The sequence below is a fragment of the Aegilops tauschii genome, chromosome 3 (assembly GCF_002575655.3).
Source record: "Aegilops tauschii subsp. strangulata cultivar AL8/78 chromosome 3, Aet v6.0, whole genome shotgun sequence".
NCBI lineage: Eukaryota > Viridiplantae > Streptophyta > Magnoliopsida > Poales > Poaceae > Aegilops > Aegilops tauschii.
Genome location: NC_053037.3, coordinates 108,455,192 through 108,527,280, shown reverse-complemented (window position 1 = coordinate 108,527,280; position 72,089 = coordinate 108,455,192). Strand labels below are relative to the sequence as shown.

The 72,089-nt window shown below is 46.1% G+C and overlaps 1 protein-coding gene across 1 annotated transcript; it reads right to left on the bottom strand.

Moving 5' to 3' along the window:
- Positions 1 to 57,266: 57,266 nt before the first annotated feature.
- On the bottom strand, positions 57,267 to 58,390 carry LOC109739236 (chitinase 10). Its single transcript, XM_020298324.3, has 2 exons — positions 57,899 to 58,390; positions 57,267 to 57,783 (listed from the first exon to the last, which is right to left on the bottom strand). The coding sequence occupies exons 1-2, from the start codon at positions 58,366 to 58,368 to the stop codon at positions 57,417 to 57,419; spliced, it is 837 nt and encodes a 278-aa protein (XP_020153913.2). The 5' UTR covers positions 58,369 to 58,390; the 3' UTR covers positions 57,267 to 57,416.
- Positions 58,391 to 72,089: the final 13,699 nt, after the last annotated feature.

The window sequence follows — 72,089 nt, the reverse complement described above, 5'->3', positions numbered from 1 at the left end:
AGATCCGAGGCGGCAAAGGACGGCGTAGCAGGAACAACTCCGGTGCGGTGGAGGGTGGCGAAGTTGGAGCGGCAGCGGTGAGGCGCAGGACGGCGTGGTTGAACTGGCTCGGGTACGGACGGCTCGGCCTCGGCTTCAACTACTAGCCGTGGAGGGCATTGCGGTTGAGGTTGCGGTGGACGACGACGTCGGGGTATCGGCTCCGGCGTGATGGAGGAGGGCGGCGGTTGATGGGTGGAATGGGGTGGCGGACGGAGGATGCCGGGGTGTCGCGGCTGGTGGAGAGGTAGTTTTTGCGCCCATGGAGTACGAATGGGGAATCAGACGGGTGGGCGGCGGGGGGGGGAGGGTGGAGAACCATGTTTCGGTCTGGGATGCGCTTGTTTTTGGCTTTTTTAAACAGAAGATGGGACGCGCTTGTTTAAAATTTGGGGAAAGTACAAACTTTGCCCCCCTCTTAAATTTCAGACCTACTGCGGGTCGGGGGTAGGATGGTAATCCCAGGTGTCCCAAATAGTGGGCGGGAGCGATTTCGGCCGCGCGCATGTGTGCTTAGGCGGCCATTGTGTATGAATGTTTTTCGGAGGCGGTTGCGTGGCGTCTAGATGAAGCTACAAACCTACCCCGGTTTAGACCTTTGGACGTCGGGCCGGTAGGTTTCACAGGTCGGAGTTATTAGAAAAGTAATTTCCTTGTACTACCAAACATTGGTCTCACGCGGTTTCGGGCGAGTAGAGACTCTTTTGGCGCATCGTTCGAAATTTTGAAACACAAGCATTCACGTTTAGAGTACTCTTGAACTTTGAGGATTGACCTAAATAGACAATGTTAAATTTGACCTTGTATGTTTGAAAACCTCATTAAATTATCCGCTTCTTTTTGAATTTTTTACACTTGAAAATCCTATAACTACGATTATTTTGGAATGGAGGAGCTAAATTAGAATGCTATTATGTACAAAAACAGAGCAAAGATTGGTGCCCCCATAATTTAGGTATGATTTACAAACGCCATGATATCAAATTCAAATAATTGAATGGACTTCATGTTGAATTCGATTATTGAAACCACCTTAAGTTGAATTCAAATGTATGCTAGTTCATAGGTAGCTATTTATAATGTTCATTGTGTAACTTTCGTATGTATAATGTGCTTTACACACACAACATGAACTATACTCATGTTTATATTCGATTGCTAAAGCGATGCATTGTCTGGAGTTCAAAATACTAACTATGTGGATCAATTGTGTCGAATAATAACATAGATATGCTCAAATTCGATAGAATCTACATGTCTGATGGATCAATGACCGTTCCTTACGTGAATTGCAAATATCATGATCCCATCCTAATATTTGGATACAATTTATATCTTTAATCAATGTGTACAATAGTCTTGTACGTGTAGTTTCACTCTCCATCGGTGGTCTCTCACACATGCTCACACACTCTCTCCCGAGGTGTCTTTCTCGCACACATGCTCTCGATATAACCCTCCCTGCCTCTCGTAACCATTTACAACTGTTTTCACTAACCTTTATCACAAGCACTCTTCCTCTCGCAAGCATACACACGCACAATCCCCATCGACCCTTTCTATATACATAGACCTTCCTACGTGTCTCCTGTATGCACATTATCTTTAGGCATGTCTCTCACGCATTGTCTCACACATCTCTTCCTAATCGACGGGTACGATTCTAGCATAGCATTCTGTAGGATGCCCCTTAAAGTTAGGTTGGATGAATAGTAATATCAGAGATAAAGGGGTTACCTTAGCCGAGAACCCAGGGTTACAAATCCTAGCCAGCTTTGTCACTGGACATAGAGTCCTTCACAATTATGCTATCTTTGTCTTGTACAACTAGTCATCCATGGGTCTCCCTAAATGCGTCATGGGCCGACCAATGTGGCGTGGGACGGAACCGAACGAAGGGCCTCACCTCGACCCACCAGACCTCACGCGGTGACACACCCTCTGCCCCCATGTCTCGTTATCTTCTCACACCCACACATACCAACACAGACACCACACACAAAAAATATATTCTCCTGGTGCCTCTATCCACTCCCCCTTGCATATACACACTCAAGGGAATCTCTCGCCGTGACGTCATATTCGTCTCTCTCTCTCTAGCCACTCTCATTTCTCGTGCTATCTCTCCCACGCCGCCCTGTCGGCCCCTCTATCCATGCCTTTCTCGAATACGTAATACACACACATACCTCTCTAGGCCCTGCCAAATGCATCAACTACACATTCACACATGTTACATCATGTACCCCATTGATCTAAAAAGCCCTCTCTTCACGTTTATTTCGCATACAACATTCCTTTTGAATAAAGTGTGGCCAAAAAAATATTTTAGAATTTCTACATATATACAACATTACAAAGTTATATGGAGGAGTATGAACGCTTGCATTGCATGGTGCCCACAATGATATTTATTCCGCACTGTGAATTTGTATATTTTTATACTATACATAAAGGTAGTCATAATAAAGAGAAACAAAGAGCATCTCTCTCTCCACTCGCATACCCCCCTCTACGCCCCTTTCAGGTACGCACACAAACTATCTCCAGGTCCTCCAAAAGTACGCCCCCAGCACATTCACGCATGTTTCATCTTTCTCTCACGATATATACAGTGACGATCATTGTATTTGAAGGGAAAGCACGATACGTAAATTGACTTCACAATCCAATCATTACGGTCACCATTTACATTTTGTGGTTATTATATAGTCATGGGCTCACCGTACAACTCTGTATTTGCTCAAGACACGACTAGTTGACCAGTTAAAAGCTCCACGTGGCACCTCTAGTGTTGCATCACATTATCTCACTACCATCGGGCCCATCTATCGGCTTGTATCTACTCTACATCTACACTCTTATAAAATACTAGCAAGATGCCCATGCGTTGCACGGAACATCAAGATGCATTTGTATGAGTAGTTTATCTTGTGGGAGAAAAGGATGAACAAGGGAAGGCCTTATTTGCGAGTGTGGAGAGGGGTGTGGGTATCTTTTTGCAAAATTGCCATAGTTTCCTTCCTATCCGTCAGATATAGATCGGACGACCTATATTGCAGGATGGCAGGCACACGATCATCACCGGATATGCTTCTTATAAGAGTAGGGATAAAATACACTCTTATAAAAAAACAGAGTTGGTGATGATGGTGTGCCTGCCATCCTGCAATATAGGCCGTCCGGTTTATATCTGACGGATAGGAAATAAACTATGAAAATTTTGCCTAAGATGTACCCACACACCTCTCCACATTTGCAAATAAGGCCTTCCCTCATTCATCCTTTTCTCTCACAAGATAAACTACTCATACAAATGCATCTTGATGTTACGTGCAACGCACGGGCATCTTGCTAGTAAGAATGAAAACAAACGACAAAAAAATATTGGACGGTGGTTCGAAGTCATGACCGCGGGCACAGCGGACAAGGTGGCCTTGTATTGGTATGCTGAGCCGTCTGTTTTAACACACATGAGCTGGTGTGGTGATTATACACACACGCACGCATGCACACGAACTGCATGCACGCAACACTCACACGAACACATGCACCCACGCAGGCACGCAACACTCACACGTACACACGCAGCCATGCATGCATGCAACACTCACACGCACACACGCACGCATGCATGCACACACCAGTACACCACACGACCACCACACACCCTCACGCTCAGTGCTCAACCTACACGTGCATGTGCACACATCAGGCCCTGACAGACACATACACAACCAGGTGATTCCCGCGCACAGGGTGGAGTCTTGTTGCGCCTGCGTAAATTTGTGTTTATCTGACCTTTTCCCTATGCGAACTGACTGGTGGGACCCACAAGGAATGTGGTCAATTTAACTAGTCAACATGGTGCCACGCAGACTATTTGGCCGGTCAATAGAGTGCAATCCGTTGCTGAACCGTGAGCAAGTGACCGTATAATCACCGTAAAACGTATATAGTGACCGTAATCAGCTTATTCTGAAGTTCGGTGAATGTATTATGCTTTTCTCTCTGTAGGCCCTCCAAAACTACATCTCTACACGTTCTCGCATGTTAGATCTAACAACTATGCAATACAACACTACTACTACACTCTAACACAATAAATCATATGTGTTTTTAGTTTTACTAGATATCATATTGTTACTTAATTATTCAGTTTGCATACATTAAAATTGCCTTTGAAATGGATGGCCAGTATCATATACCGCGCGGGAAAAATCCCGCCCTTGCCTGTTTAATCGGGTTTGTATCGATGGATCGTGCGGAACAGCAAAACTATAGTAGTATATACAGTACAAGTGACAGTTCACTGGGCCGTCGTGTCGTGTACTCCTCTGTCATAAGAGTGGAGCGCTCGCTTTGATAAATCTTCTAGTCCCTTTCGCCAACATGTGGGGCATCAAGCTACCGGGTCCACGTGCCATACCGGAATACAGTGCAGAGCAGCCGGGGTGAAGCACCCAGTCATGGCGCCGGCGTTGTAATGAGCAATGAGGCGTCAAATCACAAAGCTGCACCTTTCCCGCAGTTAAGTTGGAGGGACGAAGTAATAATGCTAAAAAAGAAGTTGGAGGGACGAAGCAACCATCATTTCACTCGTTGCTGAATCCGCTTCTCCCTCATCTTCTTCAAGTTAACCACGTGTTGCTTCTGCCGTTGTTCTGCCTCATGTGGGAAGCCGATCGGCTTGGTAAAGCACTGACACGTGGGACCACATGTTAGCAAACCGCCAGGACAACGTCCTCTAAAAATAAGAAACCTCCCCCGCCATCCGCGCGGCAAAATCACCTCCTTTTTACTAATCTTGATTCTATAATTTTTTAGATCAATATAATTGTGATTTGTATAGATAGCACACAGGAGCAAAACCAAGTGGTACGGTTAAGGGCATCACAATGTGTAGCCAAATGTGAAAATAGCTTTTGGCATCATGGGAACCATTGTGGGCGGTGTTGCCAAAGCCAAAAGGATGGAACCAAAGCTCCCTGATTGATTGATTGAAGGAATAGAAAAATGCAACGTCTCTCCTCTTTCTCCTGTGCTTGGACACATGTACAGTATAGAGGATAGAGTCTACTCCCCTGTCCCTTCTATCACAAATCACAAAGCAGTGAGGCGTCAAATCACAAAGCACGGACAAAGCAACCATCATTTCACTCTTCGCTGACTCCGCTTATCCATCGTCTTCTTCGAGAAACCATCTCACCGCACTAAGCTGGACGGACGACGCTATTGTGTACGATTAGTACTAGTACATTTACGCGTCCTTTGGTTCAACGGACTTCCTAGATGCAAATAAGGCGGTTGTCTCGGCTTGTAGGCGGCACTTGCGAACGACTTACCGTGGTCTCCCTCAATGGTGTTCTCCGTCGAACGCACTTCGCCAAACCACAATGTTCGAGATATCGTCGACGTCACCGCAATGGGGAAGGAAGTCAAATATAGTTACTACCTCCATATTTTTTGTACACAAGGCCAGTATATCAAAATTACAATTTGCAAAAGGCCACTAACACTAATCGAGGCAAAATTGATGGGGTTTGCCTCGTACTAGCAACCAAGGACATTAATATCCCCTGCATGCATGCAGAAGTGAGAAGGTTGGTTTGCATGGCGCTGCATTAATCAAGCGATGAGGAGTGAGATGGTTAGCTCTTTGGGCTTTGGAGAAAAAAATACGCATTAATTGACACGTGAAACGAGGATTTGTATCGATTAATCCCGTGAAGGAAAATATCGATTAATCCCGTGAAGGAAAACCCCGCCTTTCTTTTTTAGCACTAGTACTCCAAGTACGTAGTACTACATACTTATCCTGTTTGGGTCTAGGCCTTGCATTGCCATACTTCGCCACACATTTTTTCCAAGTTTGCCTAAAGTTTTCAAAATGAAAAGGAGGTACACTTGCGCACGGCTGTCGCGGTCGCACCGCACCCTCACACGGTCGCTCCTGCACGCCGCGGTCGCACCGCACCCTCACATGCACAGTCGCTCCTGCACGCCGCAAACCCAACCAAGGGAACGCACCCTCACTGACACGTGCCGTCGCATGTGAACAAACCAAACTCAGCCATCCTACCGCTGACACATAATTTTGGTTCATAGAGTATGTTTATCCAACCGCATGTTGGGGAGTATCCGTACGGCCTGCGCGGTGGTCTGTTGGGGAAGAAGAAGAGGTGAGGAAGAAGGGTTAGGAGATGTAGGATATTCATCCAACCGCCTAAAATGGTAGACTGACCCAAGTCAGGCGACTTGCATAACAATATATGTTTTTACACAGCAAAAGATCCATAAAAACAACAACATAAAGAAAAACTATCACTGCTCGTGGAACGAGATGGCCTCGTCGTCTTTGGCTACCGGCGCGAACCAGCCGTAGCTGCCGACGTGTGTCTCCGCACCGTGGTTGTCCTCGGCCTCCAGCTACTCGTTCACGCGGAGCGTGCGGGCGCTCTGCACGGACGAGAGCACCGCCCGGTTCAAGTCGAGGACGTCCAGTTCCGCCTGCAGGAGGGCCTCGATGGCAGCGGCCTACGCGTGCTCCGCATCGAGTCGAGCCTCCGCCGCCCGGTTCAAGTCCAGGACGTCCGGTTCCGCCTGCAGGAGGGCATCGATGAGAGCGGCATCCGCGCGCTCCGCGTCGAGTTGAGCCTCTGCCGTCCGTTTCAAGTCCAGGACGTCCGGTTCCGCCTGCAGGAGGGCCTCGATGGCAGCGGCATCCGCGCGCTCCGCCTCAAGTTGAGCCTCCGCCGCCCGGTTCACATCCACGACATTCGGTTCCGCCTGCAGGAGAGCCTCTATGGCAGCGGCATGCGTGCGCTCCGCGTCGAGTTGAGCCTCTGCCTCCCGGTCCTCCTTTCGTATCGCCAGGTTGAACCGCTGGTCCGCCTGCACCATGGGGGACTCGGAAGCCGGCAAGAAGTCGACGTCCACCGTCTCATACCCATCGGGGGCCTTCTGCGCCGCGACCTCCGCCATGAACATTGGATCGGCTTCCTCCTCCTCGTAGCATGGCTCCAGAGAACTCGGGGATTGGCCCGCCGCAAAGCGAGCTTGGGAATGGAGGTCTCTAGCACCGACCGTCGCCGTGATGTCTGCGCGGCGCTCTGGCGTCAGCATCTTGTAGTACGTGATCTTGCGGCGCACCATGGCTTTCCGACGAACTAGGGGACGCTTGATGCGGGCTAGGGGATCGAAAGGTGGGGGAAGGGGCTGGAGATTAGGTGTGGTATTAGGGCAGTGGCCGGCGTAGGCCGAGCAGCGAAGGTTCTGGTGTGAATAGTGCTTCCGGTGACGACCGGTCAATCGGTTTTGACTATACATCGCTCTTGTCGCCTTCGCGTTGCAGCTCGGCACGCTGGACCCTCGACGTTGCTCACCGAATGGAACGCGCTTCGTCTTGCATTTTCGCTCGCTTGTGGGACCGCAGTTGAGAGCAAACCGACGTCCTTCCCCCTCCCCCGCCCGCGTCATTTTATGCGGAGTAAATAAAAACAGAGGGAGTATACTACAGATGAGGATCCCCTGACGTGGCCGAACCCATTGAGTAACTGACATGCGGGGCCTAGCAAGCATGGGGTCCGCCAGTAAGTGACCGAAAGGGAGGGTAAGGTAGGGATACGTATGTGAAAGGAGCTTCCAATGATATAATTTTCACATTATACATCTCATGTACTATTAATCTTATCAATAGTCAAATGCGGTTTTGAAAAACGCATTAGAGCATGGTTAATAATATAGCCAGTCGATGGCTATAAGGAACTGCCATGTCATCTATAGCCATCATCTATTATATGCACACATACAGTAGTGTGGGCTATAAGGTTGGCTATTTCCCGCAAAAAAATTATAAGGTTGGCTACTGTATCAGTACTTTTTTCCATCTCCTCTCCATCTCTTTCTTCATATTTATTGTACGTATTTAACTAGGAATGCGTATATAGCTAGGCTCTTGCATGAGAGCTCACTCCCTTACTTTTTCACATCTCTCTCCTCCACATAGGCCCTATATAAATGGAAGGAGGGAGTACAACTATGAGCACTGCATACTCTAGTACAGATGTTGTCAGTACTCCACTAGTACTATTGGACAGGGAGCTTAAAAAAAGTTACTATTGGACTGGCTATATGTGGCGAAATCCTAGTAGGAAGAGCATGCGCAAGAACAAGCACATTCACGTGGTTGAAAACAAATTGGAAACCATCTCGAGTACAAATCTAGGAGTACATACGAATCTAACAATATTGATTGGGCGTTGTTGAATGTTGATACTTTTTTTTTATCAAAGTAGAGATACTTTGAATACACATAAAACTTATATGTAAACTAGAAAGGATAGGAGGGAGTATATTGTACGTTCAAAAATGAAACGAACATTGAATACCCTTTATATATGATTTGCAGATGCTATGATCACCGGTTCAAAATTTTGAATCCGCCTTAGGTATCACACATGCCCCCACTCGTTCTCTCTCGATTACATCTCAGGGTCCGGAGATCAATTGAAAGAGGACTAGGGTGGGTACAATACGTTCGTTTCGCTTATGAACGTACAATATACTCCCTCTGATCCACACAGACCCCCCCTCCGCGGGTCATTTCTATCATAGAAACAGACCAAACCTTTATCTCCTTGCACGACACGCAATTGATCTCTGAACATCAATCGATCTTGTCAACATGTGTCGGGGCATGCATGAACCAAATGGGATGCCAAAACTAAGACGCGAAGCGACACGTAGTGGAGGCAAAGTGAAACTTCAAACGAACCGTTTGTTTGTATGCATGTCGGACAAATTACAAATAAACATTGGAAATACAAGCATGGTCTAGGCCCACATGCGAATGATACTCGGCAGAATGTTCAAATTAGGCATGCGGGAGGATGGACTTGATCGGAGGGCGACATGATCGATGGAGAAGAGGGTTGGAGATGAACGAGAAGTAAGAAAACGCCACATGATTATACTTGACCGGCTCAAATAAACAATAAGTTGTCTCGCTTGGCCTACATAGTGAAAGGCCTAATGAGCAACGCGGAGCACTGACGCTCGAATATGGCCGGTAAAACAGGGAAACCGACATGTGGGGCACACCTGTCGGGACGATGTAGCGCAAACTAGTCCAATGGAGGAGCTGGCCCACGACCTCCTCGCCACCGGCAACCATTCATGTGGGTCGTGGGGGCCAACAACGTGGAGCAGCTCCAGCACCGCCTCTGGACACGGCGACCACGGTGAGCGACACGCTTATCGTCGCTAGACATGGTCGGTTTCAGTGTGCCGAGGGTGGCGTTAGTGCTGTGGCACGACCAACAGCTAGTATGTTTGGTTTGTGCCCAAGGTTGCCCCATCAAAGCATTGGGTAGCCAAAAATTTTGTTGAGGTTTTGGTTGCCCATGATTTGGCCGACATCGGCAAGAAAAATGAACTAGAGTTGGCTAGAGTTCATTGGCATGCCAAAAAAATGGCAGCTACATTTTTGGGTCATGACCAAAACCTGAAAAAATGGCAACCATCCAAACAAAGACCAACCTTTGGGTCGTGACCAAAATTTTGGTAAGGTGCACTTTGGCCACAATCCAAACACACCCCAACACCCGGCTCGTCGAGGATGCACGGGGCGCCGGGACGCGTCCGCGGAGTGGTGTAGCGCGGCCAACTACATCCTCGGGACCTAAGACCATGCCGGGTCGTCTTGCTTTTTCAATGACATGTGTCGATCGCATGTGAGCAAAGGGCATCTCCAACGTTGCCACGACCGCAACTGACTACCCTGGCACACCAAAACCCTCGTCCCTCGCGCCGTCGCGCGGTGCATTCCCAGCCGGCGCCAGCTGCCCGCATTCATGCCGTCCGTCCGTATGCCGTCGTTAAGAGGCTCGGTGCCCGAGGAACCAACTCCGGCGACTTAATGACGCACCAGGATGCTTGGCCTCACCGGAATGCGCTACTTAAAGCGGCAATGCCCAGCTAACCTCCACACCATAGCGCATCGTCCTACTACCTGGCACCACATCCGCCATGACCGCAAGCGCGAACGCTCTGCGGGAGAGCTTGTCTTCGGGGATGGAGCTCGAGGTCGCCGCCCTCGCTCAGGTCGCTGCACAAGCGGTGGCCATGCTGGCGGCCGATGACGGGAGCACCGTCAGCCACGCGTCCTACTTGCCGTCGTCCAACGTCCGGCACCGCCGAGGTCGGGGACTCCTCCGAGGATGAGTAGGGCATGCGAGGCGGCAAGGCATGGTGTGCCAACTGGCCGGTCCGTCTCCCGTGTTCTACTTTTCCTCGTCGGAGACCGCACCTTCACTTCACGGGTCTTGAACCCCGCCCCCGTACATGGAGATCGCAGATGGAGGACGTCGGTCGCCATCGTAGAATAGGTTTAGGGTCGGGTTTCTTTTATTTTTCTGTCCTATAAAAGTTCGAAATGTAATGAAAATCTGCCGTGTTTGTAGTAATCTCGGCCGGTGTATATGAACTTTCACAATAATATAGTATATTGTAGGAGTACTTGCAAGATGCCCGTGCATTGCACGGAAGATCAAGATCTTGTGGGAGACAAGGATGAACGAGGGAAGGCCTTATCTGCAAATGCACATTCACGCATTTCACATTTTTCTACATCTACGGGAACCTACGAAAGGGTTAACATAAATTGCCTCTCTCTCTCCTCCCCTGATTTTCATGGTGGTGGGCCCCTCCCTCCCCCCAATCTACAATCAACAGCTCACATGTTTCACATTATGTTAATTACGTAACTGGGACTACATAGGTGTAGCATTACTCGTCCTAAAAAACCCAACTAAGCCAACCTCCCAGCATATCGCGCGGGAAAAGACCCGACCGCGCCGTTTTAGTCGCGATTACCAGATTACTAGTAGTAGTATCGATGGATCACGCGAAGCAACAAGTTTTTTTAGGGGCGAAGCACCTAGTTTAAAAGGAAAAAGGCGGTACACTCACAGCACCCCTGTCGCGGTCGCATTGCACCCCACACACGTTCGGTCCTGCACACGGCTCACGCAAACGGAACGCGCTTCGGCTTGCCTCTTCACTGACACGTGGGACTGCACTTGGAGAAACCGACCATCTGCCAAACTCCCCCCGCCCACCGCGCGAAAATCCTCCCCCCCCCCCACCCAAAAATTCCCCCCAAATCCAAGATTCAACCGCCCTTCGGCCAACTAGCCAATAATATTCCCCAAACCCCCTCCCCCATCCTTCTCCACTCCATTCGCTCCGCCAAAGCCGCCCTCCCCGCCACGCCGATACGTCGGCGCCGCGGTTCATCGAGGGGACGCATGGCGATCCTCTTGCTCCCACGGTACACTCTCGTAGACTGTCGTCCTCTAGCCGCGCCGCCACCGCGGGTGACGTTCTTGTGGAGGCGCACGGCGGTCAGCGCCGCCACCACTGGCGACGTTTGTGTGGAGACGCACGGCGGTCAGCTTCTGCCACGGTACGCGCATTCCAGACTGAGGCCCCGTGCATGTCGGTGTAGTGCTGAATGTTAGCTGATAGACGCTGTTAATCTCACTGTTTGCCGAAGTAGTTTACAGTCAATATGCTCTGCTTAAGAAGCTTCCTTGCCCTGTTCTGCACTTAATCTGCTTAGCTGAGATGGCATGCCAAGGCCAATTAGTTGCTAAAATATCCTGCCATATATTTATTGTGACGTAGATTGCCATGGTCTAGTAGCCAATCTGTTAGGTGAAATAGCTCTACACCGTTTTATACTCGATCTTTGTTGCTGCGATGGCCTTCGATAGTTCGATAGCTGTGTGCTTGGCCTCTTTGACTGCTGAAACAGCTTGCCATAATTTAGCACTCAAATCTGTTTGCTGAATTAGCTTTACATATATTTCGTTACTTAGATATGCTCGTCCAAATATCTTGCCATAGCTTTAGACATCGACCTAGGTATTTTCTTCTGGACTTCATAAAAAAGCATATATGTTTTTCCTGTAATATTTAGTAGAAGAACTAATTTGTATGTCTAACAGATGGACAGGACTTGGATAACTTCTGCTCGAAGATTCTCCGCTGCATATGTCGAGGGGGTTGAAAACTTCATGAACTTTATCAGAGCTGAGGACGGTGGTCCGAAATCAGATGTGCTCTGCCCGTGTAGCAGTTGTATTAATTAAGTTACAAGACCCCAATCAACTGTGCAAAATCATCTACACTTGTATGGGATGTCGGTCACATATACTAGGTGGATTCATCATGGTGAAGCTGTGAACGTCAATGTTATTGACTACGTGGAAGCAGCAGATCACCATCTTGATCTGCCTGATGCTCAGGTGGAAGAGGAGGAGGAGGAGGAGGAGGTGGTGGCGGAGCCAGTGAGTTTGACCAACATTGAAACAATGCTACGAAATGCTCGTGCATTCCGTGAACTTTCACCTGCAGAAGAAAAACGGCGAGCCCGCATGTTGGAACAATGCAACGTGGCTGTCACCCCAGGAAATAAGCTGTCAGTATTCTCAGCTATGGTCACCTTTCTTCAGGTTAAGACATCTGAGCGGATGACCAACAAATCATTCGATGCGATATTGGCTGCTTTCTGGAAAGCTTTCCCAGATGCGTCTGAGCTGCCACACACCTACAATAGAATGAAGAATTTCCTTCGTGCAGTTGGAATTGGATATGGTATGATCCATGTTTGTAAGAATAATTGTGTTCTGTTCTGGAAGGATTATGCCAACTTAAGTGAATGCCCGAAATGCAAATCATCAAGATGGAAAGATGGCGATGCTATGAAGAGGATTCCTCATAATGTTCTGCATTTTCCAATTACACCAAGATTGCAGAGGTTGTTTCATGATGCTGAAACAAGAGAGGCTGTACTGTGGCATTCTAGGAACCAGGATTTCAGAGATCATAATGTAATGAGCCATCCATCTTATGGTAGTGAGTGGAAAAGCTTCAATCAGAAGCACGAAACGTTTGCTGCTAACCCAAGAAACATTAGACTTGGCTTAGCTTTAGATGGATTTAACCCATTTGGCCACCAGAGCGCCACATATAGCATGTGGCCAGTGCTTGTTATCCCTTACAACATGCCTCCAAATGTCTGCACCAAAGAATCAAACTACATGATGGCCTTGCTCATCCCAGGTCCAAGAAGTTCTGGAAAGGATTTTGATTTGTTCATGGAGCCTCTTGTGGAGGAACTTCAACAACTATGGAGGGGTGTTCTCACTTGAGACCTATATAGCAGCCCACCAGCTGATTTCTTTCTGCGTGCTGTTATAATTTGGTGCATCCATGATTATCCGGCTTTGGGCACTATGTTAGGGCGAATGACACATGGTTACAATGCATGTGTTCGCTGTGACAGGAATCCGCTGTCATACGCAATACTTAGCAAGATCTGTTACATTGGACACCGCCGTTTCCTTGCCAAGGACAAGCTGCATCCTAGAAAATACCGAAGACATGTGTTCAATGCAAAGCATGAAAACCGTGATGCGCCAAAGAGGCTCACCGCCGATGAGTTGCAAGTGGAATTAGAGAAGGTCAGGCATATTACACCAGGAAACCATCATGATAATGGTAGCGGGAAAAGGAAGCGTGGCAGGGCAGAAGAGAGATTATTGTTTACCCGCAGGTCCACTTTGTGGGACTTGGAGTATTGGAAAGATCTGGATCTACGACATAATCTTGATGTGATGCACATCGAGAAAAATATATGTGACAGCATTATCGGCACACTTCTTAATATTGAAGGCAAGACGAAAGATACCTTAAAATCTAGGATTGATTTGACACACCTGGGTATCAGAAAGGATTTGCAGGTGCAAGATGAAGGTAAACCACGGGATATGGCACCAGCTGTGTACGTCTTGGACAAGGTAAAAAGAAAAGAATTCTGCAAGGTCCTGTCACGTGTGAGATTCCCACATGGATTTGCTTCCAACCATGAAAGGAGAGTCAGTGCAGATGGAGACAAGGTACAAGGGTTGAAAACTCATGACTGCCACGTCCTACTTCAAAGGGTTTTACCTGTTATCCTTAGAGGATTGGGCCGCCCTGACTTATACAGAGCAGTTGCAGAGTTGGGACAATTCCTCAGGGAACTCTGCAGTAGAAATATTAGGATAGATGCTTTGGAGCGTCTTAGAGAGAAGATACCAACTATCCTATGCGACCTTGAGAAGATATATCCTCCAGCCTTCTTTGATGTGATGGTGCATTTGGCTGTTCATCTACCTGATGAGGCACTACTTAGAGGTCCAGTACAGTATGGCTGGATGTACCCTATTGAAAGGCGGCTAGGCACTTTCAAGGGCTATGTTAGGAACAAAGCTCGACCCGAGGGTTCCATTGCAGAGGCCTACATTGCTACAGAAGCGTTGACATTCTGCTCAAAATACATTGAAACAGCTGATCAGCTTAGCAAAGACGTGGATGAAGACAATCCCGGGCTCAATGTATTCGATTATTCTGTTCGAGTTACAGGGAAGAGTCGACAAGAGGACAAACCTAAAGATTTGGACAAAATGGTTTGGTATGTGTTGAATAACTGTCCTGAGATACTACCTTATATCAAGTAAGTGCTAAGTACTGCAGCTTATACATCGTAATCTACTAAACTTGCAGCACATTCTTATATATTTAGATGTTTGACGCGATCACTATGTTGTGCAGCATCTACAAAAAGGAGTTACTGCCGCAAAATCCAAGAAACATTGACAAACTGGTTATGGCAGGATTTGCGAAATGGTTCAAGAGCCATGTAAGCTTTTGAATTGCACTGTTAGTTTTTTTAATATTGAGTACATAAGATGATCAGCTTGTCTATTTTCTAACCATAGGTTAAGAAGATGCGGGAGGATGGGCAGGCAGTTGATGATGCCCTTTACTCACTAGCAATGGGTCCTGATACTTGGGTAAGACATTATGAATCTTGCGTTGTTGGAGATGTGCGCTACAACACCCTTGCACGAGACGAAGGCAGGAAGACACAAAACAGTGCCATCATGAGCACGGATACGTATGACAAAGAGACAACTGAAATGTATGCTAACATAACAGACATTTTCAGTTGCGGTATATCTCCAGTTTCGAGGATCATCGGTGTGTGGTTCTGTTGTGCTGTCATTGGTATAACCTGTTTTCCAGGATCGCAAAACCCAGAGCTGATGATTATTTGAAATCCATCAATGTCAAGGCGGCGTACCAGACCAACGAGCCTTTTATTTTGGCAAATCAAGCAACACAAATATTTTTCTTGGAAAACACATTTGCATGTAGCGATGACTGGAGAATAGTGCAAAGGTTTGAGCAGAGGAATTCGTTTAATGAAGTTGCACAACAAGATGATGCTTACACTGCTCCTGATGTACAAGATAACACAGATGTTCCTAACATCTTTGAGAACCATCACGTCAATGACGCCGGCGAAAAGATTGCCTGTCCTGCTGTGGACTAGGGATGGCAATGGGGCCCCATACCCGCCAAACCCATGGGGATTTCATTTATTAGGGGGTGGGGATGGGCGAAAAACATCCCCATGGGGATATTTACATAACTAATTTATTTCCCATAGGGTACAACGGGGATGGGGACGATATCCTATTCCCCAGACCCAATACCCATCGGGGACCCGGTTAGTAACTGTGACACAACAGTCAACCTTAAAATATTCACAAACAAACTTTTGAAAACAAAAAAAGCTCTGAAAAAAAACCTTCACCTATCTCACGTCCTCACCTCAGCTGCCACCTTGACCAAGAAGTAAGTATGACCTAGATAGGCATTAGCAGGACAATGACAACACCATTTATGTATGTTGATTATAGGGTGTCATATTATGTATATGAGTATTTGTTTATGAGGATGGGGAGCCTAATGGGGCCCCGTTCCCCAGTGGGGCATGGGTATGGGGAAATTTCATCCCCAGTCATGTAAACGGGGATGGGGATGGGATGATAGGGAATAGATGGGGATGGGGATGTTGTAGGTATCCCCATAGGGGATTGTCCCCATTGCCATCCCTACTGTGGACATACAAGAGTTGATCAAGAAGAAGCCAATGTTCGAGGATGTTGAGGACGAAGAAGAAGATGACACCATGGGGAATTACGATTCAGACTGATACACGTGGTGAAGATGTTGACGCTGCTGCTGCGGATGATGATTACATTGCTTTTGTCTTATTTGCCTGTCAGAAGACGTTTTTTATCTACTATGTGAAATTGTGTTTGCTATGACAACTGAAACCTGATGAACATGTTGTTTAGTATTTTCTTGTGAGAACATCACTTGTTATGTATGCTGATTTGTGTTTGGTGATTGTATGACGACTAAAACATGATGACATTGTTGTTTAGTTGTACTCATATTTGGCTGTGAAACTTGAATTTGATGACATAGTTTGCTGCTGGACTGCAATTTGCTCGACATCTTCGAATGAGAACAAAGCTGACCCGACAGGTCCTCTACTAATTTATTTATTTATTACCAAAAGGGCCTCTACTATTTATTTATTTATGAGCAAAAGGGGACACCCCCTGATTTCCGTTAATAGAAATCATTAGATGTTCACAACACTACGCCCAGCCTGCTACACAGGTTTCATTCATTACTAGTTTCAGCAAAGTGCTCATGTCATAGCCACTGAATACATCACGAGTGCTACATACACTGCAAATAAAGAGACAATCATCCTACAGAGCACATCAATTTTGCCCATTATCTTCATAAGCTCTTTCATCTCCTCATTGCTGTCAAGGCCGTTCAGCAGCTGTTGCTTGGCCATGATCAGAGGAACTGCATTTTAACCTTCTGCTCTGCATCTTCCTCTTCTGCCGTTCCTTCAGTTACTTGTCCAACACCCCAACCTGCTGGTATTGGGATTCCTCGGCTAACCAAATAATCAGTTGCACTCCCCCACATCAGCAACTTCCCAGAAATACAAATCACACGAATCTTCCCTTTTCTGCACGAATCAAATTGGAAGATCATCAACCAAACTATTAAAAAAATCAGCAACTGAAAGCAGCAGAACAACACTTAAGCATATTATTACCCCATGATTCGGGCATTTGTAGAAGACTCGGCCAGGGTTGAGGATTGTAGTTGAGACGCGACGAATGACTCTGCATGATTTCCAGCAGTGGCACCACACCAACAGGAGTGGGTTGCGATGAGCAGCCGGCTGCGGTGCGCGTGCCGGCGGGGGTGTGATGAGACCCACAGGCGATGGTACGGGTGGTGACTTGGCGCATATTTGGTTGTTGCCTGCTGAAGAGCAGGTGGACAAGCAGCCAGCGGACATGGTTGCTGCGGCCAGAGCTTCTGATGCTAGGCAGAGTAAGTAGAGAAGAGGAGAAGCGAACGTTGGATATGTCAGTTTCATTACTTGCAGAGTAGCATAGCACCATATATAGTCATAGTCTAGGTTTGGATTCGAACCAGCTACAGGAGCGCGTCTCTCTTTTTTCTAAAACTCAGCAACGTCTCTTTACTGGTACACTAGCTTGTTCTGTACGCCTTCTCAAGTCTTTGATTCCTCCACCTGACATCTGGGACCCACCGGAAGGGTCTCTGTATTTCACGAAAAAACGTGCCCCCCGCTGACAGGTCGGACCCACCAGCTATCTTCGCACGCAAGGAAGTGCCTCCTTATTACGCACAAAAAAATGAATACTCCCCCTGCCAGCTGGAACCCAGCATCATGGGAGGCTGACTTGTGGGCCTACCAGGTTGACGGGGACGAAGGGCTTTGTCAACTTAGTCAATATGAACGATTCTAGCTCCAGTTACCGTACGATGTTCATCCAACGACAGTAGTGCTTCTTCAACCTCTGGTCTTCTTGCTCCAGCCGCCCAAACCAGCGCCGGTCGTGCCGCGTGCTCCTGCCTCCCGTGGCCGGCTGTGATGCCGTGGAGGCCTCACCGCCCCCTACTACTCCCACCGCTCGCCAGGCCATCCCTCTACTCACCCACACCCCCTGTTATTCTGCGGTGACGGCAGCCTCACACCGCAGCCGAACCAGTGAACCCTCGTACTCCTCTCCGCCTGGGCATCCACTGCAGCGTCTTCCCTGGCTCCACGTCGTCCCCTTCCTAGGCCTCGCCGTCGTCCACCGCTTTGGTGCTCTTGGCGCGGCGTGGTCAATGTGGTCAACGACCGACTTCTATCGGAAGAGTACTGTACGGGGAGAGGCTGACAGCTGGGTCCACGACCGCAGCTGGGTCCACGGCCACAGCCCAGTCTTTTTGTGATTTGCCAAGTAAGTCACTTTTTCAGGCCTGTTGGGCTGCAAATCTTTCAAGACGAGAAGAGCTTCATTCGGCTGGCCGAGAAAATGGCCTATAAGTAATGAGAAATGGAATGTACATTTTTAAAACACATCAAACTGGCAATTAGTTTCAAATTTCTTTTTTTCATTTCGAGATTTTAAATTGCATTAACTTTTATGCGTGGACAATTTGTTGGATTTTATATTAATATACATTTATTTTTAAAATCAGTTTGAATGTGACTTGAAATTTCAGGATTAAAAACAGTTCGGACCGCACCGAAATATGCAAAATTTTGCATAATTTTTTAACCGTGGCCACAATATGGGCTGTAATGCTAACAAAAAGAATATGGGCTCCAAAAAAACCTTAAGAATTAGCAAATGGGCTGTAAATTATTAGAAATAATGGCAGATGGGCTGTATGCTGTTTTCCACAGATTTGAGGCTTTCCTAAAAAAAGGTTGACGCACAAGCAGTGACTATTGGATGTCCATCCAGTGGCCGTCGTGCTTCTTCAATCTCTGCTCTTCCTGCTCCAGCCGCTCAAACAAGTGCCGGCGGGACTGCCTGCTCCCTCCTCCCCGCGGCCGGCTGTGCTGCCGCGTAGGCCTCACCGCCCCACCGTACTCCCATTGCTGGCCTAGCCATCCCTCTACTCACCCACACCTGCTGTTTTTCTCCGGCGATGGCAGACGAACCAGTAAACCCTCGTACAGTCGTACTCCCCTCCGCGTGGGAAACAACTGCCGAGTCTTCCCTGCCTCTGTGTCTATCCCTTCCAAGGCCTCGCCGTCGTCCACCACCCTGGTGCTCTCGGCGCGGCGTGGTCAACGTGGTCAAGGAACGACTTCCATCGGAAGAGTACTGCACGTGGAGAGGCTGACAGCTGGGTCCACGGCAGCCGCAAGGAAGTGCCTCCTTATTACGTGGAAAATAATTATTCCTCCACCTGACAACAGAGACCCACCGGACGGGCCACCGTATTTGGTGAAAAAACGTTTCCCCCTGACTGCTGGGACCCACTGGACGGGCCAATGTATCTACGAAAAAACATTCCCCCCGCTGTCAGCTCGGACCCACCGGAGGTGCCTCCTTATTACGCACAAAGTTGAACTACTAAGTTTCCCCCTGACTGCTGGGACCCACCTTGGTGGGAGGCTGACTTGTGGGCCTACTAAGTTGACGGGGATGGAGTGCTTTGTCAACTTAGTCAATATGAACGATTCTAGCTCCAGTGACCGTACGATGTCCATCCAACGGCCGTAGTGCTTCTTCAACCTCTGGTCTTGTTGCTCCAGCCGCCCAAAGCAGCGCCGGTCGTGCCGCGTGCTCCTACCTCACGTGGCCGGCTGTGCTGCCGCGAAGGCCTCACCGCCTCCTATGATTCCCACCGCTGGCCAGGCCATCCCTCTACTCACCCACACCCCCTGTTATTCTGCGGCGACGGCAACCTCACACCGCAGCGAACCAGTGAACCCTCGTACTCCTCTACGCGCGGGCTTCCACTACCGCGTCTTCCCTGGCTCCGCGTCGTCCCCTTCCTAGGCCTCGCCGTCATCCAACGACCTGGTGCTCTCGGCGCGGCGTCGTCAACATGGTCAAGGAACGACTTCCATCAGAAGAGTACTGTCGTGGAGAGGCTGACAGCTGGGTCCACGGCAGCCGCAAGGAAGTGCCTCCTTATTATGCAGAAAATAATTATTCCTCCACCTGACAGCAGGGACCCACCGGACGGGCAACTGTATTTCACGAAAAAACGTTTACCCCTGACTGCTGGGACCTACCAGCTACATCTTCGCACGCAAGGAAGTGCGTCCAGACAAAAAAAAGGATTGCCCCCCTGACTGCTGGGACCCACCAGCTACATCTTCGCAGGCAAGGAAGTGCCTGACAGTCGGGACCCACCTGGTCGAAGCGTACGTAGCGTTGTCGTTCTGGTCGCAAACGTGTACGTACATACTGGTCGATGTAGAGGCGCGCACGTGTCGTAGTAGAGGCGTGCACGTAGCATGTACACGTACGTACAGTGGCCAGTGTGCAAGAAAGAAAATATGGCCACGTACGTACATACGGGCAGGGTCTCGAACGCCTACTCACGCATACATACGACTAGGGCTCGTGTACATGGCTGGGTCGGAACGGAGAAACAACGTCGTCGTCGTGTTCATGGGGAGCCAACCAGCTGGGTCAGAACGGAATGCGTCGTCGTGTTCATCGAGAGGGCTTGGACGGAACAGCCGATGGAAAAGAGGCCTAGCGTACCGCAGAATGGAGGAAACGACCTTGTGTTCGACCGGCCACATTCGAAACAGGATCCTGTTCATCGGGAGGGGTCTGGCATACCGCAAAACGGAGGAAACAGACCTCCTACGATCGAAACGGGGGTCCTGTTGATCAGGAGGGGTGTGGCGTACCGCAAAACGGAGGAAACAGACTTGTGTTGGAGCGCTACGGTCGTAACGGGGGTCCTGTTCATCGGGAGGGGTGTGGCGTGCCGCAAAACGGGACTCCACGCGATACTATTCATCTCCACTGTTGACACCCTCCAGCCTCCACGGGCTACTGTTCATCCACCGTCGACCTCCTCCAGCCTCCACCTACGACTGTTCATCTACGGGCTCCTGTTCATCCACCCTCCACCGCGCGCTACTCCACCGGCTACTGTTCAACCAGCCCTCTCCATGGGCTCCTGTTCAACCACCCCTCCACGGGCTACTGTTCATCCAGCCCTCCACCGTCTACAGTTCATCCTGCCCTCCACGGGGTGGTATTGTTCATCCTGCCCTCCACGGGGTCCGGTTCATCCAACCCCAACCGGCTCGAACGATCGGGGTCCTGTTCATCCACCCCCATCGGGAACTGTTCATCCAAACCCCCCAGCAACGCTCACTGTTCATCCAGAGGCAACGCCACAGGATCCTGTTCATCCACCACCACCTGGAACTGGTCATCCAAACCCCCCAGCAACGCTCACTATTCATCCAGAGGCAGCATCGATCGGCTTCAGTTAGCAGCAATAGCGAAGGAATCGCTCGATCGTGTTCAGTTAACAGCCATCGATCGATCGCTCGGGTTCAGTAACGCGTAGCCTGCAGTGCAATCGATCGGGTTCAGTTAGAGCCCAACGCCTCGCTCGGGTTAAGTTAGAGCCCAACGCCTCGCACCCACGCGCGTGCGTGTACGAGCGAAACGCGCATCGCTCGGCCCCGACCACCCACCCTAACCGGGAACACCCCGATATTTTCCTCGCCCTCGCTTCTACCACGGTTTTTTTCGTCGGACGGCCCAAAGAATGTCATGCAGCCGCGTCTCCGGCCCGCCAAGGACGAAAAGCCCATTTGCTGTCATGATTTTTTGTCATAGAAGTAGGACCGCACCACATCTATGATGATACCGTGTTTTGTCACAATTATCGTCATAGAAGTGTCATAAGTATGACAGAATATTTTTTCGTTCGGCCCAAAATGTCACGGATGTGTCTTTTTTTGTAGTGGTGCTATCAAACGTCACAACGTAATTGGGTGATTATAAAGATGCTCTATAGGTGTCTCCGATGGTGTTTGTTGAGTTGGCATAGATCGAGATTAGGATTTGTCACTCCAATTATCGGAGAGGTATCTCTGGGCCCTCTCGGTATTGCACATCACTATAAAGCCTTGCAACCAATGTAACTAATGAGTTAGTTATGGGATGATGCATTACGGAACGAGTAAAGAGACTTGCTGGTAACGAGATTGAACTAGGTATAGTGATACCGACGATCGAATCTCGGTCAAGTAACATACCGATGACAAAGGGAACAACATATGTTGTTATGCGGTTTGACCAATAAAGATCTTCATAGAATATGTGGGAGCCAATATGAGCATCCAGGTTCCGCTATTTGTTATTGACCGGAGATGAGTCTCGGTCATGTCTACATAGTTCTCGAACCTGTAGGGTCCGCACGCTTAACGTTTGATGACGATCAGTATTATGAGTTTATGTGTTTTGATGTACCTAAGGTAGTTCATAGTCCCGGATGAGATCACGGACATGACGAGGGGTCTCGAAATGGTCGAGACATAAAGATTGATATATTGGAAAACTATATTCGGACACCGGAATAGTTCCGAGGTGTATCGGGAATTTTCCGGAGTACCGAGGGGTTACCGGAACCCCCCGGGGGTTATTGCGCCTCATGGGCCTAGTGGTGGAAGAGAGGAGGCAGGCCAAGGTGTGGCGCCCCCCCTAGCCCAAACCGAATTGGACTATGGGGGCCGGCCCCCCTTTCCTTCTCTCCTCCCTCTCCTACCTTCTTCCCCTACTTGGATTAGGAAAGGCGGAAACCTACTCCTACTAGGAGTAGGAATCCCCCTTGGGCGCGCCGCTTGTGGCTGGCCCTCCTCCTCCTCCCCTCCTTTATATACGGGGGAGGGGACACCCCATAGACACACAAATTGATCTTTAGCCATATGCGGTGCCCCCCTCCACTGTTTTACACCTCGGTCATATCGTCGTAGTGCTCAGGCGAAGCCCTGCGCCGGTAACTTCATCATCACCGTCACCACACCGTCGTGCTGATGAAACTCTCCCTCGGCCTCAGCTGGATCAAGAGTTCGAGGGACGTCACCAAGCTGAACATGTGCAGATCGCGGAGGTGTCGTGCGTTCGGTACTTGATCGGTTGGATCGCGAAGACGTTTGACTACATCAACCGCGTTACTAAACGCTTCCGCTTTTGGTCTACGAGGGTACGTGGACACACTCTCCCCGCTCGTTGCTATGCTTCTCCTAGATAGATCTTGCATGATCGTAGGAAATTTTTTGAAATACTATATTTCCCATCAGAGTCCTACTAGGACTCTGATACGTCTCCAACGTATCTATAATTTTTGATTGTTCCATGCTATTATATTATCTGTTTTGGATGTTTAATGGGCTTTATTATACACTTTTATATTATTTTTGGGACTAACCTACTAACCAAAGGCCGAGTGCAAATTGCTGTTTTTTCTGCCTATTTCAGTGTTTCGTAGAAAAGGAATATCAAACAGAATCCAAACGGAATGAAACCTTCGGGAGAGTCGTTTTTGAACAAACACAATCTAGGAGACTTGGAGTGGACGTCAAGGAAGCAACAAGGCGGCCACGAGGTAGGAGGGCGCGCCCAGGGGGGTAGGCGCGCCCCACCCTCATGGGCCCCTCGTGGCTCCACCAACCTACTTCTTTCGCCTATATATACTCATATACCCCTGTCGGATTTCGGGTTCCTGCAAACCCTTGAGGGTCAAACACTGGGGTGCGCACGAATATCTCTCCCCCCACTAGCTCTCACCCTCGCCGCGATCTCAAAGCTTAGCCCGTCGAACCCACAGAATGAGAGACACAAGATTTATACTGGTTCGGGCCACCGATGTGTTGTAATACCCTACTCCAGTGTGGTGTGGTGGATTGCCTCTTGGGCTGAGGAGGAACAGTACAAGGGAAGAACAGCCTCCTGAGGAGAGGTGTTCTTGAGCTCGGTGAGCTTGTGGATGAGGGTGGCCTGAGTCTGGATCAGCTCTAGATGAGATGATCGGCTCTCGATCAGATGATCTCTACTGTGGTGGCTAGCCCTATTTATAGAGGCCCTGGTCCTCTTCCCAAATATTGAGCGCGAAGGGATCCCACAACGGCCAGTTTGAAGGGGGACAACTAGTACGAGTTATCCTGACTAATGGTGGTCTTCGCCTGCCAAAGGCTCTGGTGGTGACGCCATCTTGGGATCCATGGTGACCTTCGTCCTGCCGTCCTGCTGGTCTTGGTCTTGTTGCACCGATATGGAAACCTTTGCCTGATGCCTCGGGACTCCTCGCCTGCGCCTGCCTCTTTAGCACCAAAGAGGAAACGAGGACACTGTGCGCGCTGGCGCCCGCCTGGCCTTGGTCATCATGGCTTGCGTCACTGGAACCTCGCGAGGTACCCCTTACCTTGATCGCTCCGCCCCTCGCGAGCCAGCCTGGTGAGGCTGCCCCCGAGGAGGTCTTGCGTCGCCCGCCTCGCGAGGCTTGGACCCTCGCGAGGGTCTTGAGTGTTTGATGGTGAAGATGGGCTGTACGGGGCCGCTGATGCAGCCACGCCATGGGCCGCAGGCAGGCAAGTCTAGGGACCCCCGTTCCGAGGACGCCGACGCTAGCCCAAGGCACGCTCGTACTTGGCTTTGAGGCGAAGCCAATGGGCAAGTGCGGAGCGTCGCAGGCCCCAATAGCCCGCGGCCTTGGTCGACGCGTGACGATTGATTGAACGTGGGCGTCTCCGCTTCCCCACGCTGCCTCAGCAACTGCCCGACTTGACAAGTCCCTGCTGCATGCAAGGAAAAACCATCATTACCTGTGATCGTGGAGGTCGACGGTTGGCCTCCTCCAGGTTATAAATGAGGAAGGGGGCGGAGCCCCCATCGCCCATCTCTTCCTGTTCTGCTTGCTTCTTCTCCCTTCCTCCATTGCTAGTAGAGACACCACCCATGGCGCCGATTCGAAGATTCTCGGCCGCTGAGAAGGGAAAGCCCCCCGCGACGAGTCCGGGCCGCTTCCGCAGAAGTAGAGGATGGTCCTCCACCGCGACGTAGTCGTGAGGCCGGAGGTGACAAGGCCTTGGTATGAACGGCCACCTCCCGGGTATCCGCTGCCTCTGTACCCCAGGCCGATAGCTCCGGAGGAAGTGGCGGCGAGCCGCGCCGCCCACGCCGCGGCCATGGTTGTCGCACCATGGTGACGCAAGCCGTCGCTCCAGGAGCCCACGCCGTGGACTCCTCACACGAACTCGTGATGTGGGCGGCGATGCCTCCGCACACTTGGATCTGCTTCCCGCAGTTCTTCTCCGTCGAGATGCCCTCGAGGGGGCCCCTCGAGCATTGGCTGTAGCACGCCGACTGCGACGCCCCGGCGACTGGAGCGGAAGTTGAAGTTGTCTCCTCCGGCACGACCTTCATGACCCGCGGCTGGGGCGAGGTTGCTCGTGTCTGCCGCACGGAAGGCGCCCTCGCGATCCACTTCGAGTACGACGGCGCCTCCACAATGTTTTTCAAGGTCTTCGATGCGGAAGGCCGCCGCTTGGAGTGCTGCCCTGGAGAGGGTCGTTAGGACGGCGCCAAGGCAGGAGCCGGGCATGCCGCCTACCTCGCCAGCGGCTCCTCCAGCAGTGGCGGCGACGCTTGGGAGTCGAGCGACTCTACCGAGCCCTATGAGACTCCGGAGACGAGCGACAACAGCTACGTGCCCCCGAGCTCTCGCCGTGCCTGGAGCAAGGCCGCGGCGTCCGATCGCCGCCATCGCTGATTTGGATGGGGTTGGCGCCGGCCTCCCGTGGCCCACTGTTGATCATGGCGTCGGCCGCGCCGGCGCGTGTAGGTATGGCCCCTAGAAGTTCCCTTCTTTTGTTCCCTGCGAGGAATCGAGACGGACCCCGTGGGGGTGTGTAAAGGGACTGCAATGTCTTTTGTTGATATTATCCTTATCATGAAAATTTGCGAGCGCATGTCCTGTTTCGGCTCGATCTCCCCATTCCAACCCCGCGGCAGCTTGGTGCTCTACGCTGACAGGTCCCGGTCCCCAGGCAGGCTGCAGCTGTCGCTGGTATGCCAGGTCGCGATGCCGTGGTCAAGGCCAGGAGGTGAGCGGCCCGAGGTCTAGTAAGATCTCCCGAGGCGCGATGCTCAAGAGGTCCCCTTTAGCGTGCAAGCAGCCACCAGGAGGTAAGAAAGGGAGGCGACGTTGCCGTAACAAGGCTGTGACAAGTGAGAATCCTATGCCGTAGCGCTTGGTTGACCCGGGCACGAAACTTATCTTTGCAGTCCAGAGTCAGTTCCTTGTGACCCGTCAGACTCGTGCGTCGGCGGCCGTAGCGCAGCTTGGTCAGGCCCGTGCGAGCCCCCCTTCTCCACGCTCTTCTATGTGCTCTACGTCCTCAGGTCCCGGCCCTCGAGCGAGCTCAGCCACCACTGGTATGCCAGGTCGCGATGCCGTGGTCAAGGCCAGGGGTGAGGGCTGGAGAGCCAGTAAGAGCTCCTGACTCGCGATGCTCAGGAGCCCCCCTTATAACACGCAAGCGAATCACGTGGGAGAAGAGGGAGCCCGTGGTTCTGCCTACTGTTGTCCTCAGAAGGTTCCTGCAAGTCAGCGCGAGGAGAGGCACAGATTGCCATTATGATTGCCGACCGGCCACTGGTTGCTCCGCAAGGGGATGAAGGTACTGAGGGCCTGGTGAGATGACGCGCGCGGGGTGTGCCGCGGGTCAGAGCTCGACCGCTCAGATTTGTCGACGATGCAGGGATGGACCCGAGCACAAACGCCGTGCCAGCGTGAGTAGCTCCTGTGGTGGGTGACAATCAATCAGGTGATAACCATAAATAGATTATGCATGGAAAGCGAACTAGCCTAGGTAAATGCAAGAACGATACATGCCAACCCCACAAACACCTTCGGAGACACCTGTAGAGCATCTTTATAATCACCCAGTTAAATTGTGACGTTTGATAGCACACAAGGTGTTCCTCCAGTATTCGGGAGTTGCATAATCTCATAGTCAGAGGAATATGTATAAGTCATGAAGAAAGCAATACCAATAAAACTTAACGATCATTATGCTAAGCTAACGGATGGGTCTTATCCATCACATCATTCTCTAATGATGTGATCCCGTTCATCAAATGACAACACATGTCTATGGTCAGGAAACTTAACCATCTTTGATTAACGAGCTAGTCAAGTATAGGCATACTAGGGACACTCTGTTTTGTCTATGTATTCACAGATGTACTAAGTTTCCGGTTAATACAATTCTAACATGAATAATAAACATTTATCATGATATAAGGAAATATAAATAACAACTTTATTATTGCCTCTAGGGAATATTTCCTTGAGTCTCCCACTTGCACTAGAGTCAATAGTCTAGATTACATAGTAATGATTCTAACACCCATGGAGTCTTGGTGCCGAACATGTTTTGCTCGTGGAAGAGGCTTAGTCAACGGATCTGCAACATTCAGATCCGTATGTATTTTGAAAATCTCTATGTCTCCCTCCTTGACTTGATCGCGGATAGAGTTGAAGCGTCTCTTGATGTGTTTGGTTCTCTTGTGAAATCCGGATTCCTTCGCTAAGGCAATTGCTCTAGTATTGTCACAAAAGATTTTCATTGGACCCGATGCACTAGATATTACACCTAGATCGGATATGAACTCCTTCATCCAGACTCCTTCATTTGGTGCTTCTGAAGCAGCTATGTACTCCGCTTCACATGTAGATCGCACCACGACGCTCGGCTTGGAACTGCATCAACTGACAGCTCCACCATTCAATATAAATACATATCCGGTTTGTGACTTAGAGTCATCCGGATCAGTGTCAAAGCTTACATCGACATAACCATTTACGACAAGCACTTTGTCACCTCCATAAACGAGAAACATATCCTTAGTCCTTTTCAGGTATTTCAGGATGTTCTTGACCGCTGTCCAGTGATCCACTCCTAGATTACTTTGGTACCTCCCTGCTAAAATTATAGCAAGGCACACATCAGGTCTGGTACACAGAATTGCATACATGATAGAACCTATGGCTGAGGCATAGGGAATGACTTTCATGTTCTCTCTATCTTCTGCAGTGGTCGGGCATTGAGTCCGACTCAACTTACACCTTGTAACACAGGCAAAAACCCTTTCTTTGACTCATCCATTTTGAACTTCTTCAAAACATTATCAAGGTATGTGCTTTGTGAAAGTCCAATTAAGCGCCTTGATCTATCTCTATAGATCTTGATGCCCAATATATAAGCAGCTTCACCGAGGTCTTTCATTGAAAAATTCTTATTCAAGTATCCTTTTATGCTATCCAGAAATTCTGTATTATTTCCAACCAACAATATGTCATCCACATATAATATTAGAAATGCTATAGAGCTCCCACTCACTTTCTTCTAAATACAGGCTTCTTCAAAAGTCTTTATAAAACCATATGCTTTGGTCATACTATCAAGGCGTATATTCCAACTCCGAGAGGCTTGCACCAGTCCATTAATGGATCGCTGGAGCTTGCACACTTTGTTAGCGCCTTTAGGATCGACAAAACCTTCTAGTTGCATAATATACAACTCTTCTTTAAGAAATTCATTAAGGAATGTAGTTTTGACATACATTTGCCAAATTTCATAATCATAAGATGCGGCAATTCCTAACATGATTCAGACAGACTTAAGCATCGCTACATGTGAGAAGGTCTCATCGTCGTCAACTCCTTGAACTTGTCAAAAACCTTTCGCAACAACTCGAGCTTTGTAGACAGTACCATTACTGTCAATGTCAGTCTTCTTCTTGAAGATCCATTTATTCTCTATGGCTTGCCAATCATCGGGAAAGTCAACCAAAGTCCAGACTTCGTTCTCATACATGGATCCCATCTCAGATTTCATGGCCTCAAGCCATTTCGCGGAATCTGGGGTCATCATCGCTTCCTCATAGTTCGTAGGTTCATCATGGTCTAGTAATATGACTTCCATAATAGGATTATCGTACCACTCTAGTGTGGAACGTACTCTGGTTGACCTACGACGTTCGATAGTAACTTGATCTGAAGTTTCATGATCATCATCATTAACTTCCTCACTAATTGGTGTTGGTATCATTGGAACTGATATCTATGATGAAGTACTTTCCAATTCAAGAGAAGGTACAACTACCTCATCAAGTTCTACTTTCCTCCCACTCACTTCTTTCGAGAGAAACTCCTTCTCTAGAAAGGATCCATTCTTAGCAACGAATATCTTGCCTTTGGATCTGTGATAGAAGGTGTACCCAATAGTTTCTTTTGGGTATCCTATGAAGACACATTTCTACGATTTGGGTTCGAGCTTATCAGGTTGAAGCTTTTTCACATAAGCATCGCAACCCCAAACTTTAAGAAACGACAGCTTAGGTTTTCTTGCCAAACCACAGTTCGTATGGTGTCGTTTCAACGGATTTAGATGGTGCCCTATTTAACGTGAATGCAGCCGTCTCTAAAGTATAACCCCAAAACGATAGTGGTAAATTGGTAAGAGACATCATAGATCGCACCATATCTAATAAAGTACGGTTACGACGTTCGGACACACCATTACGCTGTGGTGTTCCAGGTGGCGTAAGTTGCAAAACTATTCCACATTGTTTCAAATGAAGACCAAACTCGTAACTCAAATATTCGCCTCCGCGATCAAATCGTAGAAACTTTATTTCCTTGTTACGATGATTTTCCACTTCACTCTGAAATTCTTTGAACTTTTCAAATGTTTCAGACTTATGTTTCATTAAGTAGATATACCCATATCTGCTCAAATCATCTGTGAAAGTCAGAAAATAACGATACCCGCCGCGAGCCTCAACACTCATCGGACCGCATACATCAGTATGTATTATTTCCAACAAGTCAGTGGCTCACTCCATTGTTCTGGAGAATGGAGTCTTAGTCATCTTGCCCATGAGGCATGGTTTGCAAGCATCAAGTGATTCATAATCAAGTGATTCCAAAAGCCCATCTGCATGGAGTTTCTTCATGCGCTTTACACCAATATGACCTAAACGACAGTGCCACAAATAAGTTGCACTATCATTATTATCTTTTCATCTTTTGGCCTCAATAGTATGAATAAGTGTATCACTACGACCGAGATTCAATAAAAATAGACCACTCATCAAGGGTGCATGACCATAAAAGATATTACTCATATAAATAGAACAACCATTATTCTCTGATTTAAATGAATAACCGTCTCGCATCAAACAAGATCCAGATATAATGTTCATGCGCAACGCTGGCACCAAATAACAATTATCCAGGTCTAAAATTAACCCCAATGGTGGATGTAGAGGTAGCATGCCGACGGCGATCACACCGACCTTGGAGCCATTTCCGAGGCGCATCGTCACCTCATCCTTAGCCAATCTTCATTTAATCCGTAGCCCCTGTTTCGAGTTGCAAATATGAGCAACAGAACCAGTATCAAATACCCAGGCGCTACTACGAGCATTTGTAAGGTACACATCAATAACATGTATATCAAATATACCTTTCACTTTGCCATCCTTCTTATCCGCCAAATACTTGGGGCAGTTCCGCTTCCAGTGACCAGTCCCTTTGCAGTAGCAGCACTTAGTTTCAGGCTTAGGTCCAGACATGGGCTTCTTCTCGGGAGCAGCAACTTGCTTTCTATTCTTCTTGAAGTTCCCCTTCTTCCCTTTGCCCTTTTTCTTGAAACTAGGGTCTTGTTAACCATCAACACTTGATGCTCCTTCTTGATTTCTACCTCCGCAGCCTTAAGCATTACGAAGAGCTCAGGAATTGTCTTTTCCATCCCTTGCATATTATAGTTCATCACGAAGCCTTTATAGCTTGGTGGCAGTGATTGAAGAACTCTGTGACTAACACTATCAACCGGAAGATTAACTCCCAGCTGAGTCAAGTGGTTACGGTACCCAGACATTCTGAGTATGTGTTCACTGACAGAACTGTTCTCCTCCATTTTGCAGCTATAGAACTTGTTGGAGACTTCATATCTCTCAACTCAGGCATTTTCTTGAAATATTAACTTCAACTCTTGGAACATCTCATATGCCCCATGACGTTCAAAACGTCTTTGAAGTCCCAATGCTAAGCCGTAAAGCATGGCACACTGAACTATCGAGTAGTCATCAACTTTAGCTTGCCATACGTTCATAACGTCCGGAGTTGCTCCTGCAGCAGGCCTTGCACCTAGCGGTGCTTCCAGGACGTAATTCTTCTGTGCAACAATGAGTGTAATACTCAAGTTACGGACCCATTCCGTGTAGTTGCTACCATCATCTTTCAACTTAGCTTTCTCTAGGAACGCATTAAAATTCAAGGGAACGGTAGCACGGGCCATTGATCTACAACAACATAGATATGCAAAAACTATCAAGACTAAGTTCATGATAAATTAAACTTCAATTAATCATATTACTTAAGAACTCCCACTTAGATAGACATCCATCTAGTCATCTAAATGATCACGTGATCCATATCAACTAAACCATGTCCGATCATCACGTGAGATGGAGTAGTTTTCCATGGTGAACATCTCTATGTTGATCATATCTACTATATGATTCATGTTCGACCTTTCGGTCTCAGTGTTCCGAGGCCATATCTGCATATGCTAGCCTCGTCAAGTTCATCCCGAGTATTCTGCACGTGCAAAACTGTCTTGCACCCGTTGTATGTGAACGTAGAGTTATCACACCCGATCATCACATGGTGTCTCGGCACGACGAATTGTCGCAACGGTGCATACTCAGGGAGAACACTTATACCTTGAAATTTAGTGAGGGATCATCTTATAATGCTACCGCTGTACTAAGCAAAATAAGATGCATAAAAAGATAAACATCACATGCAATCAAAATATGTGACATGATATGGCCATCATCATCTTGTGCCTTTGATCTCCATCTCCAAAGCACTGTCATGATCTCCATCGTCACCTGCTTGACACCTTGATCTCCATCGTAGCATCGTTGTCGTCTCGCCAACTATTGCTTCTACAACTATCGCTACCGCATAGTGATAAAGTAAAGCAATTACATCGCGATTGCATTTCATACAATAAAGCGACAACCATAAGGCTCCTTCCAGTTGCCGATAACTTTTACAAAACATGATCATCTCATACAATAACGTATATCACATCATGTCTTGACCATATCACATCACAACATGCCCTGCAGAAACAAGTTAGACGTCCTCTACTTTGTTGTTGCAAGTTTTACGTGGCTGCTCCGGGCTTCTAGCAAGAACCGTTCTTACCTACGCATCAAAACCACAACGATTTTTCATCAAGTGTGCTATTTTAACCTTCAACAAGGATGTCGTAGTCAAATTCGATTCAGCAAAAGTTGGAGAAACAGACACCCGCCAGCCACCATTATGCGAAACAAGTTGCATGTCTGTCGGTGGAACCGGTCTCATGAACGTGGTCATGTAAGGTTGGTCCAGGCCGCTTCATGCAACAATACCGTTGGATCAAAATAAGACGTTGGTGGTAAGCAGTATGACTATTATCACCCACAACTCTTTGTGTTCTACTCGTGCATATCATCTACGCATAGACGTGGCTCGGATGCCACTGTTGGGGAACGTAGCATGCAATTTCAAAAAATTTCCTTTGATCACGCAAATCTATCTAGGAGATGCATAGCAGCGAGAGGGGGAGAGTGTGTCCACGTACCCTCGTAGACCGAAAGCGGAAGCGTTAGGTTAACGCGGTTGATGTAGTCGAATGTCTTCACGATCCAACCGATCGAGTACCGAACGTACGACACCTCCGAGTTCAACACACGTTCAGCTCGATGACATCCCTCAAACTCTTGATCCAGCAGAGGGTCGAGGGGGAGTTTCGTCAGCACGACGGCGTGGTGACGGTGATGGTGATGTGATCCACGCAGGGCTTCGCCTAAGCACTACGACGCTATTACCGGAGGAGTAAACTATGGAGGGGGCACCGCACACGGCTAAGAGAATAACGGTTGTCCTTTGGGGTGCCCCCTTGCCCCCGTATATAAAGGAGGGGAGGAGGAGGCCGGCCACCAATGGACGCGCAAAGGGGGGGAGTCCTACTAGGACTCCACTCCTAGTAGGATTCGGCCCCCCTTTTTTCCTTTCTCATGGAGGTGAAAGAGGGAAGGAGAGGGAGAGGGAAAGAGGAAAGGGGGCCGCCCCCCATTTGTCCAACTCGAACTCCCTTGGGGGGGCGCCACCCTGCGGGCTCCCCTCTCTTTCTCCCCTATGGCCCATGACGGCCCATTACTTCCCCGGGGGGTTCCGGTAACCCCTCGGTACCCCGATAAATATCCGAAATGTCCCAAAACCATTCCAGTATCCGAATACCTTCATCCAATATATCAATATTTACCTCTCGACTATTTCGAGACTCCTCGTCATGTCCGTGATCTCATCCGGGACTCCGAACTATCTTCGGTCACCAAAACAAATAACTCATAATACAAATCGTCATCGAACGTAGGGATGGTAGTTTTGCCCATGGGTATGGGTACCCGCGGGTACCCTGCCCGAAAACAGTGGGCATGGGTGAGACTTTCTACCAGTTCATACCCATGGGTAATGGGTATCCATACCCGCAAAATGCACGGGTAGGGTATGGGTATGAAATTATACCCAGGGGTAACCCAATGGATACCCAGAAAAATTAATAAAAAAAATTAAACCCTATAATATCTGGGTAAACCTACAGTAATTAGCATTGCAAGTTTACAAACTTGATTTTTTTCAAAGTTAGTTTGTAATGGAGATTAAGACATTTGTGTAACAATCGTCATTGTGAAATTTTGATGTAAGTGCAAACCAGATTGTGATGGCCGAGTACCTAAGTTTAGTTTTAGGCCCTTTTCTTGTCTTACCTTTATCATGCCAATGTTATATATTGTATCCACCGGATACCCATTGGGTATAAGATAACCGATGGGTATGGGCATGGGTACCAATTTGTGCCCATGGATATTGAAATGGGTGGGTATAGAAAAAAGTTTTGGGTATGGGTTTGGCACAAAAAGTTCGTACCCGCCCATACCCTACCCATTGCCATCCCTAATCGAACGTTAAGCGTGCAGACCCTACGGGTTCGAGAACTATGTAGACATGATCAAGACACATCTCCGATCAATCACCAACAGCGGAACCTGGATGCTCATATTGGTTCCTACATATTCTACGAAGATCATTATCGGTCAAACCGCAATAACAACATACATTATTCCCTTTGTCATCGGTATGTTACTTCCTCGAGATTCGATCGTCGGTATCCTCATACCTAGTTCAATCTCATTACCGGCAAGTCTCTTTATTCGTTTCGTAATGCACCATCCCGTAACTAACTCATTAGTCACATTGCTTGCAAGCCTTATAGTGATGTGCATTACCGACAGGGCCCAGAGATACCTCTCCGATACTCGGAGTGACAAATCCTAGTATTGATCTATGCCAACCCAACAAACACCTTTGGAGACCCATGTAGAGCATATTTATAATCACCCAGTTATGTTGTGACGTTTGATAGCACACAAGGTGTTCCTCCAGTATTCGGGAGTTGCGTAATCTCATAGTCAGAGGAATATGTATAAGTCATGAAGAAAGCAATAGCAATAAAACTTAACGATCATAATGCTAAGCTAACAGATGGGTCTTGTCCATCTCATCATTCTCCTAATGATGTGATACCGTTCATCAAATGACAACACATGTCTATGGTTAGGAAACTGAACCATCTTTGATTAACGAGCTAGTCAAGTAGAGGCATACTAGGCACACTCTGTTTTGTCTATGTATTCACACATGTACTAAGTTTCCGGTTAATACAATTCTAGCATGAATAATAAACATTTATCATGATATAAGGAAATATAAATAAAAACTTTATTATTGCCTCTAGGGCATATTTCCTTCAGTCTCCCACTTGCACTAGAGTCAATAATCTAGATTACATAGTAATGATTCTAACACCCATGGAGTCTTGGTGTCGATCATGTTTTTATCATGGAAGAGGCTTAGTGAACGGGTCTGCAACATTCAGATCCGTATGTATTTTGCAAATCTCTATGTCTCCCTCCTTGACTTGATCGCGGATAGAGTTGAAGCGTCTCTTGATGTGTTTGGTTCTCTTGTGAAATCTGGATTCCTTCACTAAGGCAATTGCTCCAGTATTGTCACAAAACATTTTCATTGGACCCGATGCACTAGATATTACACCTAGATCGGATATGAACTCCTTCGTCCAGACTCCTTCATTTGCTGCTTCTGAAGCAGCTTTGTACTCCGCTTCGCATGTAGATCCTGCCACGACGCTCTACTTGGAACTGCATCAACTGACAACTCCACCATTCAATATATATACGTATCCGGTTTGTGACTTAGAGTCATCCGGATCAGTGTCAAAGCTTGCATCGACGTAACCATTTACGACAAGCTCTTTGTCACCTCCATAAACGAGAAACATATCTCTAGTCCTTTTTAGGTATTTCAGGATGTTCTTGACCGCTGTCCAGTGATCCACTCCTGGATTACTTTGGTACCTCCCTGCTAAACTTATAGCAAGGCACACATTAGGTCTGGTACACAGCGTGCATACATGATAGAACCTATGGCTGAGGCATAGGGAATGACTTTCATGTTCTCTCTATCTTCTGAAGTGGTCGGGCATTGAGTCCGACTCAACTTCACAGCAGTATAAGCATCCGTGGCCCACTTTTGATGATGGCGTCGTCCGCACCGGCGCGTGTAGGTATGGCCCCTAGAAGTTCCCTTCTTTTGTTCCCTGCGAGGAATCGAGACGGACCCCGTGGGGTTGTGTAATGGGACTGCAATGTCTTTTGTTGATATTATCCTTATCATGAAAATTTGCGAGCGCATGTCCTGTTTCAGCTCGATCTCCCCTTTCCAACCCCGCGGCAGCTTGGTGCTCTACGCTGACAGGTCCCAGTCCCCAGGCAGGCTGCAGCCGTCGCTGGTATGCCAGGTCGCGATGCCGTGGTCAAGGCCAGGAGGTGAGCGGCCTGAGGTCCAGTAAGAGCTCCTGAGGTGCGATGCTCAAGAGGTCCCCTTTAGCGTGCAAGCAGCCACCAGGAGGTAAGAAAGGGAGGCGACATTGCCGTAACAAGGCTGCGACAAGTGAGAATCCTATGCCGTAGCGCTTGTTTGACCTGGGCGTGAAACTTATCTTTGCAGTCCAGAGTCGGTTCCTTGTGACGCGTCAGACTTGTGCGTCGGCGGCTGTAGTGCAGCTAGGTCAGGCCCGTGCGAGCTTCCCCCCTTCTCCACGCTCTTCTATGTGCTCTACGTCCTCAGGTCCCGGCCCTCGAGCGAGCTCATCCGCCGCTGGTATGCCAGGTCACGATGCCGTGGTCAAGGCCAGGGGGTGAGGGCTGAAGAGCCAGTAAGAGCTCCTGAGTCACGATGCTCAGGAGCCCCCATTATAACGCGCAAGCGAATCACGTGCGAGAAGAGGGAGCCCGTGGTACCGCCTACTGTTGTCCTCAGGAGGTTCCTGCAAGTGAGCGCGAGGAGAGGAACAGATTGCCATCATGATTGCCGGCCGGCCACTGGTTGCTCCGCAAGGGAATGAAGGTACTGAGGGCCTGGTGAGATGACACGCGCGGGGCGTGCCGCGGGTCAGAGCTCGACCGCTCAGATTTGTCGATGTTGCAGGGACGGACCCGAGCACAAGCGCCGTGCCAGCGTGAGTAGCTCCTGTGGTGGGTGACAATCAAGCAGGTGATAACCATAAATACATGGAAAGCGAACTAGCCTAGGTAAATGCAAGAACGATATATGCCAACCCAACAAACACCTTCGGAGACACCTGTAGAGCATCTTTATAATCACCCAGTTACATTGTGACGTTTGATAGCACACAAGGTGTTCCTCCAGTATTCGGGAGTTGCATAATCTCATAGTCAGAGGAATATGTATAAGTCATGAAGAAAGCAATAGCAATAAAACTTAACGATCATTATGCTAAGCTAACGAATGGGTCTTGTCCATCACATCATTCTCTAATTATGTGATCTCGTTCATCAAATGACAACACATGTCTATGGTCAGGAAACTTAACCATCTTTGATTAACGAGCTAGTCAAGTAGAGGCACAATAGGGACACTCTGTTTTGTCTATGTATTCACAGATGTACTAAGTTTCCGGTTAATACAATTCTAGCATGAATAATAAACATTTATCATGATATAAGGAAAGATAAATAACAACTTTATTATTGCCTCTAGGGTATATTTCCTTCAGTCTCCCACTTGCACTAGAGTCAATAATCTAGATTACATAGTAATGATTCTAACACCCATGGAGTCTTGGTGCCGAACATCTTTTGCTCGTGGAAGAGGCTTAGTCAACGGGTGTGCAACATTCAGATCCATATGTATTTCCAAAATCTCTATGTCTCCCTCCTTGACTTGATCGCGGATAGAGTTGAAACGTCTCTTGATGTATTTGGTTCTCTTGTGAAATCTGGATTCCTTCGCTAAGGCAATTGCTCCAGTATTGTCACAAAAGATTTTCATTGGACCCGATGCACTAGGTATTACACCTAGATCGGATATGAACTCCTTCATCCAGACTCCTTCATTTGGTGCTTCTGAAGCAGCTATGTACTCCGCTTCACATGTAGATCCCACCACGACGTTCTGCTTTGAACTGCATCAACTGACAGCTCCACCATTCAATATAAATACATATCCAGTTTGTGACATAGAGTCACGGATTAGTGTCAAAGCTTGCATCGACGTAACCATTTCCGACAAGCACTTTGTCACCTCCATAAACGAGAATCATATCCTTAGTCCTTTTCAGGTATTTCAGGATGGTCTTAACCGTTGTCCAGTGATCCACTCCTGGATTACTTTGGTACCTCCCTGCTAAACTTATAGCAAGGCACACATCAGGTCTGGTGCACAGAATTGCATACATGATAGAACCTATGGCTGAGGCATAGGGAATGACTTTCATGTTTTCTCTATCTTCTGCAGTGGTCGGGCATTGAGTCCGACTCAAATTCACACCTTGTAACACATGCAAGAACCCTTTCTTTGACTCATCCATTTTGAACTTCTTCAAAACTTTATCAAGGTATGTGCTTTGTGAAAGTCCAATTAAGCGTCTTGATCTATCTCTATAGATCTTGATGCCCAATATATAAGCAGCTTCACCAAGGTCTTTCATTGAAAAATTCTTATTCAAGTATCCTTTTATGCTATCCAAAAATTCTGTGTTATTTCCAATCAACAATGTGTCATCCACATATAATATTAGAAATGCTACAGACCTCCCACTCACTTTCTTGTAAATACATGCTTCTCCAAAAGTCTTTATAAAACCATATGCTTTGATCATACTATCAAAGCGTATATTCCAACTCCGAGAGGCTTGCACCAGTCCATAAATGGATCGCTGGAACTTGCACACTTTGTTAGCACCTTTAGGATCGACAAAACCTTCTGGTTGCATCATATACAACTCTTGTTTAAGAAATTCATTAAGGAATGCAGTTTTGACATCCGTTTGCCAAATTTCATAATCATAAACTGCGGCAATTGCTAATATGATTCGGACAGACTTAAGCATCGCTACAGGTGAGAAGGTCTCATCGTAGTCAACTCCTTGAACTTGTCAAAAACCTTTCGCAACAAGTCGAACTTTGTAGACAGTAACATTACCGTCAATGTCAGTCTTCTTCTTGAAGATCCATTTATTCTCTATGGCTTGCCGATCATCGGGCAAGTCAACCAAAGTCCAGACTTTGTTCTCATACATGGATTCCATCTCAGATTTCATGGCCTCAAGCCATTTCGCGGAATCTGGGCTCATCATCGCTTCCTCACAGTTTGTAGGTTCATCATGGTCTAGTAACATGACTTCCAGAACAGGATTACCGTACCACTCTGTTGTGGAACGTACTCTGGTTGACCTACGACGTTCGATAGTAACTTGATCTGAAGTTTCATGATCATCATCATTAACTTCCTCACTAATTGGTGTAGGTATCACCGGAACTGATTTCTGTGATGAACTACTTTCCAATTCGAGAGAAGGTACAACTACCTCATCAAGTTCTACTTTCCTCCCACTCACTTCTTTCGAGAGAAACTCCTTCTCTGGAAAGGATCCATTCTTAGCAAAGAATATCTTGCCTTCGGATCTGTGATAGAAGGTGTACCCAACTGTTTCTTTTGGGTATCCTATGAAGACACATTTCTATGATTTGGGTTCAAGCTTATCAGGTTGAAGCATTTTCACATAAGCATCGCAACCCCAAACTTTAAGAAATGACAGCTTAGGTTTTCTTGCCAAACCACAGTTCATATGGTGTCGTTTCGACGGATTTAGATGGTGCCCTTTTTAACGCGAATGCAACCGTCTCTAAAGCATAACCCCAAAACGATAGTGGTAAATTGGTAAGAGACATCATAGATCGCACCATATCTAATAAAGTACGGTTACGACGTTCGGACACACCATTACGCTGTGGTGTTCCAGGTGGCGTGAGTTGCGAAACTATTCCACATTGTTTCAAATGAAGACCAAACTCGTAACTCAAATATTCGCCTCCGCGAACAGATCGTAGAAACTTTATTTCCTTGTTACGATGATTTTCCACTTCACTCTGAAATTCTTTGAACTTTTCAAATGTTTCAGACTTATGTTTCATTAAGTAGATATACCGATATATGCTCAAATCATCTGTGAAAGACAGAAAATAACGATACCCGCCGCGAGCCTCAACACTCATCGGACCGCATACATCAGTATGTATTATTTCCAACAAGTCAGTGGCTTGCTCCATTGTTCCGGAGAACGGAGTCTTAGTCATCTTGCCCATGAGGCATGGTTTGCAAGCATCAAGTGATTCATAATCAAGTGATTCCAAAAGCCCATCTGCATGGAGTTTCTTCATGCGCTTTACACCAATATGACCTAAATGACAGTGCCACAAATAAGTTGCACTATCATTATTAACTTTTCATCTTTTGGCCTTAATAGTATGAATAAGTGTATCACTACGATCGAGATTCAATAAAAATAGACCACTCATCAAGGGTGCATGACCATAAAAGATATTACTCCTATAAATAGAACAACCATTATTCTCTGATTTAAATGAATAACCATCTCGCATCAACCAAGATCCAGATATAATGTTCATGGGCAACGCTGGCACCAAATAACAATTATTCAGGTCTAAAATTAACCCCGAAGGTAGATGTAGAGGTAGCGTGCCGACGGCGATCACATCGACCTTGGAGCCATTTCCGACGCGCATCGTCACCTCATCCATGGCCAATCTTCATTTAATCCGTAGCCCCTGTTTCGAGTTGCAAATATGAGCAATGGAACCAGTATCAAATACCCAGGCGATACTACGAGTATTAGTAAGGTACACATCAATAACATGTATATCAAATATACCTTTCACTTTGCCATCCTTCTTATCCGCCTTGGGGGAGTTCCGCTTCCAGTGACCAGTCCCTTTGCAGTAGAAGCACTTAGTTTCAGGCTTAGGTCCAGACTTGGGCTTCTTCCCGCGAGCAGCAACTTGCTTGCTATTCTTCTTGAAGTTCCCCTTCTTCCCTTTGCCCTTTTTCATGAAACTAGGGTCTTGTTAACCATCAATACTTGATGCTCCTTCTTGATTTCTACCTCTGCAGCCTTAAGCATTGCGAAGAGCTCGGGAATTGTCTTTTCCATCCCTTGCATATTATAGTTCATCACGAAGCCTTTATAGCTTGGTGGCAGTGATTGAAGAACTCTATCAATAACACTATCATCCAGAAGATTAACTCCCAGCTGAGTCAAGTGATTACGATACCCAGACATTCTGAGTATGTGTTCACTGACAGAACTGTTCTCCTCCATTTTGCAGCTATAGAACTTGTTGGAGACTTCATATCTCTCAACTCGGGCATTTGCTTGAAATATTAACTTCAACTCTTGGAACATCTCAAATTCCCCATGACGTTCAAAACGTCTTTGAAGTCCCGATGCTAAGCCGTAAAGCATGGCACACTGAACTATCGAGTAGTCATCAACTTTAGCTTGCCATACGTTCATAACGTCCAGAGTTGCTCCTGCAGTAGGGCTTGCACCTACGGCGCTTCCAGGACGTAATTCTTATGTGCAGCAATGAGGATAATACTCAAGTTATGGACCCAGTCCATGTAGTTGCTACCATCATCTTTCAACTTAGCTTTCTCTAGGAACACATTAAAATTCAAGGGAACGGTAGCACGGGACATTGATCTACAACAACATAGATATGCGAAAACTATCAAGACTAAGTTCATGATAAATTAAAGTTCAATTAATCATATTACTTAAGAACTCCCACTTAGATAGACATCCATCTAGTCATCTAAATGATCACGTGATCCATATCAACTAAACCATGTCCGATCATCACGTGAGATGGAGTAGTTTTCAATGGTGAACATCTCTATGTTGATCATATCTACTATATGATTCACGTTCGACCTTTCGGTCTCAGTGTTCCAAGGCCATATCTGCATATGCTAGCCTCGTCAAGTTCAACCCGAGTATTCTGCACGTGCAAAACTGTCTTGCACCCGTTGTATGTGAACGTAGAGTTATCACACCCGATCATCACATGGTGTCTCGGCACGACGAATTGTCGCAACGGTGCATACTCAGGGAGAACACTTATACCTTGAAATTTAGTGAGGGATCATCTTATAATGCTACCACTGTACTAAGCAAAATAAGATGCATAAAAAGATAAACATCACATGCAATCAAAATATGTGACATGATATGGCCATCATCATCTTGTGCCTTTGATCTCCATCTCCAAAGCACTGTCATGATCTCCATCGTCACCTGCTTGACACCTTGATCTCCATCGTAGCATCGTTGTCGTCTCGCCAACTATTGCTTCTACAACTATCGCTACCGCATAGTGATAAAGTAAAGCAATTACATCGCGATTGCATTTCATACAATAAAGCGACAACCATAAGGCTCCTTCCAGTTGCCGATAACTTTTACAAAACATGATCATCTCATACAATAACGTATATCACATCATGTCTTGACCATTTCACATCACAACATGCCCTGCAGAAACAAGTTAGACGTCCTCTACTTTGTTGTTGCAAGTTTTACGTGGCTGCTCCGGGCTTCTAGCAAGAACCGTTCTTACCTACGCATCAAAACCACAACGATTTTTCATCAAGTGTGCTATTTTAACCTTCAACAAGGATGTCGTAGTCAAATTCGATTCAGCAAAAGTTGGAGAAACAGACACCCGCCAGCCACCATTATGCGAAACAAGTTGCATGTCTGTCGGTGGAACCGGTCTCATGAACGTGGTCATGTAAGGTTGGTCCAGGCCGCTTCATGCAACAATACCGTTGGATCAAAATAAGACGTTGGTGGTAAGCAGTATGACTATTATCACCCACAACTCTTTGTGTTCTACTCGTGCATATCATCTACGCATAGACGTGGCTCGGATGCCACTGTTGGGGAACGTAGCATGCAATTTCAAAAAATTTCCTTTGATCACGCAAATCTATCTAGGAGATGCATAGCAGCGAGAGGGGGAGAGTGTGTCCACGTACCCTCGTAGACCGAAAGCGGAAGCGTTAGGTTAACGCGGTTGATGTAGTCGAATGTCTTCACGATCCAACCGATCGAGTACCGAACGTACGACACCTCCGAGTTCAACACACGTTCAGCTCGATGACATCCCTCAAACTCTTGATCCAGCAGAGGGTCGAGGGGGAGTTTCGTCAGCACGACGGCGTGGTGACGGTGATGGTGATGTGATCCACGCAGGGCTTCGCCTAAGCACTACGACGCTATTACCGGAGGAGTAAACTATGGAGGGGGGCACCGCACACGGCTAAGAGAATAACGGTTGTCCTTTGGGGTGCCCCCTTGCCCCCGTATATAAAGGAGGGGAGGAGGAGGCCGGCCACCAATGGACGCGCAAAGGGGGGGAGTCCTACTAGGACTCCACTCCTAGTAGGATTCGGCCCCCCTTTTTTCCTTTCTCATGGAGGTGAAAGAGGGAAGGAGAGGGAGAGGGAGAGGGAAAGAGGAAAGGGGGACGCGCCCCCCCTTTGTCCAACTCGGACTCCCTTTGGGGGGGCGCACCACCCTGCGGGCTCCCCTCTCTTTCTCCCCTACGGCCCATGAAGGCCCATTACTTCCCCGGGGGGTTCCCGTAACCCCTCGGTAACCCGATAAATACCCGAAATGTCCCAAAACCATTCTGGTGTCCGAATACCTTCGTCCAATATATCAATCTTTACCTCTCGACTATTTAGAGACTCCTCGTCATGTCCGTTATCTCATCCGGGACTCCGAACAATCTTCGATCACCAAAAAAAAACTCATAATACAAATCATCATCGAACGTTAAGCGTGCGGACCCTACGGGTTCGAGAACTATGTAGACATGATCGAGACACATCTCCGATCAATCACCAACAGCGGAACCTGGATGCTCATATTGGTTCCTACATATTCTACGAAGATCTTTATCGGTCAAACCGCATAACAACATACATTGTTCCCTTTGTCATCGGTATGTTGCTCGAGATTTGATCGTCGGTATCCTCATACCTAGTTCAATCTCATTACCGGCAAGTCTCTTTATTCGTTCCGTAATGCATCATCCCGTAACTAAGTCATTAGTCACATTGCTTGCAAGGCTTATAGTGATGTGCATTACCGACAGGGCCCAGAGATACCTCTCCGATACTCGGAGTTACAAATCCTAATATTGATCTATGCCAACCCAACAAACACCTTCGGAGACACCTGTAGAGCATCTTTATAATCACCCAGTTATGTTGTGACGTTTGATAGCACACAAGGTGTTCTTCCAGTATTCGGGAGTTGCATAATCTCATAGTCAGAGGAATATGTATAAGTCATGAAGAAAGCAATAGCAATAAAACTTAACGATCATAATGCTAAGCTAACAGATGGCTCTTGTCCATCTCATCATTCTCCTAATGATGTGATACCGTTCATCAAATGACAACACATGTCTATGGTTAGGAAACTTAACCATCTTTGATTAACGAGCTAGTCAAGTAGAGGCATACTAGGGACACTCTGTTTTGTCTATGTATTCACACATGTACTAAGTTTCCGGTTAATACAATTCTAGCATGAATAATAAACATTTATCATGATATAAGGAAATATAAATAACAACTTTATTATTGCCTCTAGGGCATATTTCCTTCAGTCTCCCACTTGCACTAGAGTCAGTAATCTAGTTTACATAGTAATGATTCTAACACCCATGGAGTCTTGGTGCCGATCATGTTTTTCTCATGGAAGAGGCTTAGTCAACGGGTCTGCAACATTCAGATCCGTATGTATTTTGCAAATCTCTATGTCTCCCTCCTTGACTTGATCGCGGATAGAGTTGAACCATCTCTTGATGTGTTTGGTTCTCTTGTGAAATATGGATTCCTTCACTAAGGCAATTGCTCCAGTATTGTCACAAAAGATTTTCATTGGACCCGATGCACTAGGTATTACACCTAGATCGGATATGAACACCTTCATCAAGACTCCTTCATTTGCTGCTTTTGAAGCAGCTTTGTACTCCGCTTCGCATGTAGATCCCACCATGGCGCTCTACTTGGAACTGCATCAACTGACAGCTCCACCATTCAATATAAATACGTATCCGGTTTGTGACTTAGAGTCATCCGGATCAGTGTCAAAGCTTGCATCGACGTAACCATTTATGACAAGCTCTTTATCACCTCCATAAACGAGAAACATATCCCTAGTCCTTTCGAGGTATTTCAGGATGTTCTTGACCGCTGTCCAGTGATCCACTCCTGGATTACTTTGGTACTGTGACGCCCCTGATTTGACCGTACACTAATCATGCACGCAAATGTGTACGACCAAGATCAGGGACTCACGGGAAGATATCACAACACAACTCTAAAACATAAATAAGTCATACAAGCATCATAATACAAGCCAGGGGCCTCGAGGGCTCGAATACAAGTTCTTGATCACAGACGAGTCAGCGGAAGCAACAATATCTGAGTACAGACATAAGTTAAACAAGTTTGCCTTAAGAAGGCTAGCACAAAAGTAGCAACGATCGAAAAGGCAAGGCCTCCTGCCTAGGACCTCCTAACTACTCCTCGAAGCCGAACTCCATGTAGCATCATCCTCGGGATCTCTAGCTCCTGGACTCCAGCATCTGGTTGCGACAATCCGGTATAGAAAAGGGGAAAAGAGGGAGAAAAGCAACCGTGAGTACTCATCCAAAGTACTCGCAAGCAAGGAGCTACACTACATATGCATGGGTATATGTGTAAAGGGCCATATCAGTGGACTGAACTGCAGAATGCCAGAATAAAAGGGGGATAGCTAGTCTTGTCGAAGACTATGCTTCTGGCCATCTCCATCTTGCAGCATGTAGAAGAGAGTAGATTGAAGTCCTCCAAGTAGCATCGCATAGCATAATCCTACCCGGCGATCCCCTCCTCGTCGCCCTGTTAGAGAGCGATCACCGGGTTGTATCTGGCACTTGGAAGGGTGTATTTTATTCAGTATCCGGTTCTAGTTGTCATAAGGTCAAGGTACAACTCCGGGTCGTCCTTTTACCGAGGGACACGGCTATTCGAATAGATAAACTTCCCTGCAGGGGTGCACCACATAACCCAACACGCTCGATCCCATTTGGCCGGACACACTTTCCTGGGTCATGCCCGGCCTCGTAAGATCAACACGTCGCAGCCCCACCTAGGCTCAACAGAGAGGTCAGCACGCCGGTCTAAACCTATGCGCGCAAGGGTCTGGGCCCATCGCCCTATGCACACCTGCACGTTGCGTACGCGGCCGGAAGCAGACCTAGCCCCCTTAATACAAGCGCAAGCTTACGGTCCAATGCGGCGCGCGCCACTCAGTCGCTGACGTCAAAAGAGCTTCGGCTGATACCACGACGTCGGGATACCCATAACTACTCCCGCGTAGATGGTTAGTGCGTATAGACCAAATGGCCAGACTCAGATCAAATACCAAGAACTCGTTAAGCGTGTTATGTATCCGCGAACGCCGACCAGGGCCAGGCCCATCTCTCTCCTAGGTGGTCTCAACCTGCCCTGTCGCTCCGCCATAAAGTAACAGTCGGGGGCCGTCAGGAACCCAGGCCCACCTCTACCGGGATGGAGCCACCTGTCCTTTCAGCCCCCTCATCAGAATCACTTGCGGGTACTCAACGAGCCGACCCGACTTTAGTCACCACATGTGTCATGTATATAATGTATATAGTATATACCCGTGATCACCTCCCGAAGTGATCACGGCCAAGTAGTATAGCATGGCAGACGGACAAGAGTGTAGGGCCACTGATGGAACACTAGCATCCTATACTAAGCAGTAGGATAGCAGGTAAGGGTAACAATTGTAGTAACAAAGACAGGCTATGCATCAGGATAGGATTAACGGAAAGCAGTAACATGCTACACTACTCTAATGCAAGCAGTATAGAGAAGAATAGGCGATATCTGGTGATCAAGGGGGGGGGCTTGCCTGGTTGCTCTGGCAAGAAGGGTTCGTCGTCGATGTAGTCGATCACAGGGGTACCGGCAGCGGTCTCGGGGTCTACCGGAAAGAAGTAACGGATGGGAACACAATAAATAACAGAGCAAACAAAGCATCACAAAGCATAACATGTCAATACGCGGTGCTAGGTGTGCCCTAACGCAGTGCGAGGTGATACTGGCGAAGGGGGGAACATCGGGAAAGTATTCCCGGTGTTTCGCGTTTTCGGACAGATGAACCGGAGGGGGAAAGTTGCGTGTTTGCTATGCTAGGGATGTGTGGCGGACGAACAAGCTGCGTATCCGGATTCGTCTCGTCGTTCTGAGCAACTTTCATGTACAAAGTATTTTCATCCGAGTTACGGATTATTTTATATTAATTTTTAAAGATTTAAACAATTTCTAGAAGTTCTGGTTTTATATTAGTTCAAATTAAAAACAGAATATACTTTTGTCACCTAGTGCTACCCTAGCATGTGAGTATGACAATGGGGCCAGTGGGGTTGGGTTGACCCGGTCAAAGGTTGACTGGTCAACATATGAATAGTGTAAGTGGGTCTCGTGTGTCATTGTCTTTTGATTAATAAAATGGTAATTAACCAGGGTGGTCCCACATGTCATTTACACTATACCTAACCACTACTTAGCCTAACTACTAATTAGCTAACCTACCTAACCAGGATCGGCCTCATCCACACACGTACGCACACACACAACGCGCTCACACACACTCGACTACGCACACATCACGCACACACACTGGCGCACACGACCATGGCCGTGGCCAGCAGCAGCAGGCAGCGGCGCACGGCTAGCAACGGCGGCACCTAGTGGCAGCAGCAGTACGAGAGCAGCAGGGGCACCTAGCGGCAGCGGCAGTACGAAGAGCAGCAGCAGATGGAAGTTAAGCAGCAGCAGCTCACGCACACACATATGTACGCGTACACGCGAGCTCGGATGTGCTCGGGGACGGCAAATGGCGACCGGATCGAGGCGGGGGAAGAAGGGATCCGGAGGAGTTGCTCACCGTGAGTCCATTGGCACGCTCGGGGAGGGTCGGGGTGGACCGGAGAGGCGGTGGTGATGGCGAGACGGCGACGTCCGAACGAAGAAGACGAAGACTGTGCCTGCTACGCAGCTCCCTGCCTCGTTCCAATGCCCTGAACGGACGCGGTAGAGCGCGGCGAACCTCCAGGATGTGCTCCCGTATGCCGGAGAGGCCGGTGGACGCGTCAACGACGGCGAGGCAGCGGTGACCGCGTGAGCTTGCGAGCTCAAAATCGAGCCATAGGAGAGGGGGGCGATGGGGATCGAGGGGGAATGAATGAGGGCGAGCTAGGGTTTCTGGGGGACGCCTTAGTAGGCCGAGGGAGGGTGCGGATGGCCGGCACGTGGCCCTGGCGCCATGGATGGCCGGCACGCACGGCTCTGCCTCTCCCCTGCGAGAGGTAGGGGAAAAGGCCGGCCAGCTGGGCTGGGCCTGGTACAGTGTTAGTACTGGGCTTAGTGAACAGGGGGATTTCTCCCTTTCTTTTCTTCATCTTTATCTTTTTCTGTTTTCCAATTTAGCTATTGTTTTTCTAAATAGTTTAGTGATCAAATGAATTTTTTTAAATATGAAACTTCGCACAAAAATGATATGCAATATTCTAGGGTTGCACAAAAACTAATGAGTGCATTCGCAATTTATTTGATTTTCGGTTTGAATTTAAATGTGTTGAACACGTGTTGCTGGGTGTGTTTTAAATACTTTAGGGGCACTTTAACAACTCAAATAATGTTAGTTTCTACATGTAAATTATATAGTGATTATTTTCAACCCAACAAACATTTTTTTTGTTCTACCGTTTAAAGAAATATTATTTTGACTTGAAATTTAAATTTGAATTTGAATTTGATTTTTATTAAGTGGCAATGTGCATAGTAATCATGATGACATGGCCACCATTAGGGGGGATTACTGTAGCATGATTCTCGGGATGTTACAGGTACCACCCAGCTAAACTTATAGCAAGGCACACATCAGGTATGGTACACAGCATTGCATACATGACAGAACCTATGGCTGATGCATAGGGAATGACTTTCATGTTCTCTCTATCTTCTGCAGTTGTCGGGCATTGAGTCCGACTCAACTTCACACCTTGTAACACATGCAAGAACCCTTTCTTTGACTCATCCATTTTGAACTTCTTCAAAACTTTATCAAGGTATGTGCTTTGTGAAAGTCCAATTAAGCGTCTTGATCTATCTCTATAGATCTTGATGCCCAATATATAAGCAGCTTCACCGAGGACTTTCATTGAAAAATTCTTATTCAAGTATCCTTTTATGCTATCCCGAAATTCTGTATTATTTCCAATTAACAATATGGCATCCACATATAATATTAGAAATGTTACAGAGCTCCCACTCACTTTTTTGTAAATACAGGCTTCTCCAAAAGTCTTTATAAAACCATATGCTTTGATCATACTATCAAAGCGTATATTCCAACTCCGAGAGGCTTGCACCAGTCCATAAATGGATCGCTGGAGCTTGCACACTTTGTTAGCACCTTTAGGATCGACAAAACCTTCTGGTTGCATCATATACAACTCTTCTTTAAGAAATTCATCAAGGAATGCAATTTTGACATCCATTTGCCAAATTTCATAATCATAAAATGCGGCAATTGCTAACATGATTCGGACAGACTTAAGCATCGCTACAGGTGAGAAGGTCTCATCATAGTCAACTCCTTGAACTTGTCAAAAACCTTTCGCAACAACTCAAGCTTCGTAAACAGTAACATTACAGTCAACGCTAGTCTTCTTCTTGAAGAACCATTTATTCTCTATGGCTTGCCGATCATCGGGCAAGTCAACCAAAGTCCAGACTTTGTTCTCATACATGGATTCCATCTCAGATTTCATGGCCCCAAGCCATTTCGCGGAATCTGGGCTCATCATCGCTTCCTCATAGTTCATAGGTTCATCATGGTCTAGTAACATGACTTCCAGAACAGGATTACCGTACCACTCTATTGTGGAACGTACTCTGGTTGACCTACGACGTTCGATAGTAACTTGATCTGAAGTTTCATGATCATCATCATTAACTTCCTCACTAATTGGTGTAGGTATCACTGGAACTGATTTTTGTGATGAACTACTTTCCAATTCAAGAGAAGGTACAACTACCTCATCAAGTTCTACTTTCCTCCCACTCACTTCTTTCGAGAGAAACTCCTTCTCTAGAAAGGATCCATTCTTAGCAACGAATATCTTGCCTTCGGATCTGTGATAGAAGGTGTACCCAACCGTTTCTTTTGGCTATCCTATGAAGACACATTTCTATGATTTGGGTTCAAGCTTATCAGGTTGAAGCTTTTTCACATAAGCATCGCAACCCCAAACTTTAAGAAACGACAGGTTAGGTTTTCTTGCCAAACCACAGTTCATATGGTGTCGCTTCGACGAATTTAGATGGTGCCCTATTTAACGCGAATGCAACCATCTCTAAAGCGTAACCCCAAAATGATAGTGGTACATTGGTAAAAGACATCATAGATCACACCATATCTAATAAAGTACGGTTACGACGTTCGGACACACCATTACGATGTGGTGTTCCAGGTGGCGTCAGTTGCGAAACTATTCCACATTGTTTCAAATGAAGAACAAACTTGTAACTCAAATATTCGCCTCCGCGATTAGATCGTAGAAACTTTATTTCCTTGTTACGATGATTTTCCACTTCACTTTGAAATTCTTAGAACTTTTCAAATGTTTCAGACTTATGTTTCATTAAGTAGATATACCCATATCTGCTCAAATCATCTGTGAAAGTTAGAAAATAACGATACCCGCCGCGAGCCTCAACACTCATCGAACCGCATACATTAGTATGTATTATTTCCAACAAGTCAGTGGCTCGCTCCATTGTTCCGGAGAACGGAGTCTTAGTCATCTTGCCCATGAGGCATGGTTCACAAGGATCAAGTGATTCATAATCAAGTGATTCCAAAAGCCCATCTGCATGGAGTTTCTTCATGCGCTTTACACCAATATGACCTAAACGACAGTGCCACAAATAAGGTGCACTATCATTATTAACTTTTCATCTTTTGGCCTCAATATTATGAATATGTGTATCACTACGATCGAGATTCAATAAAAATAGACCACTCATCAAGGGTGCATGACCATAAAAGATATTACTCATATAAATAGAACAACCATTATTCTCCGATTTAAATGAATAACTGTCCCGCATCAAACACGATCCAGATATAATGTTCATGCGCAATGCTGGCACCAAATAACAATTATTCAGGTCAAAAATTAATCCCGAAGGTAAATGTAGAGGTAGCATGTTGTAGCGATCCGACCTCGGACGGTCAAATCTCTGTGCATAAGTGTCATCCCTGGATCGGTAATGCTGACACACACAGTACTTGAAGGGTTTATAACAGAGTACAATCACACACTTATTACATCGAATGTCTGAAAAGAGAACTATTACAATAATATGGCTTAAGGCCATCTAAATAAGATAACTGCGGAAGCATCAAAGGTAAGTGAGTCCATCAACTCCAACGGCATAGCCGAGTGCACGACAACGACCTAGCGCACCTTACTCTTCGTCTGAAAAGTCTGCAACATAATATGTTGCAGCCCGGAACGGGTCAGCACATGGAATATGCTGGCAAAAATAACACAATAGAGCAATGAACAGGTAAATGCTATCACTACATGTATATATGGCTGGTGGAGGCTCTATGGTTATCATGTTTTTGCGAAAAGCCAATTTTTCCCTACTGCAAAGGAAATATGTTTTATTTAACGATCATGGTAATTGATAAACATTGAAAGGTTCCTCCAACTCAATCCCAATTAAGCAGTATTAATAACCCAACAAATTAATTTAAAAGAGTGATGAGATCAACATGATAATTCAAGAACCAGATACTCAAGATGTCCATAACCGGGGACACGGCTAACCATGATTAGTTTGTACACTCTGCAGAGGTTTGCGCACTTTTCCCCACAAGACTCGATCTCCTCCGTTGGATTTCTCGCACTACATGGTGTTTGAGAAACGGATGACCGAGACATAGTCTTTCAGATGCATTAATTGTTTACTCTGGGTAGACAGTTACACCTACTTTCCCCTACATCTGCTAGCCTACCACTGAAAGAGGTCACGCAATATACTCAACTATGCCAGAGCCCATAATGGCTTGTGGCTGCACACGGAAGTTTCTAGCACGAATAATCTTATGATCCCTTTGAGCCTGGGTGGCGAGCCGTAGGATGATCACACGGGTACTCCGGGATATCCTAGGACAACACTGGATTCTCCAGGTGCCCGCAACCAATCCACCCAGATGTGTATTTAAGTAGCCACCTTAAGTTAACCATTAATTAACAACTCTCACATCTGTCATGGATACACTCAACCAATCCACGTCTACGAGCATAGCATAGCAGTATAAGCATAATGTAGAAGTAACTCCAAGGGTTTGATAATAATAAAGGTCAATAGGTTGTACCTCATCAACTACTTACCAATACCCACATGTTAATCAGATCCTACTCATGCAATGTTTGAGGATTGGAACTAATGCATAAAAACTGGGTAATAAAGGGTATGATCAAAGTGTTACTTGCCTTGCTGACGATCTGCAAACCCTAGAGACTCGTAGTAGCACGCTTCGCACTCCGGAAATTCTATCGCAAACAAACAATAGCATACATAAGCACTCAAGCATAGATGCAAGAGTAAAAGTCAGATAAGAAAGTCCAAACTGAAAGTTCAACTGAAGAGCTTCGATTTGCAAAAAGAATCAATCGAATCGGAGCTACGGAACTGAAACTACGATCAAAAGAAGTTCGAAATCAAATCTGCTTGAAACCAAATTTTAAATTGCCAAAATCATGTTCAAGTTGATTAACTAGAAAGAGGGGTTCGAGACGAAGATTTTGGCGCTGGTTTCACTGGATTTGGACGAACGGTTGAAAAGTTGCGACGGTTTGAAGATCAGGGGCTAATCTGTGATAAAAATATTCGCGGATAGGTCCCTGGACGAAAATAAAATAAAAATAAAAACCTATCGAACGAACGTCCGCTAACAGAGACAAACGAACGAATTCGTTCGTTATTAGATCTAAACGAGCGAACGTTCGCAAAATAGCTCTAAACCGAGAAAACCGAGGAAAACCGACATATAAAAAACGAACTAGATCTAGGGTTTACTGAAATAAACCGACAAAAAACAGACAAAACCGGCGGCGGCGGGCGGCGTGGTCAACGGCGAGGCGGCGAGGCTCCGCGGGCGGCGGCGCGGTGCAGCGGCAGGCGGCGGCAGCAGCGAACGCGGCGGGGGCGAGCGCGGCAGGCGGCGGTGGCTGCTGCTGCTTGCTGCTGTGGGCGGCGGTGGTGGTGGTGAGAGGGGCCGGGGCGTCGGCTTATAAAGCCTCGGGGGGGCTTGCGCGAGGGGGCACGGCCTCGAGAGGCGTGTCCCGACGGGACTCGGCGGTGGCGGCGCGAGCGCTCGAGACTTCGGTCCCGAGTCAGAGCAGGAGGCGGATGGCGCGAACGGGCCGGCTGGGCTTCGGCCCAGTTCAGTTCGGAGAGTTTTTTTAAATAAATTCCGCCGAAGGAAAAATCCTAAATAAATATAAATAAAAAATTCTAAAAATGCCAAAAACAATTTTCACCGTCTAAATAAAATATTTAGAACAAAGTGAACATTTTTTGGCCCTAATATACAATTTTGAATAATGCATATTTTTTTCTAATTCAAATAAAATAGCACTAAAAATCCAAATAAATTATTTATTTGATTTTAACATTTTTCCTCCAATATTTCTTTTATTTTGGAGAAGTCATTTTATCTCCTCTCTTTTATTTTTATATTGGGAATATTTCGGAGAAAAAAATAATAAAACCAAAATGATCCTCTTTTCAAATTTGAGAAAAATTCAAATATGAAAATAATGAAATCCCCAACTCTCTCCGTGGGTCCTTGAGTTGCTTAGGATTTTCTAGGATCGCAAACGAGATGCAATTAAAATATGATATGCATATGATGACCTATTTATAACATTCCAAATTGAAAATTTGGGATGTTACACGTGCCGACTGCGATCACATCGACCTTGGAACCATTTCCGACGTGCATCTTCACCTCGTCCTTGGCCAATCTTCTTTAATCCGTAGCCCCTGTTTCGAGTTGTAAATACGAGCAACAGAACCAGTATCAAATACTCAGGCGCTACTACGAGCATTAATAAGGTACACATCAATAACATGTATATCAAATATACCTTTCACTTTGCCATCCTTCTTATCCGCCTTGGGGCAATTCCGCTTCCAGTGGCCAGTCCCTTTGCAGTAGAAGCACTCAGTTTCAGGCTTAGGTCCAGACTTGGGCTTCTTCCCGGGAGCAGCAACTTGCTTGCTATTCTTCTTGAAGTCCCCCTTTTTTCCTTTGCCCTTTTTCTTGAAACTAGGGTCTTGTTAACCATCAACACTTGATGCTCCTTCTTGATTTCTACCTCTGCAGCCTTAAGCATTGCGAAGAGCTCGGGAATTGTCTTTCCATTCCTTGCATATTATATTCATCACGAAGCCTTTATAGCTTGGTGGCAGTGATTGGAGAACTATGTCAATAACACTATCATCCGGACGATTAACTCCCAGCTGAGTCAAGTGGTTATGGTACCCAGACATTCTGAGTATGTGTTCACTGACAGAACTGTTCTCCTCCATTTTGCAGCTATAGAACTTGTTGGAGACTTCATATCTCTCAACTCGGACATTTGCTTGAAATATTAACTTCAACTCTTGGAACATCTCATATGCCCCATGATGTTCAAAACGTCTTTGAAGTCCCGATTCTAAGCCATAAAGCATGGCACACTGAACTATCGAGTAGTCATCAGCTTTAGCTTGCCAGACGTTCATAACGTCCGGAGTTCCTCCTGCAGCAGGCCTCGCACCTAGCGGTGCTTCCAGGACGTAATTCTTTTGTGCAGCAATGAGGATAATTCTCAAGTTACGGACCCAGTCCGTGTAGGTTCTACCATCATCTTTCAACTTAGCTTTCTCTAGGAACGCATTAAAATTGAAGGGAACGGTAGCACGGGCCATTGATCTACAACAACATAGATATGCAAAGACTATCAGGACTAAGTTCATGATAAATTAAAGTTCAATTAACCATATTATTTAAGAACTCCCACATAGATAGACATCCATCTAGTCATCTAAATGATCACGTGATCCATATCAACTAAACCATGTCCGATCATCACGTGAGATGGAGTAGTTTTCAATGGTGAACATCTCTATGTTGATCATATCTACTATATGATTCACGTTCGACCTTTTGGTCTCAGTGTTCCGAGACCATATCTGCATATGCTAGCCTCGTCAAGTTTAACCCGAGTATTCTGCACATGCAAAACTATGTTGCACCCGTTGTATGTGAACGTAGAGCTTATCACACCCGATCCTCACATGGTGTCTCGGCACGACGAACTGTCACAACGGTGCATACTCAGGGAGAACACTTATACCTTGAAATTTAGTGAGGGATCATCTTATAATGCTACCGTCCTACTAAGCAAAATAAGATGCATAAAAAGATAAACATCACTAGCAATCAAAATATGTGACATGATATGGGTGCCTTTGATCTCCATCTCCAAAGCACCATCATGATCTCCATCATCACCGGCTTGACACCTTGATCTCCATCGTAGCATCGTTGTCGTCTTGCCAACTATTGCTTCTACAACTATCGCTACCGCATAGCGATAAAGTAAAGCAATTACATGGCGATTGCATCTCATACAATAAAGCGACAACCATAAGGCTCCTTCTAGTTGCCGATAACTTTTACAAAACATGATCATCTCATACAATAACGTATATCACATCATGTCTTGACCATATCATCACAACATGCCCTACAAAAACAAGTTAGACGTCCTCTAATTTGTTGTTGCAAGTTTTTCATGGCTGCTACAGGCTTCTAGCAAGAACCGTTCTTACCTACACATCAAAACCACAACGATTTTTCGTCAAGTGTGCTATTTTAACCTTCAACAAGGATGTCGTAGTCAAATTTGATTCAACTAAAGTTGGAGAAACAGACACCCGCCAGCCACCTTTATGCAAAACAAGTTGCATGTCTGTCGGTGGAACCATTCTCATGAACGTGGTCATGTAAGGTTGGTCCGGGCCGCTTCATCCAACAATACCGCTGAATCAAAATAAGACGTTGGTGGTAAGCAGTATGACTATTATCGCCCACAACTCTTTGTGTTCTACTCGTGCATATCATCTACGCATAGACCTGGCTCGGATGCCACTGTTGGGGAACTGTTGCAGGATACCGGTGCCTCGACGAATTGAACATTGGTTTCTCACTAAGAGAAAGCTTGTTGCACACTACAAACTCCCACGTCGGGGATCCCAACAAAAGCTAACACCGTTAGTAGTAGTCAATTTTTGGCGCCGTTGTCGAGGAGGTACATTCTTTTGCAATAGGTTTTGCATCACCTTTATTATCTCCTTGTTTTGTATCTTGCCTAGTTGTAGTGTTTTATCCTTGTGCGTGCCTTTAGTTTTGCAAAGTTATCGAAAACTAAAAAAGATTTACATTTTCAGTCCCTAGTTACTTTTCTTGCTGTCACCATGTTTCCTCTTGGGATGTGTTCTAAGAAGGTTAGAGTAGGTGATGGAGACTTGATAGGAAGAGCAAATATAGAATGCTTACTTTCTTATGTTTGGGTCCTTAAGAAGGATAAAAACATATTGCAAAGTTCTACAAGCTATGAACATGCCATTATTATGATAATTGAGGAACTAGAGGCAAAATTCTACAAGCTCTCCTTGGATTCTCTTTATAGAGAGATTTAAAAATCCACTAGGCACTATGAGGTAATGGGTAGAGCGAGGATTCCACCAAAGTTCAAGAAAATTTGTTTCCAGGAACAGGATCCGAACTTGGGAGCAGGTGCTCAACAGACATGGCCTAGAGGACGACACTTGCATTTGGTGTGGTGTCAATGAAAATTGTGACCACATATTCTTCTCATGCATAGTGGCCAAATTTATATGGAGTGTGATCTGAAACACCAGGGGGTTCTCGCGGAATCCGGCTAGGTTTGCCAAATTCCATAAACTTGTGCAAGGGACCCACAAAAAAGATAGGAAAATTTGTTGTGTGGGATTTGCTGCATTAGCATGGTAACTTTGGAGAAGGTCTTGTATTCAAGCATCGAACCAATCTTGTGTATAAATTGGGAGATCACTGGAGAGACAATAGGATCGACCACAACATGATCATCTGATCAACAATCTTTGTGCAAAGTGTCAAGCTCTTCGCGCCGCCTTGAGACGGGACAATGAGGGCTAGAAGCCATCGTCTGATCGTCTTCTTCCATTCAGAGACTCTCCGTGGGTGACCCTCATTGTTTCCTATGTCTAGTGTCTAGCTTGCAAGCGAGGTGCCACTTTGTTCGGTCACTTGTGACCCTGTATGATTTCGTTTACTTTACTTTGCACTCTTTTTGTAAGAGAAGGGCCTCAGTTTATTGCCTGGCAAGCCCCTCTCTTTTAAAAAAAGTCACTCCGCCTTGTTCGGCTTGTCCTCTACAATTTCATTATCGAATACTTCTCAAAAAAAATCTTTATCGAATACAAGAAAGCACAATTAGGTGCGAACAATGAAGTTAGACACGACGACTTTAGAATCTTGGTGTAGCTTTCAATTTGCTCAGGATATTTGTCATTCGTGCTTGCTTCAATTTCACTTGTTGATAGTATGATCAATGTTAAAGGAACCTTAATTTATTAGATTTATTACTAACAAAATACAAGTGTTTTTCTTTGTAGGCTTAACTAAACTACAAATTTAAGCAACTACGTAGCACGTGAGGCTATGGTTTTCTCCCGATCGAGAAACGTGAGGGTACTCCCTCGGGCTAGTACGGGAGCTGGTGCGCGCAGTCGAGGTTGGGCCCGACGTCGACGCCGAGGACCTGGCAGTACCGCCGGTAGAAGCCGATCCGGTTGTTGACCCGCGCGTCGTCGGCGACGTTGCACTCGAGGCCACCGTTGACGATGTTGGTGACCAGCCCGAACCCGGCCGTGCGGTTCGCGGCGGCGTCGGCCCTGCTGGGGCGGTACTCGCCGACCATCACCTGGTGGCACGACGGCTTGGTCTCCCTGGGCGTCATCCAGAACCACAACGCCGTCTGGAACGCCGTGTCCGAGCAGTTGGCCACCAGCTCCGGGTTCCGCAGCCCGTCGAACCCCAGGGCCTGCCCCGCCGGACCGTAGTTGAAATTCCTGTTCATCAGCCGGCCAGAGGTCAGAGGTCAGACTCAGAGGTCAGATGTGTGCATTCTAACGAGCCGGCGCCATGAGTGAAATTTGCAGGTAAGCTCAGGGAATTTATCAGTACCATGAGATTTGGATGGGGCCTCGGCCATGGTAGGACTTGCCGGGGTAGCACGGCCACTGCTTGTCCGTGGCGTCGCAGTAGCTGCTCTGCGGGCTGATCTCCTCCTTGTAGCACAGGCCCCACGAGTATGGGCCGTCCGGCGCGGTCGCCCACCCGCCCGTCGTCTCGTGGGAGATCTGCGCGAGGAAGGCGGCGACCTCGCGCCTGCGCGTCACGAGGTCGCCGGTGGCGCCGAACTTGGGGAACTTCCTGGTGGCGCGGATGAAGGACGCGTAGGTGTAGAACCCCTTGGCGGGGCAGACGGCGTCGTCCTTGTGCAGGAACAGGGACGAGTAGAGCTCCTCGGTGACGATCGCCCCCACCGGGCGGCACTGCCCGGCGGCGCCGTGCCGCGCCCCCGCCACGGCCGTGGCGGCCGAGAACACGGCAACGGCGATGAGGAAACGGAGGCCGCGCGCGTGAGGTGCCATTGCTGGAGTGCTTATTGGCGGCTTGCTCGACATGAGGACACGCGTGTGCGTTTTATATCCGCTCCACCGACTGCCTTACCGGTGGAGTGGCGTGAGGACATGCGGAATGCGACAATGGCGGCCGGCAGTGGTGTGGTGGGTGGGGGCGACGCATGCAGCTAGTGGCGCGGCCGTCGACCGCGCCACCATTGGTTGACTTGATCATGTCAGCGCAAGGCAAAGGATCGTGCGAGCCGGTCTGGGTCTCGCTATCGATCACCACCGGGACGTGTACCAGAAGCAAGCGGAGCACCCATGCCGCAGCTCTTGCCTACACAGGCCATGCATGCAGGCGGGCTGAATAAAGAAAGGAGCAAGAGGAAGAGGAAGAGGAAGAGGTCGTAACGGCGACGGCACAGTGGTCAGTCTGACCAAGAAACGGCCATGGATGGGCGTCCAAGCAACAAACCTTATTACATGGGGGACGGATTGCGTCCTGTTTGTTCCGGGTTGAATTGGCAAGTGGAGCTACACAAATCCAGAAGATTCAGCTATAGATTATGAGTCGTAAGTGGAGCTGTGGTGCGTCCAAGCATTACATGCCGGAAATTGGGAAATCATTGCAGCAATTGGAAGACCATTCAGCATGCGGCCGGGTGCGCAGGGTATCTAACCAGGTCAGCAGCTTACATGGTGAGTGGAGTTCGTTGGCGCAATACGACCGGTTAGTGCTGCAATACAAGAATGCGTCTCTTCTTTTTCCGAAGGAGGTAAGCATACATGCGTGTCTATTCGAGCAAGCGTTGACCGCTATAGAGTGGAAGATATGTGCACGGCCTACAAATCACGGCCAACCTTTTTTTCTTTTTTCTTCCTTTCACTCTTCTTTTTTCTACAATAATTCATATACGTGAAGATGCTATCGATTACATCCGGCCTCTGCAGCAATATAATACTCGGGGCGGCTCTACCTTGGGCTGCTGTCCCTCAAGTATTAAGAGTTGACTTTGAATCACACATTCTTAGTTTGAGACGTCCAATAGTGATGTTGAATAGTGGCATATTAGGACAGAATGAATAAAACATTAGTAGACGGGAACTGTTAGAATTATTGGGATTTAGACCATTTGTTATATCCAATAATTTCTGGGAAAATCCCATAGGCCCATGTGGCACGTTCATACATGACAAGAAAGAAGTTAAAATATTTGCGCTAGTGGAAAATGAAACCGAATGGTCGTGAATGATGACATTCATCTCCTCATTGATGGCATCAATATTTTGGTTTCGGTTCCATTTCTTCGTTAGTGCATTGGTTTCTTCATACCGTGCATGCTAGCATATTTTTTCATGCAAGAACTTGAAACGATTTGCCTACTAATGGGAGACGAAACTGACCACTTAATAGGATTTTAATAGGATTTTTAGTGTGTCTTTTCTCCTCTCCTTAATGAGAATTAGTGCGTCTATTTCAGTTTCATCTCGTTACTCATATAAGAGGTCGCTCCTCTTCCCAACGATACACAACTCTTCGCATTGTTCCAGAGCATTGCACCGCCTATCTCTTTCCCATCTCGCTTCCTGGCGTGCACCGGAGAGTGAGACAGCAGGCCTTCGAAACCTCGCCTCTTGTGATCCGGTACGGAGAGGGGCGACCAGGTTTTTGGGGAGCGTCCTTGCGCGACTGCTGGATTCTTGTTCATCGTGGCTGCGAACGGCGACATCACCGACGACGAGTTCCCCAACGACGACTTCTTCCCCAACGTCAACGACCTCTTCAACGACATGACAATCGGGACATCTGCACCTTCTGCTACTGCATCGTATGTCATCTTATCCTCACTGTTAGGGCTAGCATTTGGTTTATTGCTAGTAGCGATTGACATGGATATGATGCATTTTGCTTATGTTTTCGATTACATGACTAGTCTCAACGAAATGTTGCTAGTTTATAGTTTCACCACTATTTTGCTATTCATGTTTTATCCACTATTTTTCTGGATTAAACTAAATGGGAAAATGCCTAATTATTCAACAATCCAAAAACCTGATATGTGTAGGCAATTTTCTCCTATTGCTTTTGCTGCAACTCTCAAACCCGCACCATTTGAGGGCGTGAACTATAAGAGGTGGCGTGCGAGGGCAGTTCTTTGGCTTGCCACCATGAACTGTTTTCACGTCTCTAAAGGCAAGACAGAGGGAGAGCTGACTACTGAGCAGGAGCAAGCTTTCCAGGCTACAGACACCCTTTTCAGAGGTGTTGTCTTGAGTGTTCTTGGTGACAAGATTGTCGATCCATTCATGACCATCATGGTCGGTAAAGATATGTGGGATGCGCTCGAAGCCAAGTTTGGAGTCGCAGACGCAGGAAGTGAGTTGTATATCATGGAACCGTGCCATGACTACAAGATGACTGATGACCGCTCCGTTGTTGAGCAGGCTCATGAGATTCAGTCGCTCACTAAAGAACTTGAGCATTTCAATTGTGTGTTACCGGACAAATCCGTTGCCGGAGGCATCATTGCCAAGCTTCCACCTTCGTGGAGGAATTTTGCTACCTCTCTGAAGCATAAGAGGCAAGAATTTACTGTTGTCAATCTAATTGGCACTCTTGATGTGGAAGAGAAGGCGAGGGCAAAAGACACACGTGCTCGTTTCTATGAGGCGAATACTAGAGCCAATTTGGTACAAAAGAGAAATTTCCAAAACCACAAACCCAAGAACAGAAATAATTATGTGGGCAAAGGAAAATTTGATGGCAAGTACAAAGCCCCACAACCTGTCAACTTCAAGAAGAAGAAGGATAATTATAAGAAGAAAGGAAAGTGCCATGTATGTGGCAGTGAAGAACATTGGGCTTCATCCTGCAAGGACCGCTGGGACATGCGTCAGAATGAGAACAATAGCAAGACCGCTAATGTTGTTATTGGCGATGTTGACATGAAAGATGTCGGGTATGGTAAATTTCCTACCATTCTTTCAGTATGTCATTCTCCAGATTGGTGGATTGACATTGGTGCCAATGTACATGTGTGTTCTGACATAAACATGTTTTCTTCTTATCAGGTCGCAAGAACTACACCCGTGCTGATGGGAAATGGGACACATGCTTCTGTTCATGGTGTTGGCAAGGTCGATCTGAATTTTACTTCGAGAAAGATCGTGCGAATGAAGAACGTGCAGCATGTCCCTGCTATAAATAAAAATCTCGTCAGCGGTTCTCGTTTGTGTCGAGATGGTTATAAATTGGTATTTGAGTCCAATAAGGTTGTAGTATCTAAGTGTGGACAATTTGTTGGGAAAGGCTATGAGAGCGGAGGCTTGTTCCGCTTATCTTTGTCAGACTTTTGCACTAAAGTTATTAATAATGTTGAAGTGAAACCGAATCAAATGTTTGGCATTCACGACTTTGTCATATTAACTTTGGTGTCATGACGCGGCTAGCAAATTTGAGTTTAATCCCGAAATTTACAATTGTCAAAGGTTCTAAGTGCCAAGTTTGTGTGCAAGCAAAGCAACCTCGCAAGTCTCATACAACTGTTGAGGCGAGGAATTTGGCACCACTTGATCTCATACATTCAGATCTTTGCGAGATAAATGGCGTGTTGACAAAAGGTGGAAAAAGATATTTCATGACTCTAATCGATGACTCTACTAGATATTGCATGGTATATTTGTTGAAAACAAAAGATGAGGCTTTGCACTACTTTAAATTCTATAAAGCCGAAGCAGAGAATCAACTCGATCGAAAAATCAAAAGGCTTAGGTCGGATCGCGGTGGAGAGTATTTTTCCAACGATTTCAATTTATCTTGTGAGGAACATGGTATAATACATGAGAGGACGCCTCCCTATTCCCCCCAGTCAAACGGGGTTGCCGAACGAAAGAACCGAACTCTACTGATTTGGTTAACGCCATGTTAGATACAGCGGGACTTTCCAAGGAATGGTGGGGGGAGGCTTTGATGACTGCAAATCATGTCCTAAATAGAGTTCCCACAAAGAATAAAGAGATTACCCCGTTTGAAGAATGGGAAAGGAAAAGGCTTAAACTTTCCTACTTACGAACTTGGGGTTGTTTGGCGAAGGTCAATGTACCAATTACCAAGAAGCGTAAGCTTGGGCCAAAAACAGTTGATTGCGTTTTCCTGGGTTATGCTTTCCATAGCATTGGCTATAGATTTCTAGTGGTGAAATCTGAGGTACTTGACATGAATGTTGGTACCATCATGGAGTTGAATGATTCGACTTTCTTTGAGGATATTTTTCCTATGAAGGATATGCCTAGCTCATCTAGTTAGAGGTCAGAGACAACTCCTGGACCTACTGTTCCATTGGAACATTCCGAGAAAAAACACACAGATATTCCAGAGGAGGATGACAATGAAGCTCCTAGAAGGAGCAAGAGACAAAGGACCGCAAAGTCATTTGGTGAAGATTTCATTGTGTAGCTCGTGAATGATACTCCCACTTCTATTTCAGAAGCTTATGCATCTTCTGATGCTGACTACTGGAAAGAAGTTGTGCGTAGTGAGATGGATTCTATCATGGCTAACGGGACATGGGAGATCACTGATCGTCCTTATGGATGTAAACTTGTAGGGCGTAAGTGGGTGTTTAAGAAAAAACTTAGGCCCGATGGTACAATTGAAAAGTACAAGGCGCGGCTTGTAGCCAAGGGATATACCCAAAAAGAAGGTGAAGATTTCTTTGATACTTATGCGCCTGTGGCCAAATTGACCACCATTCGAGTACTACTCTCATTGGCCGCCTCACACAATCTTCTTGTCCATCAAATGGACGTTAAGACAGCTTTCCTAAATGGAGAGTTGGAGGAGGAAATTTACATGGAACAACCCGATGGTTTTGTAGTAGATGGTCATGAAGGAAAAGTGTGTAAATAGTTGAAATCTTTGTATGGTTTGAGACAAGCACCTAAGCAATGGCACGAGAAGTTCGAAAGAACTTTGACATCTACAGGCTTTGTTGCAAACGAAGCCGACAAGTGTGTGTACTATCGCCATGGTGGGGGCGAAGGAGTTATATTATGTTTGTATGTTGATGACATACTTATATTTGGAACAAATCTCAAAGTCATTCAGGAAGTGAAAGATTTTCTGAATCAAAACTTTGAGATGAAAGACCTTGGAGTAGCTGATGTTATCTTGAACATCAAGCTTTTAAGAGGTGGTGATGGTGGGATCACTCTCTTGCAGTCTCACTATGTGGAGAAGATTCTGGATCACTTTGGATATTCAGATTGCAAACCTTCTCCGACACCTTATGATCCGAGTGTTTTGATTCGGAAGAACCAAGGAGAAACAAAGGATCAATTGAGATATTCTCAAATCATTGGCTCGCTTATGTATTTATCTAGTGCTATGAGGCCTGACATCTCGTTTTCTGTGAGTAAACTAAGCCGGTTTGTTTCAAACCCGGGAGATGTTCATTGGCATGCACTTGAGAGAATAATGCGCTATCTGAAAGGTACTGCGAGTTATGGGCTTCACTATACCGGATATCCAAGAGTACTTGAAGGTTATAGTGATGCAAATTGGATATCTGATGCTGATGAGCTTAAAGCGACAAGTGGTTATGTGTTTACACTTGGTGGTGCTGCTGTTTCCTGGAAGTCTTCCAAGCAGACCATCTTAACAAGGTCAACAATGGAAGCAGAACTCACAGCATTATACACGACAACAGTTGAAGCAGAATGGCTTCGAGAACTTTTGATGGACTTGCCGGTGGTTGAAAAACCAATACCAGCTATTCTAATGAACTGTGATAATCAAACAGTGATCGTCAAGGTAAACAGTTCTAAGGATAATAAGAAGTCATCAAGACATGTGAGAAGGAGACTGAAATCTGTCAGGTTCATGAGAAACTCCGGAGTTATAGCGTTGGACTATATAAACACATCGAAGAATCTGGCAGATCCCTTCACAAAGGGTTTGTCACGAAATGTGATAGACAATGCATCGAAGGAGATGGGATTGAGACCCACTACATAAGTTGTTCATGGTGGTAACCCATTCTTTGTGATCGGAGATCCCGTGAATAAGAATTGGCGAGACAAGCTATTGGACAACTGAGAGGAGAATATTTATTTGATGAAAATCCACTCCGTTATGATGCAATTCTCTCCTAATCTGTATGGTAGGCTGATATTTATCTTAATGTGTTCTGAATGGCTTGGGTAGGAAAAGATGTTGTGCTACAGAACATCTAGAAAGAACACACCTATATGAGTTAGACTGTTAAACGTCGCGGTCTGTGAGAGTTGGGTGTTCTCTAATAAACTCATGAAGAGGCCCCAGCATATGACGTATATGCTCCTACCCGCGGGAAAGTTTTCAGCGGTCTAGTATCGGTCAAGGCTTTTACGTGAAACTTGTTTGCACAAAACTTGCAGTTCAAGGCGTAGTCCACTGTTCAAGTTGTGAACGAGTGTAGCATGAAGTTCTAGGTGGAAGTTCAACTTAACAGTCTCCACCGAAATACCGGTATATAAACAATCTTTGGAACCATAGGCAAACTTGATGTGCCCCTGGGATCTGATGGGGGATTGTTAGAATTATTGGGATTTAGACCATTTGTTATATCCAATAATTTCTGGGAAAATCCCATAGGCCCATGTGGCACGTTCATGCATGACAAGAAAGAAGCTAAATATTTGCGCTAGTGGAAAATGAAACCGAATGGTGGTGAATGATGACATTCATCTCCTCATTGATGGCATCAATATTTTGGTTTCGGTTCCATTTCTTCATTAGTGCATTGGTTTCTTCATACCGTGCATGCTAGCATATTTCTTCATGCCAGAACTTGAAACGATTTGCCTACTAATGAGAGACGAAACTGACCACTTAATAGGATTTTAATAGGATTTTTAGTGTGTCTTTTCTCCTCTCCTTAATGAGAATTAGTGCGTCTATTTCAGTTTCATCTCGTTACTCATATAAGAGGTCGCTCCTCTTCCCAACGATACACAACTCTTCGCATTGTTCTAGAGCATTGCACCGCCTATCTCTTTGCCATCTCGCTTCCTGACGTGCACCGGAGAGTGAGACAGCAGGCCTCCGAAACCTCGCCTCTTGTGATCCAGTACGGGAGAGGGGCGATCAGGTTTTTGGGGAGTGTCCTTGCGCGACTGCTGGATTCTTGTTCATCGTGGCTGCAAACGGCGACATCACCGACGACGAGTTCCCCAACGACGACTTCTTCCCCGACGTCAACGACCTCTTCAACGACATGACGATCGGGACATCTGCACCTTCTGCTACTGCATCGTATATAATCTTATCCTCACTGTTAGGGCTAGCATTTGGTTTATTGCTAGTAGCGATTGACATGGATATGATGCATTTTGCTTATGTTTTCGATTACATGACTAGTCTCAACGAAATGTTGCTAGTTTCTAGTTTCACCACTATTTTGCTATTCAAGTTTTATCCACTATTTTTCTGGATTAAACTAACTGGGAAAATGCCTAATTATTCAACAGGAACTAGTATAATTACCTCAAATAAGAACAAAATTATAATGACTCCATCAAACAATAATGTTTCAATCTTTTTGGGGGCATTTCTTGATGCAAAGCCATTAAGAACAATGTTTGTGACCAATGTTTTTCATGATATCCTTCTCAATTATTCACATAGCCGGCTCCTCATGAAAATTCTTCGAAGCAGTCCACGTGCAACATCAACGGTTAGGGCGGCCGCCGTCCTTAATAAATAGCTAACCGAATTAGGTTTTAGTCTCGGGTTTTGTTTAAAAAAGTTTAGCTATTATTTTCTTGCATGTTCTTCGATTTACTTGTATGAAAAATCCTTCGTGGATAGGTCGATCGCACCATTGACTCGGTCAATAACACCATGAGTTGGTTTAGCGATTGCCGTGGATATCAGTCATGTACGGTTTTCCGTGTATGATTAGTAGCCGGATCATGAGGGTCAAGTCCCCAAAAATCATAGTTATCACCTCTCATCGAAAAATTGGGACCACATAGGGGGGAGGGGGTGCTTCTGTATCGCACGAAGCGAGACAAATCGCTGCCCGAAGGTCTCGGGCGATGGTCGACTCGGTTGTGCGTGGACAAGATGGCAAAGTTTCACGAAAATCATTAGTTAAAAGCTATCCCTTGTAAAGGTCACTCCCCACCTTCACAGATGTTGACAAGTAGCGCACTGCATGTGCCAATGTGTGTCACTTGTCGTGACTTGGGAGCTTTCCTTTTTTCCCGTAGATTTGCTTATTCGAAATGTATCTCCTGAAACGTGCGTCCAACATCCAAATACCGGATTGCTTTCACCGCTGGATTTGTCATGTCGAAATCTTCGAAACTAGATTCCGTGTTAATAGGTTTCAGCGAAAAAAATCCAAGAGAAAAACATATACCAGATAAAAAGAAAAAAAATCAGCAACCGGAAAAATGAATACCAAAAAAGGAAGAAAAAAAGGGAGCCCGAAAGCATGATTGCGGTTTTTTTCTTTTTGCACATCCTATGTTTTTTTTCTCTTTTTTTGATACCCACAGAATGTGTTTCTTGCGGAAGCAAAGCTACCAGAAGCGGATGCTATGCTTTTCCTTTTCTTAAGGAAGCGCATGCTGTGCTCCTCGTGGAAGCAAGGCTATGCTTCTCGCGGAAGCACATGGTGTGCTTTCTTCCCATTTTCGAGGAAGCATAGCTGTGCTTTTCTCTTTGAGAAGCACAAATGTGCTTCTAGCGAAAGAACAAGTTGTGCTTCTCGTGAAAATAAATCTTTTTTTAGAAGCACAACTGTGATTTGTAAAAAAATACCACCAAAACCTAAGGAAACCCAGGCAAAAGCCCAAAAGGCAAAAAAACACGAAAACGCGTGCAGAAAACAAGAAAAAACTTTGCTCCCACGTCATGCGCCCAGCTCTTCCACGTGGCATGTTGGGAGGACTTCTGCGCATGGGAGCTCCCTGTTGCGGAGGGTGCCCGCTGATTAGTTGCTCTCATGTTTCACCTTTCCGATGCATTAGCCGAATGGGCTAAGCCCCATCTTGTCTGGTCCCTTAATATTTTCTCTCCAATTCTATTACTAGTCTGAACGGTCTCTCCTTTCACTAATCCCATGTATCACCTTTTTTCACGCGCTATCGAGCACTCGCCTACAGGGCGACTCGAAGCGGTCTACAGCCAGTAAGCACATTTTTCTGTCAAGTTACATGCAATTCCACATACAAAACTGCTTCCCCAAGATTTTGAAAGCTTTTAGAACCCTCCATCAGGTTTTGGCAAGTTTGAGAAGGTTTTCTTTGTTTTATTCTGCCTTTTCTCACCGGTTAATCGGTTTTCTTTCTTCTTTTTTGCTTAATTCTTGAGAACTATTCAAATTCATGAACATTTTTCAAATTCATGACTATTTTTAAATTTGCGAACAGTTTTTTGAGTTCACGAACAATTCATAAACATTTTTTAAATTCAATATTATTTAAAAATCGCATTTTTTTGAATTCATCAATAATTTGTAAATCTGTGAATAGTTTTGAATTCATGATCTTTTTCCAAATTTGTGAACATCATAAAAAAAATTAAAGAATTTTTGAATTCATAAAAGATTTTAAATTTAGAATTTTTTTAGAACTTGTGATTTTTATTAAAATTTGCAAATAAATTTAAATTCATGAATATTTTTGAGATTCACGGACATTTTTCAAATTCATGAACAATTTTTGTAGTTTGCGAGCATTTTTTCAATTCATGAATTTAGTTTCCGATTTGTGAATTTTTTAAATTCAAGATGGTTTTCAAATTCTGAAATTTTAAGTTCTCAAACATTTTATAAATTTTGTAAATATTTTTAAAATTTGCTAGCATTTTAAATTCACAAACATTTCCAAGTTCATGAATATTTTTAAAATTCGTGAACAGTATTAAAGTTCTCGAACATTTGCTCAAATGTGGTTGAACAAGAAACAAAAGGTCGATTAAACAAGAAAAAAACACTATATTATGCAACATACTGTAGTGGAGGGGTAAACAATTTTATCATTAGCTAGAGTGGCTCAAAAGCACTACACTTGACGAGCAAAAAAATGGCCGGTGATAATCCACTAGTGTATGAGATTAAGTTTAGATCTTTTTTGATAAGTAGAGTGTCAAAATCAACAAGAAGCAGAAGGAATTGTTTGATAATAGTAGGGGATCACTGTAAAAGCCGCATAAACTATTTGGTTGTTCGTTTGATCAAGAGAGCAATTGCAAAAAAGGTAAATTGTAACCATGTCATTCAAATAGCCTCCTTGTTTCTAAGAAATAGCTTAGATGATGCCAAAAACACAATTGAGTTCAACATGTACAAAAGCTCTAATAGTAGAACTCAAACCTGCCACCACGTCATTAAAATAGTCTCCTTGTTTCTAAAACACAAGTGAACTTAACAATGAAAGACTAAAATTAAGAAACCCTGGCTTAGTTAAATGTAAGGTCAAGATCATGTGAATGCTACAAAACCAAGATGAAGACATATACATGTCAATTTTATGAATAGCATGGCGAGCTATGTACAAAGTTGTGAGATTTACGTCTAAAAAACTTGAGCTTGGTACATGAAACACAACATTGGATATTCAAGATCATGCAATACTACAGGAGCAAGTTGAGCTTCATCACAAATATAGATGGCAAACCTGTACAAAATTATGATATATATGTCTTAGAAACCCAAGTGATGGTGTCCTCGACTAGGAGGTACTCACCATGTAGTCTCCCGGCCAGGAGGGCCGGGCCGAGGACCCTCGTGGCGGTTAATTACTGGGCCTTTTCGGGCAACCCATGATGTATAAAAGAAGATTCCACAAGACTTGGTCCAAAAGACAAGACCTTCTAAATCCTAGGCCTCCGGTACCTTATATAAATGAGGCTAGGCTAGTCGATAGATAATATTCAAAAGATTCTAAGATTCATTCACAGATATGATCTCAAGGTAGATCGACATGTACTTTATACCCCATCCACAATCAATACAATATAAGCAGGACGTAGAGTTTTACCTCTTCGAGAGGGCCTGAACCTAGGTATACACCGTGTTCTTTGTTTGTCCTATTACCATCTAGCCAAGATCGCAAGCTCGGGACCCCCTACCCGAGATCTATCGGATTTAGCTTCGTCACCGAGCTTGATATTGCATCATCGCATGATACTCGACAATTAAAGATTGCATAAATGCTCTAATAGCAACATGATCCCCATCATCAATATAGATGAAAAATTATATATATAACATTGTTAGTAAAAATGCAAATATATTTCTCTAACCTAAAATTAGTCTTGTAGTATCGCACAGTAAAAAAATACATAAAGTTCAGTAATGAACAATCAATTTAAATGAGCTCCAACTTGCATATATAGCATGCATACAACACTAACCTCTAATGACCAACCCTAATCATGACTAATGGACTACATATGAGTATATGACTACTGGACAATCTAAGTTATGGGAAAACATCAAGCAACCCTAAAATGTTATGTCTTCCCCACATGTCTTTGTTGATGCAACAAAAGCATGTGATAAAGGAATAAAATTTAACACTACATGATGCATATCATTGGACTGAACTATGAATTAATCTGATGTAAAAAATTAATCATATGTTTAGAACTAGTCAATATTAGAAGGTAGTGCTTACACTTGCTCATCATTGGCAATAAAAACGTTTTTGCTACCTTTTTGATTTAGCTTGTTTTGTAGAAGAGTAGTCCGTACTAAAGATGTAGTTCTCTCGAATGGTAAGCAATGTTTCTCCTGATGGATATGGTAATCATGAACAATGCCTACTTAGACGGTTGGTCGTGTCTACAAAATTAGACATGAGGGAGAAGTGCTTACATACATGGGAACAACATAATTGGTCCAATCAATTCTCTAGAAAACTAGAAAAAACTGTAAGGATGTGCCTGTCGTGGTGGGCGCACGGCAGATGCCAAGGGATGGCTAAAGAGAGGAGGAGGCTCGAGGGCGCTGGTGGGCTCCAGAGGCGAGGTTGGCATGAGCGGGCGCGGGACACCGGACATACCCAGGTTTGGGGCTCTCCGGAGAGATAATACCCCTAGTCCTGCCGAGTGTAGTTGGATGATCGATAGTACAATGTTGCTCCTGGAGCTGTATGAAGGAGGAAGGAAGCCGGCCAAGTGTCACGACCGGTTTTTCAATAAAATAATTATTGAGAGACCAATCCCTTTTACGGACCAGTAAAGAAGAATCCCTTCCCACTGATAGACAATATCTTGGTCACAGAAGAAAAATACCAGGAGTACTGAATATAATACAAGGTTGAGCGGGGACTGCTCAACAATTTATTACATGCACGCCGATAAAACATAACGGCGGATAGGGTGGCATAACTACTAACTCACGATAACAACGGTGGTGGAAATATCACCGCGAAGTGGGTGATGTGACTCCTGAAAACTACAGCTCTTCGAGCGTCGGAGTGAGGCTCGAGGAGACTTATTGCGGGTGGCGGAAGCGTATAAAATACAAGTGACCAAAATCCATGATCGCACAGGACTGACTGGGACTCCTCTAGGCGTCGGACGCACTATCAAACTCTTCATCCAAGAGATCGCTTTCGTCAACATCTGGCCAAATCAACAAGCCAGGTGAGTACTATGAAAGTACTCGCAAGATAGTTCGGACATAAGATATAACAAATGTAAACATGAAGCATATGAACAGATTAACCAGTGCGCTCAGACATAGGGATAATAAATACTGGGTGCCAAACGAGGGTCTGAATGACTCCTCGAGAGGAAACTGCAAGAATAGTAATACTGGTGCCAAACGAGGGTCTGAATGACTCCTCGAGCGGAAACTGCAAGAATAATAATACTGGTGCCAAACGAGGGTCTGAATGACTCCTCGAGAGGAAACTGTAAGAATAGTAATGCCGCAGTCGGGCGTCAGGGCGACACCACATAAAGGGCTTATAACAGAAAATAAAAGACGAACATGCCACAGTCGGACGTCTAAGCGACATCACATAAAGGGCTTATATTGTAGCTCATTAGTTCAGTAGCTTGAGAACATAAATTATTACAAGTGCGAGACAAATATAAGGTTAGTCCATCCACAGGAATAACAATTAAACTGGGTTTACCACTTGAGCTTGTTCACCGGGGGTAAAATTTCACGAGGATAGATATGGATATGCTGATCACCCTACTTGATCATGGATACGATGACTTGGAAGGATTTGACTCTGCAGAGTTTGTACTTAACCACAGCCAACGGATTTCAGTAGTCACGGGGACTAGTTCCGTTTACGGTGTTTAGGAAGAAACACGTCTAACCAGTACACACCCATTCAACATTCCGAAGCCAGGGATCACCCTCGGCAACGTTCAAGAAAAACCTTGAGACGGGGAGGCTACAACCTCACGTAGCATGGGATCAAATTTCTATACGCGCGCTCTAAGGGGGTGCCCCCCTCTCGGTCCCAACCGGAAACACCCATGCCCCCTGACCGGATGACTGGCTTTAATCCTGGGCCAAGGAACCATCATCCCGGCCCCTCTGTTTGGTGTGTACACGGAAAGAGGTTACCAACTTACTAAACCGCATCCTGGAAAAGAAACATGTGGTAGCACGGAAGGGAAAAGAACGATAACGTGACTCCGTCCATGTTAACGTCGGGATTTGTCGGATGACGCAAGGCTGGTATGCTACAATAGTACCACCTTGCTGCCCTTCATGTCACCACATGAT

What these genes read in the sequence shown, in the direction of transcription:
- LOC109739236 (XM_020298324.3), bottom strand. Translation starts at nt 58,368, where the DNA reads ATGGCACCTCACGCGCGCGGCCTCCGTTTCCTCATCGCCGTTGCCGTG. An exon ending in GGCCCCATCCAAATCTCATG is followed by an intron (nt 57,784 to 57,898) that starts GTACTGATAAAT and finishes GCTGATGAACAG; the next exon opens with GAATTTCAACTACGGTCCGG.